Source organism: Notothenia rossii, assembly GCF_949606895.1.
Source record: "Notothenia rossii genome assembly, chromosome: 11".
NCBI lineage: Eukaryota > Metazoa > Chordata > Actinopteri > Perciformes > Nototheniidae > Notothenia > Notothenia rossii.
Genome location: NC_136910.1, coordinates 37960568 through 38032656, shown reverse-complemented (window position 1 = coordinate 38032656; position 72089 = coordinate 37960568). Strand labels below are relative to the sequence as shown.

Sequence of the window (72089 nt, the reverse complement as noted above, 5' to 3'; positions counted from 1 at the left end):
TCCATTCTTCTTCACTTTGCTTAAGATCTGTTACCCCCCACGAGTTAATCTGTGCTCTCATTTCTCCCCCTGGTTTCTGGGACATGCAGGATGTGTCATTGTTAAACAAAAATGTGATTGACAGTAAACATAAGGTTGGATTATCGTTCACCATATTGTTTGGCACCGATAATTGTCAATACGAGTCCACAATAACAGAAAGATATTCAACTATGCAACAGCTGTTGAAATGTAGCATATTCAGTCTCCCTGAGTGAATATAAAGTAAGACAGTTTGATACCTAGAGAAACATTGCCTACGGTGAAAGTGAAATATTTATCTGTTCCCCTGGTGGAAGTTATTTATTTTGGCTGCAGGCAAATAGAGTTGACTGCTGCCACAGTGCTGTATGAGTGAGTGGCAGGTGGTCACATAGAGAAGAGAAACAAGATGGTTCATATTAAACATACATGCCTTAGCCTTGTTTGATTATTTGGCTTTTAAAGCATCTCATGGGGTTTTAGTTGACAAAATCCTTAAGCAAACTATATAATGGAAAGATGTTATGCCAATATTTGCATCCCAGAATTTACCAATATGTAACTGCATTTGCTTCCCAGAGTTGTTTTTGTTCACTAAAGTTTTGAAAAGATTGACACAAAAAAGGTAAAACTACAAAATAAATAAATATTCTATTGCGCTCTGACGGGTCCAGAGTGCCTGTTTTCTCACTTCATTCCTCTTGGCAGTCAAAGTTCTGCTCCTGACTTCTGTGTCATGACAGTTCTCTAAAAAAAAAAACGGATACAGGCTCAACAGCACTATACTGAAATAGAGGAACCCTAAAAACGATATGGTTTGCTTTTTTCTTGCAATACAGAGAAATATTCTAACTTGAGATGTCCGGATAACCAAGGGGACCAAAGGGAGCCAGGCAATTTCCAGCAAGACTCTTGGCAACGAGAGGACGGAGGCTGCATCCTGACGGACACGAGGGAGGCTTAAAATCCCATTAGAGCCGATCAAAATTCAAAGGGAGGCATGCAGCCTGCCCTCAGCCTAAATCTATTCCTGTCAGCACTGAGGAGATAGCAGAGATGTGCTCAATTGAGACAGTCTATTCTGGTAGGAGGAGAGTGAAGAGATGGAAAGCAAACATCGATGGATGGAGAAGGGGTTTGAAAGGGGTGAGGAGGGGAGAGTGTCCTTAAACAATTTTTGTAGAGGAGATATCGGCCTGCTTGTTTCCCAAGGATATTCCAGGACATGCCTTTTCCAAAGCAGTGAGCTGTGAGCGACTACACCAAATCTCTCCGTGTGGGATGCAGCTTTTATCATTCAGCCTCGTTAATGAATTGTGGAGGTTGTTACAATGCAAGGGGTCTCTCTATTATAAAGCACTGGAGCTCACACACACATTCATACGTGCAAATACTAAGTGAACTCACTACTGGGGCGGTTTCTAAGCCACCGGTCAAACTGAATGAAAGTAATTATTATGAACCAGCACAGTAGGACCAATCAGACATAATGGGAGAAGGTTTAACAAAACACAACTCTGAAAAGATCCACAGGATACAAAATTGTGTATTTTTCTCTTTGTTCGCTGTGGGAATGGCAGGTGTGTGAGGACTTGACTGAACTAGCACTGTCAAACCCAGATTCAGTGTTTGTTCAGCGAGGATCAGGCTGCTCTGCCTCCCTGCTCATGTTTGCTCCTGTTTCCTCACATCCACTGAGACTAAACAGATTAGTCGAGGGAGATGAAACGACTTTGGCTCTGCCAGCCAACAACCCTTCTTGATTTCAGGACTCTAGTCTCTCTCCTCAGTGCCATCAGTTCATTCCCCACTCTCTTTAATCACTCTCCTCCGCACTGAGTCCCTCAGCTAAATGGTTGAGCTTCTTTAAAAAATAAATAAAGAAAAGGTTTCAGTGAAAAGAGATGAGGCGAGAGTCAGGAAGGCCAGTCAATATTCAGCTGCACAAAGCTAATCACGTTTAACTTGGCAGCCAACGCAGAGCGCACGCCCACCTTCTAAATATGTTTGCATTCACTCAGTGTAGGCACAGTGTGGGAGGGGTCTCCCTAAAGAAGAGTTTGGCCACAAGAAACAATCTGTGCTTCCCATGTGTTTCAAAACCCGGGGCCACACACAAACACACACCAGGCGTACTATTGATTCTACAAGGCAGTACCTGACTTAAGAAATGAGACAATGGAACTTTCAAAAGAAGTTAAAAACCACAGTTTCCGTCTTTGGATAAAAAACTTGATTCACAAGAAATAAAACAGACCCGTGTTCAACTCAATGTTGATTTAGCCTTTTAATTTACTTCTCAATGTTCATTAGATTGGTGCCTTTACTCCTTAATCCAGCCTACAAAATGTAGGATGACCATTTCTCACTTCCCACAGTAAAATTATATTTCAATATCAGGAAATACATTTCTACATTATCTTTTGATTGCCACTTGTAGCCACAGTAAAAATAAAGTAATTCAAAGATAACATGACTGTAAAAATGCCAATCCACTGGTCCAAAAATAGTAACATCTCTCTAGTAAGCAGAGAATGCATTAAACACACGACTCTATATATACACACATATAAAATAAATGAGGTTGTTTTTTTATAGATCGGTCCACTCAGGCAGACTCTCTGTTCACATTAGTCACAGGGGACTCTATGAAGCAGTGTTCTGTTTGACTTAAAAACAAAGATATTCCATACAATAGCCTTAGAGTTGCAACCTCAGAATAGTAACTCATTCATTATGAATGTAGGCTTTCTTTAGACCTCAAGAGGTACTTAAGATACAGAACATGTATGCATCATCATACTCGGACATAAACAAGCTCTAATGAGTGTATATCTTTGAATAGCAAGATTGTGTCAATAAAAAAAGCCTGTAATCCTTTCTTGTTGTTTTCCAGCTTTTTTATGTTCTGCCTCGCCCTGCCGTTTATCACCTCCATGATCATGTTTGGTTTACAACTTTATTGATTTGTCAGCTTTGGGAATTGTAGGAGATCACACACACACACACACACACACACACACACACACACACACACACACACACACACACACACACACACACACACACACACACACACACACACACACACACACACACACACACACACACACACACACACACACACACACACACACACACACACACACACACACACACACACACACACACACACACACACACACACACACACACACACACACACACACACACACACACACACACACAGCCTTCTACAACCTCAATCCTTTACACTAGAGGAGCCAAAACAAAGTATTGAAAAAGAACCTGGGAGCATTCCCCAAAACTGCTGTAAAAAAAAAAAAAAAGTTTGAATGTTGGGCCTTAAATTGGCCCTATTATGCTAATTTTCTGTTTTCATAATTGTGGGGCTGCAACATTTTGAATAAATAACGAATTGCCAGTATTTCTGAATGATTTTGCAATAGGATTCAAAGTAGAGATATTGGTGTGACCTTTTAAGGAATCTGTAACAAACAGAGACCTTTTTGTTGTGCATTTTGGGTGTAGGAGATAAAAGTGGCATTTTTGCCTTTGCAAACCATTTACATGCACAAAAACATAAAATAAAATACAGGGAAGGAAAACCCTAAAAAGCATAATAGGGCCCCTTTAAACTCAAGCATTTCTAAGATGATGAATGCACATTGTGGCTTTGCTGGGCTTTAAAAATAAAATCATTCTGCAAATTTACTCAGCTAGGGTAAAGAGCCTCGTCATGTCTGAAACAAGCGAGTACAGTGAGCCACACTTAAATTACAGAATACATCCAGGTCTCTGATACCACTCTGTGCTCCTAGAGGAAAACGCTGACCTACTGGGACATGAAAGGGAACAATTATTACAGGATCCCCATAGTAACACTACTGACTGCTAATGCTTTATGGGAAGAAGAAAAAACAACAAGCCTGGCTATGATATGATAGTATGAATAAGAATGAGGAAATGCCAGGCGAGAAATTAAATTAAACTCATGAGTTCTAAAAAGGTTTGATTTGTGCTACTAGCCTCTCCACATGAAAATATTGACTTTCATCAAAGGTAGCCATAACGTGCCCACACACTGTGTCTTTGAACTTTCAAAAACATTTATAGAAGGGGAAACACAGTATTCAGCCAATAAATTTCTTACTGCTCTTTCTTCCTGCAGAATTCATCCCTGCATTGCTTTCTCGGAAGTCTTGATCTGTTGTCCAGCCAGTGAGTGCATGCGTCACTAAGGTCTCAATATAAATGTAATTTGACGGACACAAATACTCTTTGGATGTGTGTGCTTAGTGCATTATTGTAAAGAGAGTTCAAATTAGATCACCACAGGATTGTGGAGTGTGCGCTCTTAAACACACATGACATTGTGTTGTCATCTTACCCTGATTCTCCTCATGGCCGCCACGATCTCCATCCGACTGTTGGGCCTGGCCACGTCCAGACTCCCCACATACTGCAATAAACAAAAACACAAAAAAAGAGTCAGAGATGTAATCCCACACACTCCAGCTGAACATTTAACAGCTTCTAAAGAGGTAGAAAAAACAAACAGACGGGGGGGTTTATTAATCCGTTTGTTGGTTTAGATAATAATGCACTTTTTAATGAATTGACGATCATTTGATATAATGCATGCTGCCATAGTGGCATATGAATGTATTATTTGAAATAAAGCTATATTGAGAAAGAAAACCAACATGAATGAGAAACATAGTAGATAAACAGTCCTACTGTAACAGCATAGAAGGTACGAGCAGTTTTGTGATTGAACTTTCCAACAGTAACACTTTTTGTAACCCTTTCTTTCTACCACTGCACTCTTCTTTGCCCTCCTCAAAAAAGAAAGAAAAGAAAAACATCAAGAAAGCCCATAATAAAAGTAGCAGATTGCTGTGTGAATAGTGCCACTAAAAACAGAATACTGTCAAGCTTTCTTCTCCGAGATGTTAATAATTCAATGACTAGGGAAAACCTGAAAATACACTCAATTCACTTCACTTTGAGCTGCAGTGGAAAGTAACTAAGTGCATTTACTCAAGTACTTTAGACTACTTAAGTTCTATTTTGAGGTACTAGTACTTTTGAGTCTTTCCATTTTATGCTATTTATACTTGGACTCAAATACCTTTTAAGGCAAATATTGCACTTCTACTTCCCTTCATTTATTTTGCAGGTTAATATCATTAATACAAATCACCTCAAATATATCAAGTCACATAGCCTATGTTGATATATTATTATTGGGTAACCTACAGTACACAGCCATATATAAAGTAGTTCAATTCAGCTCTCTTAACAAGCTGCATCAAGAAAGTGATGAACACATTAATGCTCTGTAAAAGCCAATAAATTACATATGTATGATTTTAGTCCTTTTTGCATCATTAGAACTTTTTGAACATTAAGTAATGTTGTGCTACAATAAAGTATTACTTTAAAGTACAATTTTGAATGCATGAATGTTAGCCTCCTTGAGTATTTCTAGAGTAGAATGCTACTGAATCCTCTTCCACCAGTACTTGTAAGCACCACACAAAAAAGATATCTATCTAAATGTTTAGGGATTACATAAACTACAATCTCGATAAAACGGGCAACAATATACCACATGTGTGCTGTGCAGTTAGTTGAGTACTATGCCATGCGTTCAAACTTCATGCTGGGTACCGGATGAAAGGCTCCAGTGCACCTGCCACTCCGCTCCAAAACAACACTATTCTGAATTCACTGTGTGGTCACACGGCTCCAAAAGAAGCAATCTTTTTTTATTTCACCTTGGCTTGGAAAGAAATTCCATGCTGGTACGCCTCCTCGTTATGCAGCGGCACCCTTGAGTCCGCCAAATCATCCACCAGGTTGTACCTGTTCCTCGCAGGCATCACGGGCTCCAACCGTCGACCCCCCTCAACGACACAGTCACACCGTTTAACAACTAAAACACACGAATGTCGTCCGGGTTTGAAGCGCTACAATCCCATATGTGTGTCTCCAAGAGAAAGTCCCCGGTGGAAACGCAGTCCATTGTTGGTAAAAATAAAAAAAAAAGGTCCCCCGTCCTCAGGAAGGACAGATTTGGGCGCCGCTTTTCCTGTGCCAATACACCGATACACACACTTAGGGATTTCCTTCCATGCACAAATCACGCAATAAACACGTGGACTGTTCCAAATTTGCGGGGGAAATCCAATCCAGTGGTGTTACCTCTCCGCCGGTGATGTTGCTCATGTGTGGGTATTTTCTTTACTCACGTCCTGTTGATAGCAACGCTGAACCCGCCTCCCTCCAAAGAGCACAAAGCAAGCCCCTTATTGGAGCAAAGTTCCCAGGCGATGCAACCCGGAGCTGGGAGGAGAGCAGTGAGTCCTGCCCTCAGGAGATACTTTCATTCACTGATACCTGGGAACCGGGGAAGATTCACTTTGGGGGCGATACACTGCAGTGGAATTATATTTCAGCAGAGTAATGTCTTTTCAAAGTTGTATATTATTCTCATTGCGGACTATTTTGAAGTATAAGTATAAGTTAAGGTTTCAAATGTACCTGCAGTGCACCATACCTGAAAACTGTGTTTGAGTAAAATACTTATTATTTATATAAAATAACTTAAAACAACCCAATAATATCACAATGGGAGGGACCATTCTGCATAATGGCTACGTTTATTTTTGACACTGTATGTTCATTTGTATAGTCAATTCAGCTGTATTTTGTATTTATTTATATGTGTTCTTGATCCAGTACTTTTTCCTATAGATTGAACATTTCATTTCATAAAACATTCCCTGAATAAAACAACATATTGTTCCCTTTCAGATAATAGACTACAGTTTTCCCTAATTGCATCATGCAGGGATTTCACTGTAGGCCATGAGCCTTAAGTCAGGAGGATAATAATCAAGCAGCTCGGACTCATCACACAAACCTCATTTGGTCGTTTTCATCATCCTGGTTTTCCCCACTGGAAATTCCCACAGAATTCAGAAATTGAACAGCCATAGTTTCCATGGATGCATGAACATTTGTATATAAACTGCTAAATTCAATCTCTGTTCAGACAATACAATGCTGTTTGGTTGTATAATGGAAATTAAGTTCATTCTCAAGATGCTCCGCCTTTATGAAGCTCCCACCTCTAACCATGTTAGACATATTACTGCTGTGGGTATAACATTACACCTATGCATGTTCATACCAATAATAAGTCAGGAAGTGGAGCATCACACGTTAATGTATGATTAAAGAGAGCACTCTCTTTGTACGAGTAGCAAAATGTCACATGATTAATTAAGTACAAGGTTAAATACTTAATTAAAACTAAAACACATTATGGAAATAATGCAATGGCGCCCTCTGTTGATCAGTCACTATAAGTTACTGAAGTTAAGAATTCAATTGTAGATGTTTTCAGATGCTACACCATCACTAGAACATACAATAGTAGAGTACTTTCATTGGTCCGAAAATATACAGTTAATATCTAGCAGGTGGGACATATTTAGACTCAATTAGATGAATTAAGAACTCATGATAATATGAGAAAGAAGCAACAAACTCCCTACAAGCTGTACTCAGAGGGTTAGATATTAATATTGACGAATAATACGCTTTATAAGCAAGAGAAAATGCCTCACAAGGAGGGATATTACTGACATAATTGACATATTAATTAAAGGCAGAGATGTTATAATTACATTGATTAATACATCAAACAGGCACCACCAGTAAAAAAAAACATTTAAAATAATCTTTCCGAATCACAGATAAACAATGTTTTAATACTGCTTGCAATCAATATGACTGTGGTGCAATATAACAACTATGCTCACTCCAGTCATCCACATACAATAATCCAAGTGAGTAGCGTAAAACTAAATGTGTTGTCTATAGAATAAAACCTTGAGACAACTCAAAGAATTGCAAAAGATAAGAGAGAAAATTAAATCTGTCATCTGTAATCATATGGTCTCTTGAATAAAAGATGTTTGATGAGGGAGGCATTTCTGATTTCTATATTAAAATATTAACCTAGTAAGGGTTCCATTAAAAAACTAGACTTGAAACTGATGTTGTAATCCACTCCACTGGATGTGTTCTCAAAAAAATCAACATTTGTAAACAACTAGGCCTAGTTTGACATTTCAGGAAGAGAAACATTCATATTCGCTTCTTGCATATATGAAATACACTAGGGGGAACCTGGATTTGTGTGATGAGGCTGACATGTTCAGCACTCAACCTCAAATCCACTTTCAGGTGTTCTTTCATCGTTAATAAAAAAGGACGACCATGAAATAAGTGTCTTGACACTCAGAAGTATAAACCTTTAAGAAGATTGTGAAGGTACTCGTTGAAATGTCACACTTACTTTAAAGAGTATTTGGTATTTCTGTATGTTCGGTGCTACTCCGAATATTATATAACGTTACAAAAAGGCACACATGGCTTTCTTCTATAACTGTTCCTCAATAAAGAAAAAAGCGTTGTTTATAAATGCATTTACCAAAGTGAATATTGTATCTGTTCATAAGACAGTTCTGTGTACAGTGATAATATCACCATGAAGCACTGGTATTAGATGTAGTTACTCAAACATAATTAGTATTTGTCTGATGCATAATATCAATAAAGGAATACCTTTAATTGCAATAATATTCTTCTGTTTAAAAACACAAGTTAATGAAATGCTTTACTTCAATAGTCAAGGCTATCTGTTCCAATAACAGTTGGAGAAATCACAGGTCTGTTTTTCAAGAGCAATTCATGTACAGTGGGGCAAAAAAGTATTTAGTCAGCCACCAATTGTGCAAGTTCTCCCACTTAAAAAGATGAGAGAGGCCTGTAATTTTCATCCTAGGTATACCTCAACTATGAGCAGGGGCGCCGTAAGGGGGTGAAAAGTTAGGACGATTCTAAGGGCCCGTGACTGACAGGGGCCCCAAACATTTTTATAACATTAAGAAAAAATGTTTAAGTAACTTTTCATCAATCATCAATAATTAACAATAATAGAACGTTATATTGATAATGTACTCACTACACTTACGATTCATTTCACTTTTTTTCTTCCAAAAGTTAATTATCCAAAGCCTCTGTACACCCCCCTCTATTTACATGTAATGGTTTGGTCCTGCCTCCAGACGCTGTGCGGCACCGCACTTTTTAGCAGCAGAGTGAGAGCATGTGAGGAGGGATGCTAATACTTATGTGTGTGCCATGTCTCAACCACTCACAAAGTCAGGCTTTCAAGAAAGAAAAGAAAGGAGAGAAAGACAAGAGAGAGGGACTAAAGGACGACAGCATGTCACCCAGTTTTTCAAATAAACGGTGGGTGTGGTCTATGAGTGGTGGAAATTAGTCTGTTAGCTAAGCTTAGTCCATTGTAAATAATAATTGTAATATTTTGCTGACATTAAGTACTGTCAATATCTTCACAGAAAATGCTGAGGTTTTTCATTTCACTGCTCTTTTAGCTGACATTTAATAAATGCAGGTACATTTTTAGAAGCTATTCATATAAATCAGTTGCCCCTCCCCATGGTGCCAGGACCAACAGATCCATATCTAGGCTCCGCAGCCCTGTCCCCCCATAATGCTTTGCAGTCTTGCCATGATGTCCATTGAAAGCCAGTTGGCTAGAAAGCTGGACTTCAAGGACTTGATCAGTGGCTTTGTCTGTTGGTAGACTAGGCGCTGGGCTCTTGGTGAGTTGGCTGAGCAAAGCCTCGTAATAACTGTTAAAGGGCAAGGCTATGGTAACGATATTGGATCACTACACAGAAGATGCATGATGAGAAAAAAGACTGAGAACAGGCTCTGATTTAGCACCACCACCAGGCCTTTTCACTTCCGTTTCCGTTTTGTTGTCCGTTTACACAATTAATACACTTATTTTGTAGTTGGTCATTTCATTTCATTTCAAACCTTTATTTAACCAGATTGGTCCCATTGAGATCATAGATCTCTTTTTCAAGGGAGAGCTGCAGCATATAGGTTCCACATGAAACATAAAACAATAAAGGACATCATACATTATATTTACAGGATACATTTACATAGTTATAGACATTTACAAGTGCCCATAGTATCAACGAGCATTTCATTTAACCTAGCTTTAAAAACATGCAGAGGAATGAGATTGCTCAGTTTCAATTCTTGCTGAAGATTGTTCCAAGCAAGTGGAGCTGCTGCGCACATAAAAGCTGTCTTACCTAAGACAGTCCTTGCTCTTGGCATATCTAACAATACTACATCATGCGATCTCAGACAATAGCTGCTTGCAACTCTCTGTGTTATCAGAGAGCAGATATAAAAAGGTAGTTTACCCAACAAAGCTTTATAAATAAACATGTACCAATGACTGAGCCTCTTTACAGTAAGTGATGGCAAACCTGCCTTGGCATACAGGGTACAGTGATGAGTAAGTGCTTTACAATTAGTGACAAATCTCAGTGTGCTGTGATAGGTGGCATCTAACTTGTTCAGGCAATGGGCAGGTGCATTCATATAGATCAAATCACCATAGTCCAGCACAGGTAAAAAGGTCACAGAGCCTTTTCCTGGCCTCAAGCCAGAAACAGGACTTGTTTCTGAAAAAGAAACCTAGCCTAACCCTCAGCTTTTTAAGCAGGTTATTGACATGAAATTTACAAGTGAGACAATCATCAAGCCAGATACCAAGTTATTTGTAACAGGTAACCACTTCAAGTACTTGTCCTTGCATAGTAACAATATCTAAAACAGGCTCTGGTGTCTTTTTAGCTTTTGAAAATAGCATTACCTTGGTTTTTATCAACATTTAAAAGAAGCTTAAGCTCAGAGAGCTGAGTCTGAAAAAAACAGCCTGTAATTTAACACCAGCCTCCTTAATGGAGGGACCTGCACAGTACATCACGGTATCTTCCGCATAGAAATGTAAAGTAGCTTCATTCACATTTTGATATATATGGAGAATAAAGTTGGTATGTATATTTAATTAAAAAATATGTTATGTTATTTTTTTTGTTATAATATTGGTGTTAATGTTCACTTTATTTTAATTTAAGAGGTCATGTATATTTAAGTTATATTTATTTTTGATTTATGAATGTTCCATTCAAAATTGTTATTAAAAAGGCATGTACACCATAAAAGATGACTATTGAGGTCTATTGTCAGGAATGTTAGTGTTATATCAAATAGTGAATTCTACTGCAGCAGAATGTTGCAGTAGAATTTGCAGTCTGCACAGTGTTATATGTTCACCTCTCAGTGTCAGTAAATATTGTGCGGTTAGTATTGCACTACAAGATAGATGCAACATATGTAAATACTTTAATGTTCAACTTCAGCACTTCACATGTCAAAATCTAAGCAATGTACTTACCTACCTAGGTAGAGTTATTTAAAGCATAAATGAGTCGGTTGGGTTCTGGAGGTGTGGTTACAGCATTGTGCTTGGTTGGCGCGGCCTGTGCCTGGTGGTGGGGCCCAATGTGATATCTTTTCATGGGGCCCAAAATCCCTGGCGGCGCCGCTGACTATGAGAGACAAAATGAGGAAAGAAAAAAAATCCAGAAAATCACATTGTCTGATTTTTAAAGAATTTATTTGCAAATTATGGTGGAAAATAAGTATTTGTGACCTACAAACAAACAAGATTTCTGGCTTTCACAGACCTGTAACTTCTTCTTTAAGAGCCTTCTCTGTCCTCCACTTGTTAACTGTATTAATGGCACCTGTTTGAACTCGTTATCAGTATAAAAGACACCTGTCCACAACCTCAAACAGTCACACTCCAAACTCCAAAATATTGTTGAATAATTGTAATTTTTACCATGAAAATCATATAAGTTCTTGTTTTTTAACATGTGAGGAACTATATAATTAGTTTTGAAAGCAATTAAATAATTCAAGTTTTCAAATAACAGCCCTTTTATAAATGTCCATTCTAGTGGACGTCAGGACCATCTTCATGGACTTTATGACTCAATATTGTTGCAGGAGACGGAACTGAAGCAGACATTTTCTGTACCAGATAGTTCAGGGAGATTAAGATGTTGAGCTCTCAGATGATGAGAGAGATGAGGATTTCACACCTGGGATAGAAGAGGGTCAAGAAAAATGGGGCGAAGATGCGTGAGGCTCCATGAGCGCACAGATACAGACAGAGAGACAGATAGGGATGAGCTGGAAAGACATGGCCCTGTGTGGGCCAAGAGTAGCGCGAATGTCTTATTGTTGTTTTTATTTTAAGTGGAGCCATGAACAATGAGAATTGCCTCAGGAATGCAAGCTTCGTTTCTATGAGCATGGTCAAATGGAGACCACATCCATAAAACTAAGATGACCCTACAGCACGTACGACTAGAGTCAATTAGGTACTTTTCCCACTCCATTGACTACAAAGTATTTGAAGATCTGGAAAGATTCACCAAAAACCAAACTAGTTTTTTAATGACGAAATAAACAGCAATGTTCAGATCAATTACTTATTTATGTTTTAAATAAAAGGTGAATGTATTATTGTATTAATATCACTCTATAACCATAATACGTTACATAGTCTATCTGTTAATTTTGGCTGTCTTTTCAAACTAATATGGTCGCGACGTCCTCTACAGTGGACATACTGTAATATTTAAAAATAAATAAAATACAAAAAGTCTAAATTGCAAGATGTTTTTTTTAACCCCAAATAGGTAGGAAATCACATAAAAAAGTAAATTGGAAGACACTTTTTTATGGGCTCAGAACAGTCTCATAATACACACATGCACACAGAAGGATTCACACTTGTATTTCCAGATCCACACTTGTGTTTTTCAATGCACACACAAATGTGTCCCGTTTCATATACATCTAAATAAAATCCAAAGACAGAAAAAAGTTTTACATATGTATTTTTCATCCTCACATATTTGTTTTCCGTTTAAATCCTCTGAACCTACTGTACAAACACAAACCGCTTTCTGTGCATGGATCGCTGTGCATTCGTGTGTGGGTTTTTTGAGAGTCCCCTGACGGTCAGCCGACTCCGCCCTCTGTTTAGCGAGCTGACCGGACAGCGCAAAATGCGTACATGAAGTGTCATGAACACAAGAAATCTACCCTCGTGGGGGCGCGGTCATGTGATTGGCTTAGAATTGAGGAGACATCTGATTGGCTATAGATAGAAAAAATTACAAGTACGAATCGGCTGACCCAGCCCCATATAGATAGAAGAGTTACGACAGCGGAAGTCCTAAAACGGTTATCGTCACGTGGTTCATGTAGACGAGGATCGTTCCCCGGAAGTTCATGGCGGGCAATGTGAATGCATTGATAACAGGAGATAGAACTACGATTTTTGGTAATTATTAGTGAATAAAGGTTTTGATTTGCAATATTTATACAACAAATCGATATGTGTATGTATTTACATTAATATGTTTTAAAAAATAAAATAGAATTTGCTAATATTAAGTGATAATATTAGGATTAGTGTGAACAACTAGTTTACATGTTAGGCTAACAGTGCCTTGGTTAAAGAGCCTGTTGCTGTTTATTTATAGCTTTGAATTCTTTAAAACCAATATTATCTTCTTAAACCTGTATGGTAGTCAGGAGCATCATCTAATGTTTATTGATATATTTAGAGGGAGGGGATCTAAAGGAATGCTTCAAAATTCAGATTAGATTCATTTCTACCATTTTCTTAAATTCATGGTAGTTTCAGTAATCCCATGGTAATTCAGGACACAAGTTATCTAAATGACTAATGTCATCTTTATGGCTTTCAGAAAGGACAGGAGACCGACAGGTGACTATCAAAGGACTAGCAGCAGCAGCAGCATGATGATGATGATGATGATGTAAAATGTGTTGTTTTAGGAACATCCATTGCAAATACATGGAATTCAATAAACATTGAATAGCATATCATGCAGTTTGTCTGTGCCTTTTCCTCCGTGTTGTCCTGGTTTGCTGTGCTGCCTCCTAGTCGCCACCATGGTTTGCTGTGCTGCCTGGGGATGCTCAAATCGCTCCGAGAAAGGAGTACGGATGTACGGCTTCCCCACTGACACAGAGCGGAGGAAAAAATGGCTGGCTCAAGTCAGCAGGAGCAATTTCACGACCAACAGCAACAAAATATGTGAGGTTATTATATACAAACACTGCATTTGCACTTTTTCACAAAAACGAAAACCACACCATTGGGAAAGCTTAATGTTTTGTTTAATACAAAAAAACAGGGGAAAAAAACACAGAGTTGAGACTCAGGGTACAGGGTTTTTGTAAAAAAACGCGCGTTTTAAACGGGCGAATGGTGGCACTTTAGGCTTTCCATAGCCGACCCCTGGTATAGTGTATGGTACTATGGTATGGTATCCTAGCTTAATCTGTTATCTGTAAACGTTCCCTAAATCTACTAATTTCGGGATAATCCACTGACATCCTTTAATACACATGTTAATTTGAATCAGATGTACTGATAATATCCGCAATATAAATCTTTAAACATCTTCTTACCTTTAAAAGTCCGTCACGAACAGTCTATTATGCTGCAACTCTACAGCTCTGCTAGCCTTGGCGCTAACTTCCGGGGAACGATTGAGAGGCTCCACGATCCGCCATTGCTGTAAAAAAGTGGTCCATTGGAGTGAACGGAGATGACGTAACTCTCAGTCTATATGGCGCTGGGCTGACCGTCAGGGAGTCTCAAAAAACCCACACACGAATGCACAGCGATCCATGCACAGAAAGCGGTTTGTGTTTGTAGGTTCAGAGGTTTTAAACGGAAAACATATAGGGGAACGGGGTAAGTTGAGCCACCCCCTGTAACCAGGCAACGCCTTATAGTTTTTTGCTTGTCAAAGTACATTTTCTAGATGTCAGCTGTCATGTAAAAAAAAAAGTATCCAGGTTTAAACACATATATTGTATATGTTGATGTGTTGGCAGCGTATTAAACCATGTGAATCATTAAGCTAAAGATGACTCTGAATTTTAATGCTAGGCTATTTTTTCTAAAATGGTGGCTATGGGGTAAAGTGAACCATGGGCCTTGGGGTAAGTTGAGCCAGTTTTTCAATGGAGAAATTAATGAAAGTAGGCCAAGTTGATAAGAGCTCATTGTAGTCTACATCAGGGGCGGCGCCAGGGGGGAACTAGGGGGTGCTTCAGCACCCCCCAGGATTGCCAAAGCACCCCCTAAGCACCCCCAAGAAATACGTTTTTTGTTCGAATCTTTTTTTTTTTTTAAATATTAAATTAAATTATAAAAATTATTGATTACATCAATGCAAATGTGAAGCAAACAAATGTTTGACCAAAAACATAAAGCCAACACAGGTGATATGATTAGGCCAATGGCCAGCACCCATTAGATTTTTGACCTACACATAGGCTAAATTACTGATATTTAATAAAAAAATATCAGCATTTGCCACGGAAGGCGAGTGGCAGCTACCGTAAACCTTCTCTTAACTCTGGCATGTTGTGGCAACTCCCGTTCAGCATGCGCAAATGCCACGGCAAGTTGTGGCATCTCTGGCATATACTTGCCACAGATACCACGGAGTAGCGGCCTCTGTGGCAGATGCCGGAAGTACTTGCCACTGCCTGCAGATGCCACGAAATGAGCCAGGCCCTACTGGACTGAGAGTCTCAGATAATCTCAGTTCAGGTGAAGTAAAGGACTCTCAGTGTTTAGATAGTTAACTTTAGTCTAGTTATCTCAGTGGGTCTCAAACTGTTTGTTTTAAAAGGAGAGTGATTTGTAAAATATCTATAAAGAAATAGTAAATCTGTTTACAGTTCTGTTTCATATGTATGTTGAGAGATGTATTCCATAGACCTCTTCATTTTGCTCTCAAAGTGCACCAGATTGATGCTTTTAACTTCAATATTTAAAAAAAAAACTTCCCGGGGGAGCAAGAAGATTTATGAAATTGTATCACCATTTGTATGATTACTTTTCCTTTTAACATGTTAAAAAAAAATCAATCAATTAAATCGAAATTTATATAAAAATTATTTGAAAAACTAAGCTTGTATTTTGTTTGTTATTTATTGTTTATAGTTACATTTAAAAATGTTTTTTTTTTTTTTTAAGAAGTAATATTTTCACTGCCCTTGATCAAATATAAATGATTATCATTGCCATTGATAGGAGACATCCTGAATTATAGGTGTGTGTTTTAATTTTTTACTAGGCTATGTGTCATTTCTCCTTGCTTAGAGGACAGCATAACTAAAAAATGGCTCAACTTACCCCACTCTCCCCTATGTCAGGATCAAAAATACATATGTAAAACTTTTTTCTGTATTTGTATTTTATTTACATGTAGGTATATGAAACAGAACACATTGTGTGTGCATTGAAAAAAAAAGTGTGGATCCGGAAATACAAGTGTGAATCCTTTTGCGGATCATGAAATACAAGTGTGAATCCTTCTGTGTGCATGTGTGTATTATGAGACTGTTCTGAGCCCATAGTTTTTTTCCTCGGGTCCCAGGAGGATAGGCTATATCAGAAATGACGCCATGTCTAATTAGTTACTTTACTCTACGATTTAACATTTGCAGCCATGGTTACGGTGTTACAGTATAAGTTGAGTCATGACAACTGGCGACATTCTATTATTTTCGTCATAGGAATCCGGGGCGTGTACATTGAGGACCCATTGTTGACTTACCAGGAAAGAAACATCGTTTCTCCTTCACGTTCATCTTTTGCTATATCTGCCTTCCTAAGATCACTTTGCTGCACATTCAGTACTCGTATGTGAGGTTGTGGGTGAGAGTCCGATATCGTGACGCTTACAGGGAGGTATCGAACATTACAAAGTAGGTGACTGTGTGGATGCCTGTTCAAAACATTGCAAACTTCAATAAATCATTTAAATTATATATTTGTGTCCGACTTTCATTTGTTCATCGTTCTTAATGTGATGTATAGTAGCTTTGATAGCTGTCCATACCTTCAGACAGCCTAAAAGTAAAACACAAGTTGTTTATTCACAGCCCGAACACTCATCGAGATGACTGGATCAGTCATGACAACTTGTGATAAGCTCCGATTAAATTGTGATATCAATTCTGTAGCTAACCTCCAGGGAGCACGTTTATTTTATGAAATACCTGTATCCCTCTCATCACATCAAGACTCTACACTGTGCAGAAAAAACAATTACATACATGAAAATAAGTTATAACCTTGATGCATGGGAATTAAACACACAAACTATCTTCCGTGGCTATACTGATAGGTCACAGTAACGGTAAACCACAGAAAAGTAAGTCCAGCGGGGCACAAGTTGAATACATATAATACGGTAGTTCTATTATGCCTTTAAGCCTATACGTTTAACCCATAAGAACCCGGACCCCTTTCTACTTTTGGGGAAATTAAGGGGAACATCATTTAGACTAAATAGACACATTTCTGACAAGTAACCTCCCTAGTGTCAAATATCTGGGCTTTAATGGTAAAGTAACTCTTATTTATAACTTAATTAACAAGGATGATGTTTTGGTTTGCATTTGTTTGAACATACTATGAATTGAAGAATAAAGCATATCTTAACTAAATATAATTGGATCAGCTAAATTAACTGACCAGACCATAATCATATTTCTAATTGTGCATATATGTCACTCCGGGTTTACTGTGAATGTTTAGGGTTAAAGTCCCGATGTGACACCATGTGTCACAGCAATATTTATGGCATTTGTTTCATATCAATTTCATCAAGAAATGTTTCCACAACAGGTTAAATGTAATCAGAATCAGAATACCTTTATTCGTCCCACAGAGGGGACATTTACATTTGTTACAGCAGAAAAGAGCCGAAGACAGCTTAATGTTTAACAAATGACATTTCATGTAAGCATTTTTATTCTTAAATGGCTTGAATATTAACTTTAGCAACAAAAAACCTTTCCAAATCTAGCTAGTTCTGTCACATGTTTTAGCCTGACACATGGACATCTTGGACATGTTGTTATGGGAAGACAAAAGCAAATGACAAGGACCATGACCCCAGACTGTTCAGTGTGTGTCACTTTGGGACTTCATGAGATAAAAAAAGGCTAAAGCTGTATAAGGAACTTTCTAGAACATTTAAATTTCATGTGACACCCGTGTCTAAGCAATTCTGTCTGCCTTCCGTGTTCCTGTTATTTACTTCCTCTCTGCCTTCTTCTGATGATTTATCTGTTAGTTTGTGTGTTTAATTCCCATGCATCAAGGTTATTTTCATGTATGTAATTGTTTTTCCTGCACAGTGTAGAGTCTTGTTGTGATGAGAGGGATATAGGTATTTCATAAAATAAACGTGCTCCCTGGAGGTTAGCTACAGAATTGATATCACAATTTAATCGGAGCTGATCACAAGTTGTCATGACTGATCTAGTCATCTCGATGAGCGTTCGGGCTGTGAATAAACAACTTGTGTTTTACTTTTAGGCTGTCTGAAGGTATGGACAGCTATCAAAGCTACTATACATCACATTAAGAACGATGAACAAATGAAAGTCGGACACAAATATATAATTTAAAAGATTTATTGAAGTTTGCAATGTTTTGAACAGGCATCCACACAGTCACCTACTTTGTAATGTTCGATACCTCCCTGTAAGCGTCACGATATCGGACTCTCACCCACAACCTCACATACGAGTACTGAATGTGCAGCAAAGTGATCTTAGGAAGGCAGATATAGCAAAAGATGAACGTAAACGACAAACGATGTTTCTTTCCTGGTAAGTCAACAATGGGTCCTCGATGTACACGCCCCGGATTCCTATGACGAAAATAATAGAATGTCGCCAGTTGTCATGACTCAATTTATACTGTAACACCGGCTCTCTATCGTCAGCATGCTATCAATAACAACGCTAACTCTGATAGTACAAGTTAGCTGCTAGTGGTTAAAACATTATCAATGTCAAGGGCCTAAAGCAAAAATTGAGCCTTATGATGTTACAATATACATACAGTCTTAAACAAAAGTGAGGTCCTTTGGTGACATGTAAAGACAACAAAAAAAGACCTAACTCTTACCTGAACCGCAGTGAACTCCACCATCTTTTCCCCGTAGCGCTACTTGTTCCCCGCTGTGTCGCACACTCAAATTCGTTGTTGTGCTGAGGCCTAATTGTCAAGTGCACTAAGCTAGTTCATTTTGGTTAGGATACAAATCTTGACATAATTGGCTTGACCTTAAAACTGAACTAAGCAAACAAATGTCAACGTTTAACCAATCTCTTATCACAGGGGAAAAGGTTGAACCCAAACTTATTTATAGACCAATTTATTGAATATCTTTGGTGTATTTTTCCACACGTGGAAACCGGTTAGAAAAAAGCCTAAACTATAAAATCCCGCCCAATAAAATACAGAGAAGCTCTATTTGACAGCTGACACTAAGACCCGCCTTCTTCAGATTGACAACCAATAATAAACGACAACCTGTGACCAAGCTAGAATTAAATATTCACTTACATTTACCATGTTCTTATGTTTACATTTGCAAGTTAGCACTGAACATAAAGTGCAGCTAGGCTTATAGGATTGTATTTTACATTTTTTGGAATGTCTATTGTTGAATTGCATCCCCTGTGGATCATGAATATCTGTAAACAATTTCAGATCAATCCACTCAAAAGTTATTAACCTATATTCATTTAAAAAGTAATGTATAGCAGCAATTAATATCTATGGATCTATACCCAAGAATGTGCAATTGATCTGGTAGATGAAATTAAGGAAAACCAGAACCTGCTGTTGGCACTAGGAACACATTTCTTCATGGTGGTGCCTCAGGAAATGTCAAGGCATGGAATAAATGGGTGATGGCAGTACAAAACATAAGAAGCCAACACCATGGTAGTAGTAGCAAGTTTGTTTAATTTCCTAATTGAGAACGGGATCGTGATTCACATCATAACACTCATTATACACATAACCCTTACAGCAAAAAATATGCATTCAACACCTGAAGATGTAAAATAAATCAAAGCAAGGGAGTCTTCGATGCATGTCACTGCAAAAACAATAAAACTGGATGGATGTGCTATGGACGAGAGTAGTGTTTTTTGTATTGTTTTTTTTGTCTCAGACTGTAACATACTGCTGGTGTGGTTGTAGTGTTTAATCACTTGTGCAAGTTTTGTGCAACACAACAGTTTTTTCATTGACTCAAATGATATAGTTATTTTGTAGTTATGCTTATGCTGGTTACCATATACATATGCATAAACCCCATTGTATCTGTACGCTGAGCATTGTGAAGTATGTCACCTGAGAGCTGGGTGGTAATGTGTGAATAATCCACTCAGTCACTGAGCAGCCAGTCAAAGACTTAGGATAGAAACAGCTGTAAGAGGTATGGGTAAACCGTTATTCCCAAAGCATCCTTGTTATTATGATACAACAGAGGGAAAGCAACAAAACAACACAAACTGTACATTGCTGAACACAGCAGACCTCATTTGAGTGACAAAAGGCAAACCATGGCTCTGGTGATAGTGTGGGATACTGACCAATTAGTCCCTGCATAAAGACACTTCCCCTTAGGGAATATTTCATGGGCTTTGTTGATGTGTACTAATTAAGACACATTTAAAAAGGAAACAATATTTTCAGTAGCAACAACGTTTTAAAAAGAGAGTAAAATGAGCGCACATTCCACCTTTTCCATTACAAAATTTACCACGAAATCTGCAGCCATAACTTTGCTACCGGCTGCTTGTTCATGAGGAAATCAAATAAAACAAAGTGACACATGCACTGAACATTTTGCATTCATTCCCTCCAAAGGTTTAGTGCAGAAATGTCTATGCTGAGCCAAATACAACTGAGAAGAAAATATATATAAGTAATAACTGTCTTTATCTTTGTGTATACCTGATGTTAAAAATATCCCCAATGTTAAACATATCCCAAATACCTATGTATGTTTGAAAATTCATTTAGGCAGCAATTCAGACTTTTGTTTTTGTATTTGGAAGTCATATTTTAATACTTACTATTTTCCTTAGTCTAATGTAGGTACAATTGGATAAAATACAGGCAAAAACTTAAGGGAACTTACAGATCTGGGGATGTAACTTTAAGTGCAAATTATTTAAAAAAAAATGCAGTTTCTTTCAATACAGATAAAACACAATTGAATAAGCCCTCAGATCATAAATCTAAATAGAGCTTTTGTAGCACTATTTTTCAAATGTTAATTTGAGTACATTCACTTCTTGATAATAAATTATTTAAATATAATGCAGCGTTCACATTAACTTCTTTGGAAACTCCACTGCCTAAAACTTTGCAATGATATTGAGGTGAGAGCTACAAAAGAGCTGGTATGGAGTCAATTATGTACATTTTACAATCCCATTAACTCCTATTGGCATTTCCTGAAAGGCTTTTGGACTAAAAATATGTACCTCACATTTTTCCTGCAGAAAAAAAGGGTTTACACAAACAACATAACACAACAAAGGGTAACAAATAATATAAACAACCCAGGATAAGATAATAAATCATAAAAACAAAACGTACAATCGAAGGTATCGAGTCACAATGAGAGGTCCCATTTACACGCCAGGTAGCAAATACTGGACTGAATCCAACATCAATCTGTTAGGATACTTTCAGGTCAGGACGATAAGAATGCAGCAGTTAAAGGAAATAAATAAAGTCAGTACCATAAGTATGGGGGGAAAGAAATGGGAACAAGCAGAGGAGCATGGAAGAGGACGTTGGATGGATGGAAGGCAGTAAGGAATAAAGAAAGTAAAAGGAGGTCGCAGATGTCTCACTCCGGAGCCCCGTTTGCCTTTTCTGTCATCCTCTCTTCATCCCCCATTTTCTGATGCTGCAGTCTGGCATAAGTCACCGCGTCTCCTCTGAGGAAAGAAAAAGGGAACACGGGAGGCAAGAGGAGGAGGGTAATGAAAAGTAATGACCAGGGAGAGGGGGGGTAGAAACAAAGAGAGAGCGGGTATGACAGGAGAGGATAACATTGTTAATTGCAAGGTTATGACATGGCTCACCTTATCAGAAGAACATTTGCACGAATTAAGAGGCTCATTATTGTTGTTAGAAGCATAAAATAAAGATCTTATGAAGTCATTTTAATGTTGAAAAAGGAATGTAATGAGAGCCTGTTATAATATGACCTTTTAGAGGAGTGATTTGATGAAGGAAACATCAAGAGATATGAGTAATTGCAAAAGGTCTAAATTGCACAGCTGTTCAAATAGATTCAAAGAAATAGATGACACATTATAAGTGCATATTATATATTACGTCATTACATTTTAAACCATCTTACTTTTTGCCCAAAGATGCGAGGCCGTACAGAACTCCTGTAGCAAAGGCGATGGCATTTCCAAACAAGGTTGTGAAGGAGAAACTCAAGAATACGGGAAACAGAGCCAACCTGTAAATGAACAATAAAAGGGACGAAAAGTCAGTAAATTATATTAAGTACATGCTGGAGATAAAACAGCAACATTCCCAAGAGTGTCTCCAAATGCTTATGCAATATTTTTTCATGAAGTAAAGTACAGACTCCGTTGACATAAATGCATATTAGTTCTTACCCGCAGTAGAAGAAGGCTTTCTGCCAAGGTTTGAATTTGTCTGCACGGGCTGCTACTGCATTAGCAAACTCTATGAACTGGCAGCAGAATGGGACTTCACACAGGAACAGCACAAAGGCAGTCAACCTTGAGAGAGAAGAAAACGAAACACATACAGCAGTGAATATCAGCTACATTCAGGATTCAGCCTTTTTCTCAACTTATTAAAGCCTAGGTAACATTGCAGCTAAGCTTTGACTGCAGACAGTTTTTTTTTATCTGGGAAGAAAACCAAAACCAAGGCTGGCTGAGGCTTGTGCTAAATTCTTCAAATTCTGGACAAATCAATGCGGTCTTTGTTACAACATGTATATTTTCAACAAGAATGTCTGAACGCCTCCGTCATTTGAGCAGCAAGTTGTGTCAACATGTCTACATGATAATACTACAAAAGATACATTTAAATGAACTGGTGGTACGAGTGCATAATGCTTGTAAAAAAACCTTCATAGAATTGCTCCCATGGATCATGAAATGTATTATAGTTTGTATGTTTCCTTTCAGGAGATGTCTAAAACAGTAACATCTGTGCCTGTAACTTATTACAACTTTAGTAGAACAAATAAGGTACTGTCTTATTCAAATAATAAATGATCATCGTGCTGTTTAAAACCACACCTTCACTGTGCATTGTGGCAAAATGGACCTGAGCTTGAATGAAGCACAGTACACAGAGCTTTGTACAGTCTAAATAAGTGGTGTTATAGTATGATGTTGTTGATGTTTTTTACTGAATTCCAACAGCCTATAAACCAAAAAGCTCATTTTTAAAGTTACATTTAAGTAAGCAGAACAAATGCTAAAGACTTACACCATCCATACTCCAGCAGCGATGTTTAAAGGGTTGACAGTAACACAGTTCCACACTCCTGACACGGCACAGGCTGCACAGAGTCAAGACAAAGTTAAAGGTTATGAGTAAGATAAGACATATGACCGATAATGAAAACATTAGACCGGACCATTAGTTATAAAAGCCATGATAACTAAATAGTCATTTTAATTTACAGTGCTGGGTTAGTACCAGGTTAGTACAGGCTGTGCGCTAAAAACAGCAGAAGAAAATCAGCAATGCAGAACATATGGAGAATGTACAGTATGTGGATGAAATGCACAACACACAAACATATAACATATCTTTCAAAAGCAGCATATGACTGCCTGTTAATAAAACTATTTTTGAAAACATCTGAAAAACACTGAATACAATCCAGGAATCCAACATTTATATAAAGAGGCAGTGAAATTGCCGCAGGCTTTATTTCCCTGCTATAGATTACTTTATGATAATGTCAGCATTTTCAATACAGGCCTTTTCTAGCTTTCACCATTACTATTATGTGTTTAAAATGTCATTATGTTACTGTGCCCCACAGACAGGTACATATGCACATAATGGTACCTGCCTTAAATCAATCCCTGACTATATGTTATCTTCAATGTGTGAAAAGTGCAATATGGGATAAGCCTGACCTCAAGGCTGGTGATCAAGATGTGAAATATTTTTGTGTGTGTGAGGTTCTGAAATAAGGTGTGATTTGGCAACATCATTGGACACACACATTGGAAGTGTGACAGTTAAAGCAATTTACACAGCATCAGTAAGTCAAACTATGTTACCAGTCCTAGAATATATCAAATGCAATTATCAGTTGTTTTCAATCCAACACGAAGCAATCAACCATGCAACACTTCTGTGGTATTTGTAGTTTTTGCAAAATAAAAAAACAAGATTAAAATAATTGCTGTCACAAAAACATTTCCGATGATTTACTTATCATTTCATTTTTAGAACAAAGATAGATAATGTTTCCCTTTTGCTTTTCCTTCTCTAACAAGTCAAAAAGTCAAATGTGAGACAGATGTTTTCAATAGAGTAAAATTGCCCAAATGCTACACTTATTTATTTCACTACTGAGGAGTAAGGAGATGTTAAAAAAATATTCCTAACATTTGTGCCTTGGCATTTCTTTCTTATTTACCAATGTCAATTATTCCTCATTTATAATTATATGATACTTAAAGGCACACATTTCTTTAACTAATATGCTAAAACCTTTGGAATTTTTAAATGGTTTGCGGCAAGATATACCAACACAAAGTAAAGTATTTGTATTTGAGAGTTGACAATGTACAGCAGTTTCAGGCTGAAACTCAGTGAGAAGAGAGGGTACATTTGCCAGTAGTGTGTATAAGCGACCTGTCAGTCGAGACTAGCCCACACTATCACAAACAATGGAAGAATAATGTAGTATATCCAGCTTCTTTAGACAATCCAGCCTCCTTAATAATACAGAGTCCATTGAATATGCAGTGCCCCAGCTGGTTAATGTGATACAGGCACTGTGGCTCTGGTGTCACTGTGAAGGAGAGCTGCAGTGCTGCTGGAAAACTGCAAAGCCAGCAGTAAACATAGCCTGCCTCGCACTGAGGGGAAGAGTAAACATACCAGCTATGGACTGTTTGTTCATATCATACAGATGAAAATCAGGAATATCATAGTGTTATGGAATGAGCAAGCCATGCAAACAGGCGGTGCCCAAAACTGTCTGCTACAGGGAGGGGACAATGGGCTGGGACAAAGCTGTAGTCTGGCATGGCTCAGCATTACAGTTAGGTATATATAGTATACACAACATGTTGTTGTTTTCCAAAATATTAAACTGATGCCCTTTCTGTCCTGTTTTATATTAATGCAGAAAGTGCAAACAGTATAAAAGTATGCTGACAAGACAATAAATGTACCTGTTTCCTACAGAAAAGAGCACATAAGTCTTTGTAAACATTCACTGTACATTAAATAGACAGACAGACAGACAGACAGACAGACAGACAGACAGATAGATAGACAGATAGATAGATAGATAGATAGATAGATAGATAGATAGATAGATAGATAGATAGATAGATAGATAAAGCAACAACAATGTTCTCCATATAGACAGTGTATATTACAATTGTGCAAAGTAACAAATTGTACTTTGATATTTACTTACATACTCCTCCTAAAACACCAGCAATTTTGCAGAGCCATCGGTACCACCATGTCATGCCATCATCCTCTGGAGGGGGTGCAACGGGGGCGGCTGCCTTCTCCTCGGTGTTCATTGTGTATGTCGATGATGGCTAAAAAAGCTAAACCGTATTTACAGATGTGAAGCCTCTAAGAACCTAGCACAATTAAGTTAGCAAGTCTAAACAAACTAACTGCTCACTCGTTTAGTAATACAAAGCGGTCCCTTTCAGCGCTGCTGTATGAAATAAAAAATTTAAAGTATAATTAATTAGTTTTTTCCTTTGTTTCTTTGTGTTTTCCAGCTGAGCTGATGTTGCCAGCAGCTTCTCCCCGTCAGTTTGTACCAGCTAACCGGCTAGCTGATGCTAACAGCAGCGCCACCAGCTGCCGCTAGGAGTGGATATCAACACAGAATCCGTTTTGAATTTCCTTTAGTAATCAGATAAATGAGCAAAGCTTCTCTAAACTCTCCTTAAAAAGCTTTAAAGAATCCCCTCGTTTTGTTCGGGTTCAGGTAAGGTAGTCTGCTCCGTTGTTCTCTTCCCTGGTTACTCAGCCTATAAGAGCGGTGCATTGTGGGACGATTTGACGCACGTCAAGGTTTGTTTACATCAGCGCCATATAATGGCGCTGGTTTACATGTTTTTATCACCAGATTTGATTGTAATCGAGTTGCAATTGTCACAGTGCCCAATGGTGAAAAAAAGTATTCAGATCCTCCATTTGAGTAAAATTACCCATTCAATGTCTGAATGCTACGTAACAAATAGAAGCCCTATTATTCAAAAATGATTAACAGCAAAATAAATGTTTAAAGTGTGTATAGAAACCAAACTGAGTTCCCATGCAATGAAACAGGTTTTATTGCATGGTTGAATGCACTTATTGTAAGTCGCTTTGGATAAAAGCGTCAGCTAAATGCAATGTAATACCTGTTGTCATAATTCCTTCTGAAGTAACCTTTAATAAATCCCTTCATAATGTACTTTTATTGGACTTGCTGGAGAACAAAATCCCCAGTCCCCGTATTTTCTCAAAATCTAAAACAAATATACTCTAAATAACAGGGTGATTTTCAAGTCGCTATCTTCAGAGTTTTTAATAGTAAATAATTCCTTATTTATGTTTCCCTGGAAAGTGTTTATTTCCTTTATTTCCTGAGGTAAAATTCTTGATTATTAAAAACCATTTCCCCCAACTTCTTTACAAATCAAGGCAAGAGGAAGAATCTTTTTCCATTATTAAATGTATCTTTAATCACTCATTCACACTTTTATATACAACACATTCTTCCCAAATCATTCATTATCCATTTCCTTTCAAGGAATTGCTTCATAACCATGAAGATTTTGCATCCAAAATGGTCTTTTAGCAGCTTTGTATTTGAATGCCTGCTCCACAAATATGAACTGTTTTTCAACTGAACTTCTTAACTTCTTCAAATTGGATAGACAAAAAAAACGGGACAAAATTCAGCTCTGCAGATAGATGACTGTGTCTTTTAGGAGTGGTAGATCAGTTATTTCAACAAAGTCTGCTCTAGCCAGAGTTGGTGTTTTTGGACTGATTGCATTCAGCCTTTAGTGAAAGCAGGCTTCTCTCACTCCGACAGCAGAGCGGCCACTCGTGGGCTCAGAGTCCTTTGGCTGTGCCTCCTCTCCTCCATCAGCAGCGACGGCCTCCTCTTCCCTGTTGGCGTGTGGCAGAGCATGCCATCGACGGTCTGCTGGGTCACCTGATCAGCCTGCTCCAGATCTTTCACTATCTGCTCCACCTTCAGCATGTGTGTACTGCCTTCAATCCGCAGGCGCAGCAAATCCACCTGAAACAGGTCATAGGAGGCCACTGAGCTCACTAGCAGTTTTTCAGAGATTTACATATTCATATCCGTAGATTTTTCCTTTTTTATCTTGGGTTAAAATCCTTTAAACCACAGAAAAAAGCATTGACATTAATATTAATTGAAATGTGTAAAATATTTAATTAATGCACCCATAGATATATGGATTTATTTTTTAAAGTTGATATGGAGCAAACTTACCACCTCCTGCGAAAATTCAGGCTTCTTGACAAAAGAAAAGCTCTTTGGCGTCAAGGCTGCAGACAGCAAGGATATGATGTCTGTCACTTCTCCTGACATTGCTAGTATGATAACCTAAATCAACATTTAAAAGGAGAATATATTATTAACGGTCAACATAAGCAACAAGTAGTTAAGTACAGCATAGTTAGGATGCAGACTTGCCTTTAAATTTTGACATAATAGGCTGTTAGGAGCCATTATTTGTGAGAACAAGGACTGTGCCTTTTCTATGTCGTTCTGGAACCAAAAGAAAGGAAAACATATATTATTAATGACAATTTTATATTTTCACATCTCTGTGCATGAAAGAAAGGTGTCAAGAAGATCTTACTAACCTGTCGAAGTGCTAACGCTACAGCAAAGCAGAGAGCATGTCTGGAGATTTTCATCCCTTCAGTCTGTCCGTTCTCGATCATAGCAGTGCACATCCTGTAGGACTCTTCCGTGTTCTGAACAACATAACACACAACTAAATAACGGCAAAGAGATTGTACATCTTAAAACAATAACTGATGTATATTGGAACAGTAATGTACATTTTTTAAAGAAATTATCTGTACATGTTGATTGGTTTGTTTTACCAGTTTATAGAAGGTGGCAGATGCCAGCGTCAATGTGTTTAAGTTGAATGGTACAGGTTGTTTCCTCATGGTTGTTAGTACGTCTAGGAAATCTGCAAAAGGCAAAGTTTGATATATTATATGTGATTATGTGAAAAATAAACACTTGAAGGTTAATCTGTCACCTACTTTCATAATAGCCTTTAGTGAATAACATGTCTAAGGTGATGTTGAAAGACGTTGTTTCGCGGAAAAATCCACTCATACTCTGTTCAGAAAAGTAAAATGAAATGTTATTATTCCAACACTGTCTGGTTTAAACTTTGTCAATAGCACCATAACAAATGTGTTTTTTTTACCTTATCCATAATTGTAGCAGCAGCCAAGTCCTCCATACCCAGCTCATAGCACAGTCTCACAAAGAGAGGACCAAACCTGAAGTCTCCAAACATTAAGTTCCGGTTCTCTGCGTGATACCTAGTGATTGCAAATTAAAGGATAATAACAGATTAGATAAAATAATAAAAAAGGGTATTTATTATTTATACGGATATTAATGTGCAGCATTTGCATTACAAAATGGAAAGATTGAAAATATAAGACAAAAATAAGGACATGTAATAGCTACAATTCAAAAATGTGTGTAATAGCATATGAAGGTCAAATAGATGTGCTTGTACAGTATCGAATTGTAGGTCTCAGTAGTGTAATAGTAGGAGGACATGGTTAAAGAATAATTAATTATATAAATGACATTGCACTAATGTCATATTATGTCCTACCAGTCAGTGGTAAAAAGTTGAGTTGTAATAATACAATATACATAAAATTGATGATGATAGTCAAAGCCATTGTAGACATATTTTAGTTATCTTAAGTGAAGTTGGTAGTAGGGCTGGGCGATATGGTCTCTAAATTATATCGCGATATTTACTGACTATATCGCGATACACGATATATATCGCGATATTCTGAAATGTCCTCTAAAAAAAAAAAATGTATTTAACCCCTTGATGTTTACAGTTTACATTATGATTCTAGTAGTCCCTGCAACATATGTCTGCATTAAACCATTGTTATTTATTCTGTCTTCATTAGTGGTTTCTATTCAGGGCTCGACATTAAGGACTGCCCGATGGCCCGGGGCCATCTAGTATTTAGCTCGGGCAATGAAGCCTCACCTGCTGGTTGCCCGATCGGGCAAATTTTTCAGGGCAATCTCTATTGGGCTCAGGGCCATCTGTAAATTAGCTTAGATGGCCCACAGGGCCATCTCCCAAAATCCTTAATGTCATGCATTGCTATTAAAACGATTTTAACCAACACACAAAAAAAAAATACTTAGAAAAAAGGGAATGTAAAATAATGAGACAAATGTGCGGTAGATCATAAAGTTGAGTTGCACAGTATTTATTCAATACATATTAAAATAAATGTAGGCCTACCCTATACAGTATACATACTGTTGCCTATTTCTATGGGCAAAAACAGAGCTCAATGAAAAGCGCAGAAACCCTTATCCATATCAAAACATATTGAAAGTGCAATAATAAAATAATAAAGTAAAGTCACTGTCACTGGACATTTTTATGTAACATAAATAAAAGGACTTTTTAGACATTTTAAATCAAAGTGCATCTTTTCTTTTAAATCAACAAACCAGTGCATGATGTCAAACTGGTTTGGTCAAAAACTATATACAAAAAAATAGCTGCATTTTGTGCAAGATTGTGCCATGTCTGAAGTCAGTACTAACTGCTTATCTACAGGTTTTGTGCCAAAAACACAAGTCTATCAACTGTGTCGGGTTTGAGAGATGCTCGATGGCATGTAACTATATTCCCACATGTACTGAATAATCGTTCCGATGGAGAACTGGTGGCGGGCATACACAGATACTTTTTTGCCACTTTTTTCAAGTTTGGGAACATTTCCTCATGGGTCTTCCATCACTGCAGGGGATCTGATTCACTGTCAGCATCGGCAGATTGCAAGTAGGCAGACAACTCTGTTTCAATCCGCTCTCTATGTGATGATGTGGCAGAGGATGTTGTTGCCCTTTTGAAGAAGCTTCCAAGGGTTTTCTTTTTTGGTGGCTCTGATACTGCTGGTGCTTGATGTTGTGAAGCAGATGACTCAGCTGTACCCTGGTCAGACTCAGACAGCATTGCCTCCATCTCTGATATGGCTCTGCACTTGGTTTCCTCTAGCTTGTCTTCCGCTATGTATCTTGTTTTGAACCTGGGATCCACTAAGCCAGCCATGTCCAGCAGGTCGTTGGTGGCAGGGTCATCAAATTTCTCCCTCAGATAATCCAGGATGGAGACTTTGATGGACTGAGTAAGTGCAGTGTCATCATCCTGAATTGCCAAGATGCTGGAGTGGAAGAGATGAAGCACAGGCTTTACACGAGACACTGTAACATAGTCTTCCCCTGATAATGCGTCGGTGAATTCCAGGAGGGGTTTTAGGGCCTTGAGCACTGACTCAAGGACTTCCAGGTCTTGCCAGGTCAGAACCAGAGGCCTTGTTTTTTTGTCTGCGGCCAAGACTTGTGAGATAGCTCGCTCCTGCTCCAGCACTCGCTCAATCATTTTGGCTCGGGAGCCCCACCTGGTAGGAGACTCACTGATCAGCTGGTGTGCAGGTAAGTTTAGCTCTTGCTGTGCTGTTCCAAGATCTCTCCTCTTTTTCCAGCTGAATGAGAAACTGCTCACTACCTTCTTACAAACACCAACAGCACGATCGATGCGGGAATCTTTCATGCTTCTCTCTGACAATATAGACAAAGAAACAGAAATCCAACAATTCAGTCAATCAGCATGGAGTTGGCACCCATAATATTTTTGGCAAATATTTTTTAAATACAGCACAGTGCAAAAGTCATAGGCACATGTAATAACAAAAAAGTTAACTGAGAAAGCATAACAAAATTATTAAATAAATGGTTACAAAATATCACAAATAATTACCTTGACTGAGTAGGTTTATCTACTGACACTAATACAGAAAGAAAAAACCTTTGCAGAGTAATATTTTTACTAATCAGTCCTAAATCTCAGTCCGATTTTAAATCAACTTAGGCCAAATAGTGTGTGGTTGCATCATGTATATGAATTGCACAAAACGTTATGAAGTATTCTTAGTGTTTACTAGCAGGCTGTTGTAACATTGCTGATATTAAAAAAATAAAAGAGGCAGACAGATACCCTACTCACCAATTGCGAGGTGCAGCCGGTGGCCAAAACATTGCAGTCTTTTCCACTTATTGAGGCTCACAGCTTTGACGATGTTGTACATTTGTAAGCTGGTTTGTCACTTTTTCTCTCACTTCAACGTACAAGGCTGGCAGAGCTTTCTCCGCAAAATATTCTCGACCAGGCAAGTTATACTTTGGGTCAAGTGTCTTCACGAATTTTGGAAAACCCGGGTTTTCTACCACACTGACTGGGGTCATGTCATGTCTTTGGCAATGTATTGAGTCCCTGCAGCCGTGATTTCTATCCATTTTGAACTTTTTTTGTCATACGGGACTGATTTCGAAAAAGAAGAAGCCAGAGTCATTTGTATCCTGGCTGGTTGCTTAGGCGTTTGTGTGAAACCAGATATTGACATTCTGAGTTTAACACACTCTTCATTTTGTAGTGGATGATGGATTTTTAGATGTTGGAACAAATTTGAGGTACTACTATCTTTGGCGGCAACGGATTTGCTGCATAGTTTACAGATTACCGTTGTTTGAGAAACGTCATCCTTATGGTAACCAAACCACCGCCAAATTACAGACCCAGTGCTGTTCTTTTTTTGAACATGTTCGTCAGCCTCAGCACCTCTATCTTCCATAGTCGTTCCGTTTTTAAATTAACATGTTGTGCTAAGGTTTAAACCATTTAAACTAGCTAACCTTTGCCCTCCTCAAAACAAATGCCTCTCACTGTGCGTGTGTGTGCAAGTTGGGCGGGGCCTGCGTGTGTGCCTGCGTGTGTGACTGTGTCTATGAGGGAGAAAGGAAAGCTCACTTTCGCCGCGGCGGGAAACTGATTTGACAACGTAATACTCGATGTTCACGATGTGGTCATTTACGACATCGCATGTAGTGCAATCCACGATGTATCGTGTAAATTCGATATATCGCCCAGCCCTAGTTGGTAGCATCTGGTTTTGTTCAGTTTAATATTGGTTACGGCATTTTGGAGAATAAAAAGAGGATAGCACAATTATTTGATGCTGTAATGGATGCTTGAAATAACTATCAATACAGGATGTACCATACCTAAAGATGGCATCTCTGGCGATCACCATGTCATCTGCGGATTGGCACATGTGAAGGAGAAGCTTCAAATCATCTTTCAGAATCAGGTCATTCCTCTGTAGCTTCTGACTGAACAGCTCAATAAAATTTCCTGTAAAATAAAGTAAAGATATAAGCTTTTACTTTGTGGATCATAATGCAGGACATAAAACTACAGCTTTAGAAGCATTAAGAATAAATAGTTCACCTTTAGCTCCAGTGAGAAGGTGAGCCACAGCCAGCTTATTTTTCTGGAATTCTTGTAATTTGATAACTTCTTGTGATAACAAATGCCTCTTAGCTGCAAAGAAAAAATACAGTGTTGAAAGAAGAATTCAGATATTTTAATTAATCAAAGTAACAAAACTACAGTTTAGAAATACCCCTAGATTCCATATTCAAAAGCAAGTATTAGCACCAAAATACTCAAAGTACCAAAAAATTCTCCATATCATTAACATATTATTTATCATACTATAGGATTATAATTAGTGATGCATTAATGTGCGTATCATTTTGATATTGCTGCTAGTAAATGTGAAACTCATTTTATAAGTTAGCTTGACCTGTTTTAATATAAATTATGTATTAGTTTATTCATATGTTGTATTTATTGTATAATTATGTTGTTATTGTATAATCAGTATGTAAAGTACAATATTTACTTACAAATAAATACTCAAGTGAAGTAACGTTTTGCCTACCAGTACCTCACACTTATACTGAAGTACACTACAAGTTAATGTACTTTCCATCATTGCCAATAACTAAAAAAAATGAACTCAATATTGAGTAAGCTTATACCTGTATTACGAATGTCCAAATTTAATGAATGAGACGGACATACAACTGCTATACAATGCAAGTAAAACTGCAGGTACACCGTGTTTTGGTGGGGTTTTATGACGCATTAAAGACATTTACAGGCAGCTGTAGTATCCTTGTTATTTACATGCTGCCAGTGTAGCATCTCTGTCTGTTAAACCAGCTAGCTTTGAAGGTCACCTGACAGGAAACATATTGAAAAGTTGAGTTAAATGTACCTCCTGTGCAGCATTCAATCCACCCTGGCTGTAAAACTCCAACAAACAGTCCTTTCGAAGGTTCATGTACCAACGACCGACATAATTTACCAATCCTGGCCAGCGCCATCATGGATATGTAAGTAAGAACTGGAGCGGATACAGCATGCTAGAGAGGCGAAGTCCCGCCCATCTACTTCCGACCCATGGGGCCTTCGGAATTCGGAAAAATTATGTATTGAAGTCAATGGGGAGAAAAAACGTATCTTTCGATCCCGTTTGAATTGTGCCACGAATTATACATATGATGTTTGTCAATCTTAACAAATTATTTCCATGTCAAAAAAGTCACAGTTTGTCATAAAACTGTTGAAATATAAGACTAGGAAAAATACACAACTAGAAAGACTACAAATCCCAGAATCCCGGTCCTGCATGCTGGCTCTTACGGACAGTGGCGGAGCCAGGACATTTTCAGTGGAGTGGCCAGGGTGGAACCAGAGATCATTTTGGGGTGGCATTGAAATCACTATTATATGAACATAAAAATACATCTCACTATAAAATAAGGGGTTATTCAAGGCACCTACAACACACCGCTACATTAGATCAAATAATATTCAGTATAACTAACCATTTTTTTCTTATTCCCACAGGCAAAGTATCAGCGAAGCTTACATTATACAAATATAGTGCAATATACAGACTGTTTAGCTTATGGTGATCAGCAGCCCTATGAGCTCATTCTCTCAGTGTACCATCCTAGTACCAGGAGTATAGTACTAGGAGCAGTGGGCAGCTATTGTACAGCGCCCGGGGAGCAATGGGAGTGAGGGGGGAAGGGGGATGTCCGGTGCCTTGCTCAAGGGCACCGCGGCAGGGCAGGAGGTGAACTGGGACCTCTCCAAGTAGAAGTCCACACTCCAAATGTAGGTCTGGTCGGGGACTTGAACCGGCGACCCTACGGCTCACAGTCCAAGCCCCTACTGACTGCCATAGATTTAGTCCCTAATTTTGCTCTCAAAGTGCACCAGATTGATGCATTTAACTTCAACATTTAAAAAGAAATCTTCCCGGACCCCCCTAGAGGAGGTGAGGTCCACCACCTGCCCACAACCCCTATTAAATTGTCTCAGCCACATTGAGGATGCTTCCTACGCCCATGTTTTATTCCATGTGTCAACTCAGGCAAATTGGGTCAAAATGTTATTGCATCAATGATCTGTTAACATTAAAATCACTAAATAAATGCTGTAACTATTTTTGCTCTAGGCAACTCAAGGGCTCAGGTAATGTGATTACTATATGAATAATGGTCCAAAATAACATAAAATGCATAGGGTTTTTAGTTAAAAGCCCTAAGCCTGCTTTTCAGGTTTCAGGCTTGGAAATGACATTCCCAGAACTAATGACATTATCTTCCCTTCTAAAAGGGTTAAATTAATAATCTTTTTTTCTCAAAGTATAATGATATACCTGTGAGTTGGATGTAGAAAAGTCAGAATCAATATAGATGTTTTTTTATTTTAAAGAAAATTCAGATTGAACATGGTAAAAAACTGTAAATTATAGTGTCCGTCCAAAAGATATGTTGTACTTATATTGAAAACTAACCTTGGATGATGGGTTAGTAGACTAATAGCTTTAGGAATCTAAAGTACAACATATAATAAGTACCCTGTATCAAGATTGATGCAAAACAAATGATATTTGACCTTTTTTGTTGATAACGTTGCGAGTTTGTATCTTTCAGTGTTGAGGTGGGCACCGTTAGATTCTGTGTCTTTACGATCATAAACGATGTGTTGGATGTGCAGCTAGGATAAGTAATAAGGGAGCTGAGTGATTTTCGGTGCAATAGGTTAGCATTTTTCGCTCGGGGCTAATTCAGAGGCTCACTGTTAGCATTGTGTGTTTTTTTTTAACAAAATAAATGAAAAAGACCAGTTAAATTAGTTTTTTCCCGTTATATGGATATAAAATATTCATAGTTTATTAAATATTAAGGTTCCTTAGACGTTGTTTCCTGCAAATGGCGCGATTTCGGCCCCGGTCCGTGGGGCCTAAGAGTAACATACTTTCGTCGCCGGCCGGCCGATACATGCCGCGCATTAAGTGGGCCTGTCTGTCAATTAATCCCCGGGCCACTTTTTCCCCCCAGTCCGCGCCTGGTCCTGCCCTCTGGCCATACATACAGTATAAGACTAACATTCCTGACAATAGATCTCAATAGTCATCTTTCATGGTGTAAATGCCTTTAATAATACCATTTTTGAATGAAACATTCTCAACACGAATGCATCAATCCAAATAAATATAACTTAAATATGTGGGAAAATACTGTGTTTGAAATGTATAAATGAAATGAGATGTTAGCTTTTTGTTTTGATATATATATATATATTGTATTCCAGTCTCCCTTCAGATATGTTAAGTGGCATGTAATTCAACACAATGCTGCTCACCTCCTTTAGTTGGGAGAAAAGCTGGTTCAGGTTCAGCATTATGGGGTGTACAGGAGCTTTGGATAATTAACTTTTGGAAGAAAATAAGTTAAATGAATTGTAAGTTTAGTGAGTACATTATCAATATAACGTTATATTAATGTGAATTATTGATGAATGATGAAAGGTTACTTCAACATTTTTTTCTTAATGTTCTAAAATAGTTTTGGCCCCCGTGGTGAGGGTGTTTGGGGTGGCCAATAGGGTACCAGGATTCACCCCCCAGCTCCGCCACTGCTTAAGGAACCGACGAACTCCCCTTTTGTGTATGTACAGCTCACAACATGCCCAGACTTGTAGTGATTTTCACCTCGTTTAATACTTTTCGCCTCATTCTGAAAGAAAGAAGTGAAATGTGCTAACGTGACGGCCGTCTTGGTGTGTGGTGCGGGACAGGAGATGTAGTTCATTGAGCGGTTTCACACAAAAAAAGTGTTACTTCACAGTTTTACGACACTTGAAAAAAAATTTGACTTGCAAAATTATCTTTTAAATTGACAAACATCATATGTGTAATTTGAGGCACAATTCAAACGTGATCGAAAGATAATCTTTCTCTCGCCATCGACTTCAATACATATTTTCTCTGAAATAAGGTCCCATGGAGGTCCACCGGAAGGGGAGGGACTTCACCACTCTATTGCCTAGCTAGCCAATGAGCCTAGCAGAGCTGACAAATTGTTGTTAGCCGACAGTTAGGCTCGTACCGGTCACTCAAAGTGACCATGCCCTAATTTATGCATAACTTTAAGACTGAATATGAATTAAACAAATGAGTTGAGAAAAAAATCACCCCCTAGACAGTTATCATGAGGGGGGAATCTAACTATACAGAGAATATGGTTTTTTGAACCACGATGTAAACATGTTTATTTCTGCTGTAAAGTTGGTCATTTTAACATGGGCTCTATGGAAATTGCTCCCTTCTGCAGATTGCTCCTACTGGCCACTAGATGAACTGCAGTTTGAGGCGAAGTCCACAGTGAGAGAGGGCAAAAGTGCATACGGATGGCATACCCCCGGAGGTCTTCAACTACTGTGATCTCGATGACCTCATCCTAGACTTTTGCAACTCGCTCTACTGCACAACATGCAACCTGATATATGGTCTCTCTCCAACATCATCCCGGTGCCTAAAGCTGGAGACCTCTCAAAGCCAGACAACTACCGAGGCATCAGCCTGACATGTATCACCGCAAAGGTTTACAACCGGATGATACTGAACAGGATACGGCACGCCATCGACCCTCACCTGAGGGAGAACCAGAATGGCTTTCGAGAGGGGAGAACCACCGCAGCCCAGATCTTGGCACTAAGGAGAATGATCGAGGAGGTGAAAAAGGATAACCTGACTGCTGTACTGTGCTTTATCGACTTCAAAAAGGCATTTGGCTCGATCCACAGAAGCACAATGGTGAAGATCCTTGAAGCCTACGGTGTCCCTCCGAAGCTACTCCGGTCTATAGAGACCATGTACGCAGCAACAAGGGCCAGGGTTGTGACCCCAGATGGCAACAGCGAGGAGTTTGACATCCTGGGTGGGGTAATGCAAGGGGACACCCTGGCCCCCTTCCTCTTCATCATGGTCCTGGATTATGCACTCAGGAAGGCCATCAGTTCACTCTAACACCAAGGAGGTCGACACCCCACAGTAGTCCTGACAGACCTGGACTATGCGGACGACATCAGCCTGCTCTCCGGCAGCATGGAGCAAGCACAGGAACTCCTGAACAGAGTGGAGTCAGAGTATGCCAAGGTTGGCCTTAGGCTAAACGCCAAGAAAACTGAGGTTATCACCTATAACAACCACCGGAACATCCACCTCTGACAACAACAGAAGGCACTGTGCTTAAAGAAGTCAAGGAATTAAAGTACCTGGGCTCATGGGTCAACTCAACCGAGCAAGATCTTAAGGTGAGGAAGGCACTTGCATGGAGGGCCCTGAACATCATGACCAGTGTATGGAACTCCAACCTTCCCCGTCAAATCAAACTCAGCTTCTTCTATGCAACGGTAGAGTCTGTTCTCCTCTATGGCAGTGAATGCTGGAGCCTGAAGCCAACCCTGCAAAGGTCTCTAGACGGATGCTACACCAGAATGTTGCGAGCAGTACTTAACATCAGCAAGAGTGTACATGTAACCAACAAGATCCTGTACGAGGGAATACCAAGGGTGAGCGAGAAAATTGCAGCCAGGAGAATGAGACTAGCAGGACATTATCAAAGGCATCAAGAGCTGCCAGCCGGCAAATTGGTGCTGTGGGAACCAACACACGGGCATCGGTCACGAGGACGTCCTGCACAAACATACGTGGACGTACTCAAGAATGACGCAGGAGCACAAAGTACCAATGAACTGGCCAGATGTATGGAGAACCGGGATGACTGGAAGCAACGATGGAGGGCTCGTCTGAGGACGACCTAAAGAGAGAGAGTTGAGGCACTTCCTTATTGGCCTCCCGGCTCTGCCCCAGAGTTTGAGTAAAACACACAGTTGCAAACGTACTCAAAATATTAGAGTTTGAAATTAGACAGAGGTGTAAGAAGTACTCAGATCTTGTATAGGAATAGTCTGTTACAATAAAAGTCCTGCATTCAAAATGTTAATCAAGTAAAATTAGAAAAGTATTATCAAAATATAGTTAAAGTACCAAAAGTAAAGTAGTAATTGTGCAGATTGGTCCATTTCAGAATAATATATATGATGTGTTTCATAATGATTGATCATTAAAGTGTTTTCAAATCTGGTAAAGGTGCAGCTAGTTTTAATGACTTTGGATCTGTCATTAGCCAGCATGGTTTTTCATACCACTGCTACACTGACGACACCCATTTAATTCTGTCCTTTCCCCGCTCAGAGACCCAGGTCGTCGCACGCATCTCTGCTTGTCTAGCTGACATCTCTCAGTGGATGTCTGCCCACCACCTCAAGCTCGACCTTGACAAGACTGAACTGCTTTTCCTTCCGGGAAAAGATTGTCCCACTCTTGACCTAACAATCAACATCGGCATCTCTATTGTTTCCCTGACTCAGACTGCAAGGAATCTGGGTGTGATCCTAGATAACAAACTGTCCTTCACTGCAAACATTGCTGCTACAACCCGCTGCTGCAGATACACGCTTTACAACTTCAGGAGGATACGCCCCCAGCTAACCCAGAAAGCGACGCAGATTCTGGTCCAGGCTCTCGTCATCTCACGCCTAGACTACTGCAACTCCCTCCTGGCTGGTCTACCTGCATGTGCCATCCGACCTCTGCAGCTCATCCAGAATGCAGCGGCTCGTCTGGTCTTCAACCTTCCTAAATTTTCCCACACCATGCTCCGCTCACTTCACTGGCTTCCAGTAACTGCTAGAATCCACTTCAAGACAATGGTACTTGCGTACCATGCTGCGAATGGATCTGGCCCTTCCTACATCCCATGGTTAAACCGTACACCCCAGCAAGTGCACTCCGCTCTGCATCGGCCAAACGGCTCGCTGCACCAGCCCTGCGAGGGGGACCCAAGTTCCCATCAGCAAAAACACGTCGGTTTGCTATCCTGGCTCCAAAATGGCGGAATGAGCTCCCCATTGAAATCAGGACAGCAGATAGCTTGCACATCTTCCAGCGCAGACTGAAAACTCATCTCTTTCGACTCCACTTCGAGCGATTGAATTACTAACAAATAATTGCTGACAAAGCACATATCAGGGTTGCCAACTCTCACGCATCTGTCGTGTGACACACACTTTCAATCTCAATCTCACGCTCTCACGCTGGCCAAACTATTCTCACACCAAAAACAAGATGAACCGGCGATCGTTTTTGGTTGGTTATTTACAATGTTGAGTTGACAGCTGCTCAAGCAGTCGATCCGGTCCCTCCCCGCCCCCAACACCCTCAACAACGTTAACAGGCAGCAGAGCATTGGGAGCTGGTTGGTCAATTCCCGACCCTTATTGCGCATGCACAGATCTAAGATCCAGTAGAAATGATAAAAAAGTAAAGGTCTGCTGGTTATTGTTCTACTTGGCCAAAATACAGTCAAAGAGTATATGAGAGTGTGTTAATTAATATATTTGGCAGTTTGGAGTAAGTCTGTAGATTTGTTTGTGTGTGTGTGTTTCATGTATAGGCCTCTCACGATAATTAATTTTGTTGGATACATTTTCCCGGAAATTATTGCGATAAACGATAATATTGTCGGCACCGTTGGATGACCATTTTAGACCACTGACATAATGATAATATATAATAATAATTCAAGTACATCCTTTCAAACTGCTAGCCACGTCCTCATGTAAATGGCAATTTATCGAGTTCATTTTTATTTATCGCGACAGGCACACAATAAAACAGTGGAAACATGTGTTTGACTTTCATTAGTGAATGAGACGTTGTGCCCTTTATAGTCTGTGTCCAAGATGGTGTATTTGTATATATTGTATATATATCCTATATTACTATATGCTAAGGTCCCGCTGCTGACACAATAGCAGTCATTTAGTGTGGTTATGTGTAATTAAACCCATGATATCAAAATCTCACTCCAGCCAGGTACCCAAAGTTGGCAACCCTGACTTATATACTAATAAAGGACTCGCTTATCTAAAGCCAGTCGAGTAGCACTTGACATTTTTTAGCTCTATGAAACCTGATGTACTTATATGATTCTGTTTTCTTCAAGTTTGTATCTTGTTGGTCGAATGCACTTATCGTAAGTCGCTTTGGATAAAAGCGTCAGCTAAATGCAATGTAATGTTATGTATACTGCAGGGTAGCTTGTGGATTTACTCCAGGTGTAACTAAATTCTTATTTAAGAGTTGATTATATTTCACATCATTAATCCAGATCTGTAAAGTAACTAAAGGTATTAAATACATGTAATGGAGTAAAAGTACACCATTTACCTCTGACTGTAGTAGAGTAGTACAAAGTCAAGTAAAGTACAAATATTTCAAAATTGTACTTAAGTACACTTGAATAAGTGTACTTATAACTTTCCACATCTGAAATCAGATACGACTTCAAGTCATGTGATAATAATTCTTAGTATTTGATCCTTCAACTTGGCCTCAGGAAATGCAAGGACTTCACAGTTTTGGCAACACGGTTTGGAGAAAGCAAATCGGAGGCTTAAAAAGAGACATGGAGGTGCATCTTCATCATCTTCATCATCTAGCATGCAAGAAGTGTAAATAGAGGGCAGTGAAGGAGACACTGAGGATGACCACGCTTTGTGTGGGGTGAGTACCAAATGCTGTCTCCTGGTACTCATATGAGTAACTCATTAAAAAAGTTATGTGCACCCCTGCTTATACTCTTTTAGACAAACCTCTCTTCGTGTTTGTGCTATTACATGTTTAAAGTTTTGTTTTATTTTTTATTTCATGACCAAAGGGGTTCTTCTTTTAACCTACAGGTGGTGCTGTTGTACTTTACTGTAAACATGTCAGAGGAGTTTGCTGCTGTCAGGAAATGTGAGACTATTGGTCTTCTTTTAACAGGTTGTCAGTTGCAATACACAACAATATGTATTATTAGTTTAGTGATATCGTTTTGCATTTATCTACTACTTTCCACTTCTGAATAGATGCTACACTGCATTTTTTTCAGCACCTATCGCAAAGTAAAATGTTGTCTAATCAAAAATAATAATAAATCTACACATTTTCATTGAGAATATGTAGACCCCAACATCTTCCAGACTCACATCTTATTTAAACAGAATTGCATTTGTACCTCATCTCACATTTAGGATGGGAGTCTGAGACGCCAAACCCTGCCACCACTGTACCCATTGACCTGCAGCTTTACATAAGCAAGGACCTACTGTACATCCTTATGGAAGAGTTCAGTTGCATTTTCAATGTGATGCAGGGGTCACACATTTGCCTTTTTCTTGAAATACTTTTGCAAATTCAAGGACTATAATATTATGAGCACAAAAGTTACAGCATAGTTGTTAGCAATGAAAATCTTAAGTCCCAGTCTCCTCAAACAGTACAACATATGATAAAGATATACAAAGAAAAATAAATACATAAAATAGTGCAAATGACATAATATTGCAAGTAAAATAAGATGAAACAGAATGTAAAATAAACACTGTACAGTAGATACACTTCCTGTATTTTGTATGATATATAAATATGTAGACTAGCCGATGTGTGCTATAAACATAAGCAAGTGAAGAGACAGAGTTTAGGAGCTCAACAGAATCTATGTATTCATTCATATTCTGTTACTTGTAAATTCTTATCCAGTTGTTCAAATGTGCACCATGAATTTGTTAATATCATCCTATAATCTTATAGTATTTATTTAGAACTCTGTGGAAACATGTTTGCTAAACCTGCAGCCATTTGGAGAATATTCATTACAATTATCATGGTGTTTCTTAAAGGTACTCCTAAGATCTCAGCAGAGACAAAATAGGGCTGGGAGTCTGGGACAAGGAGTTCCCTACTGTTGCCCTGGCAACAAGACCTCAGCCCATCCTGTTGAGATTGCCTGCTTAGCCAATCAGAAACAAGGCCTTTGATAATTTATGGCATCCTGCAAGGTGTATGTCTCTGCGGGTTTCTCTCTTTCTCTGTATGTATATTTTGCATTATTAAAAAAGGTTATCAGGTTTATCAAACATAAACCTTATCTAAAGCTACAGGTTTAGGGTTTAGTGGGACGACAGCTCCTGAATTACTGTAATAATGTATTTAATCAACGGGGAAATACAGCACTGTTTGTAGGGGAGGTTTATTTTAGCACTTGCAGACAGACAGTAGCTCTTTCATCTCCTTCGCTTTATCCCTGCGTGCACTTCCCTTTGGTTTTGGAAAGTGCCCGGGGATGTCCCATCATCATTAATAAATGTCCCTGCTGAAACAGTTACGGCACAGGAAAAAAAGGAAAAAACAGCTGCTCGTGATTCCTGTGTCAGACACTGTCCTTGAAATACAATTTAATAGGTTAGCTTCAATATAGCAAGATTTTCAACGTAGCATACATTTACATGCATGTTTATTCAATCAATTATAGCCTGGGACTGCATGTTGGTTTTGGGAAGGGAGGCACTCTCATTTCCATAACTTGTATATGGTAATGTAATACTATATGGAAGGAAATCTAAAAGCTTTCCACTTACTGGTGTGCAGCCATCACCACTCTGTGGGGGTGTATAAGTCACCAGACATGTGGCTTTGTGATGCAACACTGTACAGGAAATGGATATTGGATTGAGTAGAAATGTCCTCTCATCCTGCTCTGCTTTTCTTAATTAGTCTGTCACTTTCGTCTCTAGGGAATCTGATCTAAAAGGGCCTTCAGTTTGCTCCATACTGGAGCCGCTAAAAGTGTTATTATTTTTCTCAAGACATGTTTCATGTTCTGCATATCTTAATATATTATAAAGATCGGTTCATCTGATAGTTCACATTAATTTATTATATTTTCTTCACTCTCCTTTGCATTGTACATTGGCTGGGGTTAGCATGGTCTTAAATTGAAGCTAGTGCTGATTACAGCCAGTGTAAATGTTCTCCCATTGCAGGTGTTTTCCTGATATCTACATAAAAGGATATGCACATTAAGTATGTTGTAAGATTTGTACTCAAGTGTTTTCCACAGGTGCTGAGTTGTGGCTGCCCACTGTTCCTACATTATGATAATTGCATCCTAGCTTTTGTCTGCACCAAATTGTGTGAAAATCAAATCAAATAGTTGTCAAGCTGTATCATTAAAAGCCAACAATGTTATTTTGCTGGTGTTGCTATACATTTTTTCAGTGGCTCACAAGAGTTTGTAGGACGCATCATTAAAGGACCATGAATGTCTGTGCAAAATGTTATCACAATCCATAGTTGAGTTATTTAAGTCCAACTTAATGTCAGAAAATGTAACATGCCAAGCCAGGCGAATAGCTTTACTTACAGAGGAAAACAGTGTCAAAACACTCACAGACAGCTCTTTCCTCTTAGCTTAGCCACAGCTAAGTCTCGTAGGATAAATCCCTCTGAGGGAACATAAAAGCCAATCTATTCTGTCTGGCTCTCAAGGACGCTAAGACAGACGACTTCCTCCCTGGATGTTGCTTCTAGCCAATCACCTGTGTGCACATGACATTTACTTGACAGGCGGGCAATGTTGTGTTATTTATCTTCACGATGGAGGAGTTTGTTGTTGTAAACGTTGTGGTGAAATGATCCATACATTTAGTCTGTACTGAAATATCTCAATACGTTAAGCTATGACATTCTGTAAGAACGTTAATGAAGAAGATGACAACAACTACCTTTATAGGTTTTGAGTTAAATATCTCAACAATTGTTGGATGCAGCGCATTTATTATAATTTGACCATCACCTGACTTTAAATCTAGTGACAGTGTCATGTTTTTTTACTGAATTTGTATCTAATTCTTTGGTTTAGGTCCAAATACCTTTACAACAGATGATATCGACTTGATATCGGCAAAATGTTGTGTTAAGTATTTAGCAAATGTTAGCATGCTAACACGCTAAACTAAGATAGGAAACATGGTGTGATTGGTACTTTTTACGTGCTTAACATCAGCGCTAACATGAATTAGCATTTAGCTCAAAGCACCACTGTACGCTTACGTAGCTGCTAGCATGGGAAGTATGGAATTGTGAGATATATTTTAATGGAAGCATGACTGGCGTCTGTGAGATTTGGACATTATATTTTTTAAATATAACACAAGAATAAACACACTTTGTAATATCACACAATAACAAAACTTAAAGCCTTTAAAAGGATTAAGTAAGACAAATAAATCCATATTTTTTCACAACAGATTTTATTTTGGTTGTTATTTAATGTTTTTTCTTTAGTAGTGGTTCCTCTTACATCAGATTCGCCGTAAGGGTAGAGGAAATATTGCACACAAACATCAGAAAGCACCGAGGAATACTTTCACTTGAAACTAACTGCTAGAAGTTACATATGAGTTTGTGAAAAGGGCAGAGAGGATGCAAGATCACAAGACAATTTTACCACACAGCTGCAGACAGACATAGTAAAGTTCTCCCGAGAGAAAGATAAGGAGTAAAAGGCAGAGAGAAAGACAGGGAGTGAAGAGATAGAAGAAAGAGGATAGAGAAATGTCAGTCCGGTTTGTATGTTTGTTGTTGGTCATGGTGTTGGTTTAAGGTTCCCCTGCAGGAAAACCGATCTATAGTGGTATTATGAACACCTGACATTTCAGAAATATTTAGTGATCAAGTAAAGCCTGTAATGATTGAGTTGTTAAATGTTTCTCCAGAAGGTGGCCAGTCAAAGTTCACCTGTGGCCTCTGTACTGTTCGTTTTGTTTTGTCATGTATGTGTTTAAAGTGTCTTTGTTTTACATACTTTCATTTAAAACACCTAAGTCACTCACTCTCGCCTCTGTGTGCGGCCCCTCTCAAAACTACACCTCTACTCTAAGCTGTTATCCTTTCATCCCGGCTAAAGAGCATACACTCTTTTGTCTCAATAATTATTCAACCTGAAAATCCACTGTACTAAACCCGAAATCATGTTTTATGTTCCTACAGTGCACATTTGTACGCCATTCGAGTTAAATGTAGTAATGTTATCGCACAACTTGCAAAAATTATAAAATGCTCCTTACATGTATTTATGTAGCTTAGCCCTGTTGTTGTTAATGCAAGTCTGAGCAAAATCCCCATGGACAAAAAATAACAAATTCTAACGCATCATGCATGTCTTCCAACCACTCCATCAGCCACAAAGCTATTTATAATTATAGTACAATGCTTTAGAAAAACAAGACATTTAAGGTCTATGAAAATATCCTTCCTCACCAGCTTTACAATGGGAAAAGGCTAGCTCCCCCATAGCTCAAGGATTACATGAAAAAAAAGAAGGATAATAAATAAGTTCAGATTTTCTCTTCGTGAAATAACATAAAATATGTAAATAAAACAGACAATCTGAAATAAAAGGCCTTACACGACAAAAGGCAAGGGAGAGCATTCTGAAGCAGCTTCCTGTTGTGCAGTGTAAAAGCCTATCTGGACAATCAAGCACAATATTACAAATAATAAATTAATATTCATACATCAGCAGCAACATGAAGCAGATTTTAAGACATGCATTTTAAATCAAATACTATCTGGCCCACTTTAAAAACATAAGGTTTCAAAATGGTAGGGGGCACTTTGTATCCCCCGTGATGAATATGAAGTCAGACATCATATTAATGGTAATCAGTGTTGAGTATCCTTTCAAGTTATTTCATCCACCATCATTCGACTATGTAACCATTTAACAGCAGTTTTTGGGATTGACCTCTGGTGTGAAGAGCTAGCGGTCCACTCTGCTAGTTGTACCATTTCTTATACATTCAATTTGACTCCCTAAGGCAATAACAGAAAACATTTTGTTTTATCCTTTGGTGTGGATAACAGCCATTATCCAAGAATATATCATTATGCAGGGATGTTTTTTTTATTGACATCTGTCTATTTGATCTAGGGATGCAGAAGAAACCCAATAAATCGACAACAACATCAGAGTTACTTGTTAGAGTTGGCATAAATGGACAATCATGGCTTTGTTGGTTTCTAATTTCCTCCCGGCACTATCGAATTATACCTACAAATCAGATTACATGTCTTACTTTATATAGAAAGCATTGTCCCTTGCATGAAGACTCTGTGTTAGTTCTCATTGTACATATTTATTTTCTCAGGGTTTAGTAGTAGCTTTTGAGCATATAAGTGTTTAATTGTAAGTTTCAGTGCTACATGTTTTGTTCCTCAAATAATGATGCCTCTCATTGTCAGTAGACCTCCTGATCTCCAAGATAGAGCCTACATCTCTATCTTGCATGCGGGGAAGGACTCGTCCTGCATGACGACAGTGCTACTGCTGGCCAGCACCATGATGTTCAGCTCCTGCTGCTTGTCGTGGGTCTCCTGGTACCACTCCCTCATCACATCTGTGTCATGGGTTGGAATCAAAGTGACCTGACACGAGAGAAGAAGGTCTCTTAGCTCAGAGCATTCGGAAAATTCCTGTATCATCCTTCAACTAAAAGATATATTTCCCTCTTATGATGTTTGCAAGTAGAATTCCTTATTATATTATTAGTAGCAAGGCTCTAAAAGTAACATTGAACTATGGGAAGAAATGTATGGGTCAATGACCTATTGTTATTTTCAATCTTGCACCCTAAAATGCGGGCAGTGGCATTACTGAAATTGACTTAAAAATATCTTAAATTGCTCCCCAAAATTGTAACTTTAGTCCAGTTAGTTTTACAATATCTCATTAATTATATAAATACTCACCTGCAAATTGTTTCCCCACTGAGCCTTTCCTTCCAGCAGAGCATCAAGGACTGACCTACTGGGCTCATGAGCAGTGGGATCATTGCCACTGACCACATAGTAAGAGGAGCGCACCCGCTTAAAGAACTCAGCATCCACATTCTTGGCATTGCAGTGATTAGGGATGTAAACCAAATCCATGTACATGGGAGGACAGTTGGGCAGAGCTGCCCCACCTGATACCTTTCCACTGCCAGTACCTGAAAGAAGCAAACATATACCTTCAATACAAGCAAATTATGTAAAACAGATATGTGATATAATTGATGCTAATGAGTAAAAAATAGTACTCACCTGATGTGGCACTTTTAACACCTTTGGATGCAGAGGTATTGGTTGCATTTTTAGCGTCCTTCCCTTCCCCGACACTCTTCTTCGGAGAGGCAGTCTTGGTGTCCTTTACTTTTGATAGAGTAGTCTTCCTGGCAGGTGAGGAAGACTTCTTGATCAGCTTTTTCTTCTTGGGATTCTCTCCTCCATCTGTATTAGCATTGTGGAGGTTTTCTTCAGCCTTGAGGGCGTCTGGGTCCACCATGCAGACATCATGGTGGCCTGAAGATGGAGCGGAGTCCTTCAGTGCCACCGGAGGAGGATCTGCATGCCGATAAGTCAGCGTTCTGTCAGTAGGCAGAGTCTCAGAGTCATCTTCAGAGTCAATGTTAGCATCTGCTGTGATGGAGGGGCACTCCTCGGTCCCTGGTGGAACATCTGAGTCTGTCTGGGAGGGGGCGGATTCACTGATGGATGTGGGAGGGGTCTCCTCACACTGCTTCACGGAAAGCTTACCTCCTGGAGGTGGAGGCCCTCCTGCTGACTTGGTCAGAAGCTTCTCCTCCTCCCTGGCGTTTTCTTCATTAATGAAGTATTCCATAGGGCTAGGGTTGATGAAAGATGGGGACAGTTCTGTCTTAGGGTGACGGTACTCACATGAAGTGACTAGGCATAGGTCGACATCTGTCTTAGATGGAGCAAAGGGGCTCTTCTTAATAGAGTCAGGATCTCTGGAGCCACAGGCCGAATTGTAATGACATGGATCAGAGGAGAGAGGTAGATATGATGGACAGGGGACTTTTGGGCTCACAGGGGATTTTGCCTCAGGTGTTGAATCCTCACATTTAAAGGGATTAGTCTCCTTTGCAGGGGAAAGGGTATCTTCTTTTGAATATCTAAAAGTCGATGAGGGGAAAGCAGCTTTGGGAGGTGAGGGTGACTTGTCATATTTCTGCTGTGTGTCAGATGTATTAGTTATGCTCTCTACAGATGGTGAAATAGGGCTGTAGCTGTCTTTAGCCGAGGGACTTCCCAGCACTGGGGATGGCTCATTGGAATGGGGAGAGTGGGTGAGAGAAGATGCCTTTGTGGTGAAGGGAGACTTATCCGTCTGCTCAGGTGTTGCATGTAGCATCTCTGTCATCTGGCAAGGAGTTGTAACAGAGGGAGTGGACTGAGATGCATCTGATGGGGTTGCAGAAGTGGCAAGGATTGAATAACTCTCTTCAAAAAGAAAAGGCTTCTCTGCTGCAGAATTACGGTTTTCAGATGGTCTTTCATCTGTTCCCTCTGAAGGGCTATAGTCAACCTCAGTAGGGCCATTCTCTGTAGCACGTGAAGTGCCCCCAGCAGATAGATGCTCTGGAGATTGCTTACTAAAGTCCAGGGCTAAGGAGTGGTCAGAGGAATCCTGGCCAAACTCTATTGACATGGTGGAGTGCTCTGGGGATTTTGCATCCTGTGTTCTGCTTTTCATCTTTGGTGAGATGTCTGGGGAGATAGACATGGGCCTTGGGCTATCTTCCTTGGTTGGAGATCCCTCAGCTTCTTGAAAGGCGGTTGGAGTCTGAACCATGGAGACAGAGAAAGAGTCATCCACTTCTGTTGAGTGAGGAGATCCTACCTCCGCATGAAGGGAAGGAGAGTCTGTGGTGGGTTCTGGCAAAGAGCTGGTGGCCAGCGAGGCGGTGGATGCTGAAGCTAAATGTGAAAATGTATCTTCTGCTACCACCTCCTCCAGAGGAGTTTCGGACTTGTCTGATGTGGTACCCTCTGAAATGGACATTTTACTCTCGTCTTTAAAAGCTGTAAAAGGACTAGTGTCTGATTCCTGTTTGGACATTGGTGCTGAAGACAGGATTGAATCTCCAGTTTTCTGGAAGTCTGACTTCTCCATCTTTGTTGGGGAATCTGGTTCAGTTGGAGGTGGGCTTTTTGAGGAGGACATTACCTTCTCTACAGCGGAGAAACTTTCTGGTTCAGGGGTACTTCTATTGGAAGACTCCTCTTTATCACTTGTGACCTCCACAATGACTGGACCCTGTGCTTTATCTTCTGACATAGGTGGTATAGCTCCGGCTTTTTCATCTACTGGGGACTGAAAGTAAGGTGTGTGACCAGAGGACTGAGGTGAGTTAGCTCCTTCCAAGATCTTGTACTCTGGGCTGATGAAGGGATCAACTGGTGCTGCTGGAGACCCTGCCATGGTGGTGGACAGTTCAATTGGAGAAGCAAACACTGGTGGAGAATCCAAATTGTCCTTGCGGTCCACTGAGGGAGAACGTACAAGAGGTGATGTGATGGAAGTTGAACTCAGTCTCGTGGAGTCTGTTTCACATGACTCTTTAGCTGTTGCAAACCCTTCAAGTTTCCCTGCGGTGAGAAACCCTTTATTGAATTGATCCTCTTCTAGAGGTGAAGGGGGAGATATTGTGGAAGCTGAGTGATTGTAGTCATGGCCTTCTGTGGGATCACTGTGAGAGTGATCTGACAATGGCAAATCCTGAAGTGGAGAGGGCTTCTTCCCATCGAACTCCCCAGATGCTGATTTAGCAAACCTGCCAAAGTCCTGCGAAGGAGACTCATCATTGATGTTTTCGTCGCTTGCAATGTCCTTAGGAGTTGACATATCATCCATTGGAGTAGGCACACTAGAGATCTCAATAGTGGACTGAGTAAGGCCAGAGCTGACAGTGTAATCTTCAGGGGGCTCATCTCTGTTCTCGTCATCCGAGGTTGTGGAGCTCTCAAAGTCAACCGGAAACATTTCTTCATGGATAGATGCAGCTGGAGAAACAGGTGAGGATACTTTGGGTGATGCTGAAAGGAACTGATGCTGTTTCTCGGTCTGTCTCTCACTTATGTGAAGACTTTCCTCATTTTTATAAGTTACATCATCGTCATCATCTTTAACACTATCCACTTGTTTAACATCATCCTTTCGGTCTTGGTGTTCATCTTCACTGGGAGTAAGCTTATCTTTATTTGGTTCATAAACTTCTTCCATCTCTTCCTTCTCTTCATAATCCCCTCCCTCTGATGTCTCCTCCATTACAGTGCCTTCATCTTCAAACTTCTCACTTATACTGCCAATGAGTTTTCCCTTAACAACTTGTTCTTCTGGAGTCTCTTCATTGTCTCCTTCAACCTCTGTTGTTGTTATACCCTCATCCAAAGACTCTAATGCCTCAGGTGACTCTTTGTTCTGCATTATTTCTTCACGGTGGATCATCACAGCCTCTTCTTCCTTGATGTGTTGCACAGTTGCATCATCCTCCACAAGCTCTTCAGCTTTAAGCTCCTCAAAGTCCTTAGTGAGGTCCTCTGGTGTTGACATCAGAGATCTTACTACTTCTGGATCTTCCGCAACAGCAGCTGCACTCACTGCAAGTTTGGCACTTTCCCCTTTTGTATCCTTCTTTGTCACCTTTGGCTTTCCTTTGTCTTTCAATTTTGATGGTGTTCCTGCATCTTTCTTTGAAGCCTCTTTTTTCAGGGGCTTTGGTTTTGGTGTTGGGCTCTTTTCCCCCCCCGCAGCGGATGATTTCTTTATGTCTTTAACTGGCCTTTTGACATCTTTCTTTAAGTCTTTCTTTTCTTCCTTCTTCTCCTTCATAGGCGAGTCTCTTCTGATATCCTTTTTGATAACCTTCTTTGCCTCCTCTTTCTTTACTTTTTCATCCTTTTTAACTTCATGTTTGGGTGTATCATCTTTCTTTGCTACTTCTTTCTTAACTTCTTTTTTCTTTTCCACAGACACTTTGGTCTCCTTTTTTACAACCTTTTCCACCTTGGGTTTTATTTCAGACTTCTTTTTCTCTGGAGTTTCATTTTGGGCCGTTTGCTCTGCCTTTGCCTTTGATTCTTTCTCGGGTGCCTTTGCCTTTTTCAGCGGAGCTTTTTCTTTTTTCTCAGTTTTTTGTGGTTTTTCATGAGAAGATTCTGCATCTGTCTTTGCCTTTTCCGGGGCTTCCTCCTTTGATTCCTTCCTGATGCTTCTGCTTGGTGATGGCCTTGGGGTAGATTTGAGGCTCTCTTTGCTGTCTGTTCTGTGTTTCATCTTAGCTTGCTTTAGTGTTGGTGTTGACGGCATATTAGAAGACATCGCTTTCTGAGTGACAACCGGCTGCTTCAGAAAGTCCAAGTGCTTCAGTTTTTCTAAACCTTCAAAGACATGATGCTGGGTGGCATTTCCAGGAAAGAGAACACGCACGACCTTATCTGAGGGATTTGCGGGATGCCACACAATGAGCGAAGAGATCGAAGTCAAGTAAGAGACGGGGAACTCGGATTCTTTTCCATTTGGCAGCAGAATGGAGGCGGTGTCTTTTTCACTCCCTGTCCACTGCTTCATAAAGTGCTGCATCTCCTTGCTGTTCTTTGATGGATTAAGCACATACATCTCAAGTTTCCCAACGCCCATTTTCTGAAAAAGTATCAGTGGTTCTATAGTGTTTCCAACAGGCCTCTGCAAAGGCTCTAACCTCAAATTTAGCTTGGTGAGGAACTGCTGAGTGAAGGCTGCCTCCTCAAAGCTCCTTCGCACTCTGTAATTCGGGTCCGGGTTGTCCAGGTTTTCAGGAAGATTCACAAACACAATACCAATATCTGGAGAGATCATGTTCTTCACCCAGTCGCTGTTAGCTGTCGAACCCTGGGACTGCTCCTCTTCCTGCTCTGCAACCTTCCTCTGCAGCATGCTATTGATGCCTGGCAGGTTGTCGTCACCAATGTGGGTCATGAGGATGGAGTCCACACGGTCCAGGTGCCTCACCAACTTCCAGAAGCACGACTTCCTGTCCGAGCCACCATTAATGAGCATGTTGAAGCCGTTGACGGCAAAGAGGGCGGAGTCACCGTTTCCGGCAGGGAAAATGTAACAGCATGGTTTGGAGAGTTTGAGGAATCCACCTGAGGTTGGTGGTTCTAACATTTCAAAAGGAGTCGGGATCTCTACGGATTCAGATAAATACTCTGTGAACTCTGAGAGGCCCTCCATTTCAGGGAGTATGAGAGTCGAGTTTAGTTTCATGTGAATGAAGTCCTGCAAGTTGTGTTTGTCCAGGTTGGAGCTTTTCCACTCTCCTTGTTGAGGGCAGGAGAGTGTGAGGTTGGCTTTGTTTGCCGGGTGAATGGTGCTGAGCAATTCACCAATCTGTTCAGGAAGGAAATTAAGGGACTATGAGTGAGTAACTTTGAATAAGTCCATAATGAAATGAACAGTGCTTTGCTATCAGTTTTAGTACGTGTATATGTATGTCAAGTTTTAAGACTATAATGCAATGCTTGAATTAGAGCTTTTAGGGATGGCAAATACCATGCATTTGTTGCAAGGGTTTGACTGACATTTTTTTTGTTCTCATTATACAGTAGACCCTGCAATCTTTCACTAATGTAAAACCAGACAACAAAGGTCTGCACATGGGGCAATGTCATAGTTCTCATAAAAAACTCATCATCATGTTTGCTCACCTCTTGGTCGGTGAATATGTCTATGAAGTTGAAGAAAGAGAAAGCTCCAGACTGAAGGATTAACTCTCCACTGTTTTCAGAGCATTGCCCAGAGAGAACCAGAAGCTTGTGTCTAGCAGTGTCTGAGACCATCAAACGAGCCTAGAGAGTAAATGGACAATAAGTCAAAGAAACATTGAGAAAAACATGTATGACACTTGATGTAAACTGCTTGATAGTACACAACAGTGGCGAACCGTGTCTATCACAACTGGACCTTCTGTAGACGTTCTGTAGACGTTGCCGGAATGAATACGCCCATTGGCTACAAATCAATATATGATTGGTTGATCAAACTGTCAATCCAAACGTACGCTCTCATTCAGTGCAACGGCCAGGGCATTCTATCAAGGATGTAGAATACCTTGGTTGAAGGATATTCAACCCAGAACAAGATCTGATTGGTTGCATTTTTTTTCTAACACAAAACCACTGAAATGCGTAGTGCATGGACCGAGAAGGACAAACAAATCAACGTAACACTGTAATATTACAGATCAACAACACAGATACGATTCTCATTTATTCATTTTATATACATTTTATTACATTTGATTTATATAATTACATTGATTTTTTGTTTGTTTTATCTGAGTGTTCCAGGGTATTCTCTGAATACCTTGAAGGCCCTGACGGTTCGCCACTGGTGCACAATCATATATAGTACTTATTGGCTACAGAGATGGGGACTACAGAGCTTTGCGGCTGCAGCAAACAGCCTAATGATTTAGTCTATTTGAAACATCACCAGTTTTTGCGTCAATCAAATCCATTAGCTAATTAACTGACTCGTTCACTCTGCTAATTTTCCTTTCATCCCTCTAAGTCTTGCCTCTCCCTGTTGGTCTTTTTTTTCTTGTTCAGCAACATCAGCTGTTCTGGGCGGCTGGTCAGACCCTGCTGTGCTTTGAGATATTATTAATGCGCAGTTTGACTGCAGACATGGCTGGGGGGTGGAGGCGACGCTGAAGCAGTGTTACAAGAGAAAAATCGTGTGTCATCTGTACTGCTGACCCTTCTATGTCTTTCTTTCGGTCAAAATGTAACAACAAAAAAGAGGTAAAAGGCTGCACTTTATTCTAACAGTACACAAGACAAGTCTCTTGAGCTCCTAATTGCTCCTATCTTTTTTTATTCCCACAAATTGCACCGCGCAGCACTTCACATGGAGGGATAATTAGCCAAAAGTGGTGGACAGCTGAGGCTGGGTAATAATCGTTTTCAAGCTGTAATTGCTATGTAGCTGTGCATTCATTTAAAGCATGTGTGACTCATACCTCCTTGATTGCAAATACAAAGTTAAAGAATAAGAAATAATAGATTGCCAACACCATTTTATCTCACTTTACCTCGGTGCTGACTGCTTCATCTGAAGGGTTGATGAGCACCACTGTCTCCAGTATATTACTCTTATGGTGAAGAATTCTCTGTCCTGTGAAACAAAGTAGAACAATTGTTGAAAGAATCAATTTAATATCACATAAGAAGAAGAAAACTAGTAAACCTTGCCATTTCAAGCTGGAATGAGAATTTATTCGCTTAGAAAAACGACTCAACTGATTGATTTTAAAAGAACTTGGTGACTAATTTTCCTGACAATCAATTTATAAATTAATCAGACAATTGTTTCAACTCGATACTCAACTTCGGACAAACAATACAGACATGACATAATGATTGGATAAAGACCACATAATTGTTTGTTCTGTGTGTATATTATGAGGACTGGATATGCTTTATTCTTCCAATAAGTAACATTTCCCCTCATATGACAGAGCTGTTACACAGAAGATGAACAATGGGATGTGACAGGCTCATAATCAATCATCCAAAACCCAGCATGATTGATTATGATAATGACTTTGTTCCCAGTGTGTGAGTGTCTGTGTGTGTATAAGGGGGTTTCCTCTGGTCCAGGGGGTCTAGCGTCATTATTCACCCGCTCACTCAATCAATCTGTCTTTATCTCTTTATTTTCCTTTACATGAATCAATACATTCCCCTTGAGCCACCTGACTGAAAACCTGTTTTCTTATTCATTTGGATCAATTTCCACTGGTAAAAACAAAAAAATAGTCTGCCACTCATATTCTGCAAATAACACAAACTAAAGATATGCTCTCTGTGGGGTCCAGAGGGCAGCGAGGTGTTGAATATTATCTTAAAATTCAGAGGATAGAGTGTGCCTCGTCTCCAGAGACATGAATCTGGCTGCTGGGCCGATTCCTCCATATATATTTCATACTGCAGATTCTCATTATGGAGCACATAGCCATTAACCTTGCCTCCTGCTCCCAGAGGACTGTCTCTCCATATGGAAGAATTCTTTCAATCACTGCTGTTAATACTGGGCTGGCTGCTATCTAGTACATGCTATTATCTTATAATACTCTCCGGAGTTCAGTTAATGTTGAAATAATAGCTCTTCCCCAACTTGCCAACCCTTGAGTAGTTATTGCACTACGTTTGCTCTATGTAGTAAGTTGTCTGGAGGGAATAATATTCCTAGTGCGACTTTAAATTTGAGCTTTAATATATTCAGTATCATGGCAGATGTTTAAACTACAAAAAAGACATCACGTTTTTCTCTGGCGGCAGTATTTTATTTGCAGATGTTTTGTTAAAGACTATTTTTAAATGAATAACATGGTTGTGGTTAAATCCAAAATTAAACTTAACTTTTTTTAAGGTGGACATTGCTTTGACGGAGTGATGGGGGCTATAGTTGTAATGCTTTGATTTCAAACTTTTCTCAAGCCTTTGAAATATTGTGATTACTCGCGAATCCCAATACCGAAAGACTCTTGTCTTCATTTTTGCTCCTTTATTGTGAATTTGTATTAACAATTTGAAGCAGAGATTAGTATCAGTCTTATCCCACCATCATCACATTCCTGAGAAAGCAGCTTCGCTCAGCTTGGTTCTGAAGAGGCAGCAGTCTTAAACTGATGACAAAAGCTCCTCCTTTAAAACAAGAGACTGAGGAAAAAAATGTTTAAGTCGTCTGTGAGACGGGAGAACAATTGATCCTGGAAACCGTACCTCCTGTCGTGCTACTATAAACAAACCATCGCTAATGTAATAGAAAAGCTTGTTCTTTGTTGTCTCTCGGTGGGTCACGCCCTACTTGCTGGGATGTTGTGTGATGAAGCAGAAATGGTCCGTACATGTAAAGGACTGGTGGAGCCGCCACCAGCACCATCACGCTGCCAAATTACCATCCAAGCCAACCCATCAAAAAATGACACATGTGCACTGAGGCTTGGTTGACCCTGACAATTACCTTGATCGATATAAATATTCTTAATGCCCAATGCTTCTCTGTCTCAGCTAGAGGAGAGGTAATGTGACATGCATCACTAAGCATTCTCCTCCTGGCTGAATAGAAAGTGCAAGTCTGGTGTAGCCTTTATGCCTGCCACAGACTGAACCAGACACATCAATGTGGATGGCACCACACCAAAAATAGATCAGTGGAACAACTAAAGGTAGTGTCTCCTTTTCGCAAAAAATACCTCAACATGTGAGAAATAAAAAGTAATCTCTTTAGGTGGATGGCCAGTATGTGTCAGCACCTTTCACCTTCCTGTCATTTTCTTTTCGACTGCAACAGAATAATTGACCAAGGTGACTTTCAGTGACAAAAATGGGGCCCCCTTGAGCACAGTTGTCAATGTCACTGGTTCATTTGTCCCCATATAACTGGATTAAAAAGGGAGCTATATGTAATATGTCTGGGCACAGAGCTAATTAACTCCAACTGCTGTTTTTCCGGCTGGCTCACTGAGCAGTAATCATCTGCTTGGCAGTATTGATGCCTCTAAATAATGGTAAGCTTCTTTACAGCCGTTATCTTCAGGAATTAGCTTGTCAAGCATATGACACACGCTAGGAGAAAGAGCAACAATTATTCAGTCTTTCCTCTACTTATTTCTTTCTTTCTTTGGGTTTAATAGACATCGAGGGGAAAACAGGATCCTATGTGTGCAATATATCTGGAGGATCTTTATGGCTTAACAAATAGAGTGGTTCAATGATGAAGTTTTTTTGTATGCAGACCTGAAAGTAAGCATCGCCAGGGGGTTCCTTGAAAAAAAGCAATGGGATTTTTCTATTGGATTTTTTATTATTGCAGAAAATAAGCTCTTTGGCAAACACACTTTTATCCAGGGCGGCCCCTGGCCCCACGCAAAGTTATGTGATGAGGTTCCTCTGACGGACAGACGGGGCGTGGGGTGCTAGTGGAGCACGCGCGTGAACTGCCACTGGTTCATTTGTCCCCACATATCAGCGGCGAAACTGTGGCGCGCTTAATTGTGCCGCATTTGCGCATCAGGCATGGGTCTATGCTAAAATGTGGACTCATTTCCTGGTATAGGTCGCATCTTGGCACCACTCTATTCCTTTGTTAAAGTCAACTCAATTCTTAATTACTATTGATCACAAGCGGCAATGTTTTCTTACAGTAGAAGAGTCTCGAGTGGATCTGTGGTTTAGAGAGCGCCGTTTAAGACTTCAGAGCAGTCTGCATTGAAGTACTGAGAAAGCCATACATAACCAGAAGTATAATATCCAGAAGGGACACATTGGGGGTCTCCTGCCTTGCCCCTTCTTTCCTCCCTTCTCTTCCTCCCCACTGTGGGGTCCATACTTCCTGTACTCTACCGCGGTGTGATGGATGGCATATCATTTGTCAAGCAGACAGATAATTGCATTCGTCCCTCTCTGCCCGATACTACCTGCTGGTTTGTGTTTTCCTGCAAGCGCTGAGCCATAAGCTATAGATGCACTACAAACTGAAGGTAATATTTTATGCAACAAAGGTACAATTATATCTTACATAAAGTCAGAAGCTCAGAATGAAAAAAATGCAATGTTGCATTATTGTTTGAATGAGCTGGACATTTGGAGAAATATATTTGTTCGCTTTCCTGGCAAGAGTTAAATGAGAAAATTGATACCATACTCGAATATCTTTCCAGTAAACATAAGGCTACAGCTAGCAGCTACATAGCTTAGCTTAGCATAAAGACGGTAAATAGCAAAAATCAGCTAGCCTGCTAAGGGAACAAAATATGCCATACCTATCTACCAGAAGCAATGACTTTCCTTCTGATAAAGACTTTTGAGAAAGAAATATTGAAACATGTGTCATTGTTGTTGTTTTTGTGTGGATTTAACAAACAAAATGTAAGGCGTTGAATAGTAATCTTTGGCGATGCTTATAGTTGAATTTGATACCTTTATGCTAAGATAAGCACCTGCTCGATGCAGCTTCATACTGTATTTAGCTCATAGATACGAGAAAGCTGAAGTTTTTGTCTTACTTTTGGTGAAAAGAAGAAAATAGCACACACCAAAATGTCAACATTTAGATTTAAGAGATGCTTATTTTGGATTTAACACAACAATATAAAGGTAGTTTGCATGTTAAAAGTTAGAGTACATTTCCATGAAGGAAAATTATTATCTGTATGCAGGGGAACTGCACCTCATAAACATAAAAGCCCTGGAAGTGTTTCTAAAAAGCTCTTAATAAAGCAGTTTCTGTATTAAAAGTTCAAAAGACAGTGAAAATCCTCCCCTAGAGATATAGACTCAGTAAAGACCCTAAGGCGTAGAATATAACAGAACCATATTATTCCAGTTTTACAGATGCCTTCTCATAGCCTCGGCTTCATTAATGATCTGATCAGAGCTGCATTTCTGTCTCTCTCTCACATCAAACTTCAGCCTATTCTTTCATCCACAACCTTCTGTATGTTTTCATCTTTCCTACCTCACCCTCCTCCCTCCCTTACTCCCCTGTTTGCTTTTGTTTCTTCTTTCTCCTCACAGCCATTCCCCTCACCCTCTCTGTTCCCCTCACCCTCTCTGTTCCCCAGCTCCTCTCTGTTCCCCTCCCTTTTTGATTTTCATGAACAGACACTTTCCACTGGGGATTCTGCACAGCTAATTACTCCCGAATCTACTGCACATCTAGTACTGGTTGCAAGGCAACAGCAGACATGGAGGAAGAAGAAGAGAATGGAGGCTGGGTGAAGGGATTTTAAAAGAGATAAAAGGAGTGAAGTCTCTTTGAATTATATCATATACAAATCTCCATGTTTCACCTCTCTCGCAACATGTTGTATTACAACCCTGCGGCCCAATTCGGAAATTTGATAACACTGCATTAAAATACATCCTGATTAAAAGCAACAGCAGCAGTTGTTGGCGTGATCAATCTATTGGGAAGTATAAACGCCTGCTGTTCCTATCCAACGTGGAGCAAAGCCAAGCAGAGATTTAACTGCTGCTGAGCGTCAAGGCCATACTGCCCACTGACCGGCAGCCACATGTCCTGCAACACTGGATCCTCCATCTTCATAGAGCCGAGCCTCACCTTGCAACAAAGGCTGAGAGGGCGTGTCCTGGGGCAGGTCATAACACCCTCTGCTTAGGGTACTGCATGGACTTTATAGCTGAGGGTGTGATAGTGCAGAAATGTGCAGCGTTGTGATACAAAGTATACTTTTACTCAATTAAAGTGTTTTGAGGTAGTTGTCCTGTATTTGAGTATGTCAGTTATCTACTTCTTCTTAACATTGTATCTAACATTTACTATCTGTCTTACAGCTCTAGCTACTTGTTACTTTACATTACAAAACAAATGCATCTTTAAAGTGCAGTTTTCATTATTCAGTCAAATACATCTCCTTCTTATGAAGTCATTTTAATCTGGTATTTGTGTTTTATTTTATCATAAGAAGTGTAAAGGATCTCATAATATTTGAACTTATTTAAAAAAGAAATCAGAGTATGAAAAATGATAATGCTTCAACATCCCACATGTGTCTCATTTCAGGACTAATAGCATGTTTCTAGGGCACATGTGTCAAACTCAAGGCCCGGGGGCCAAATCCGGCCCGTGGTGGATTTAATTTCGGCCCGCAGGATAATTTCTAATTACTATTAGATCTGGCCCGCCGGTATATTGCACGCACACCTTCACTCAATCCTGAGGGTTTCCTCAGCTCAGAGCCTGAGTCCAAACATTGATGAACTTGCACCCAAGATAAGATGCCAAGTATCTGGCTTGAAGTAGCATCACAGAGCAGCACACTGAGTTTACATGGATGTTTCCTTCTGCACTTTTTTTCTTGCGACAACAGGGCATGTTTGTTTTTTTCTTTGAGGGAAACATTTTTTTGAAGCTGTTGTTGGCCTGTGGAAAAATGTAATCATAAGAAATGACTCTGCTGATAGAGCCATAAGAAAAGCAACTGATTATTTAAAGGTGGGGTAGAAACCAGCTTGAGTGCGCTAGAATTTGAAAATACATAGCCTGAAAAAAACGGCCACTTCCTTACAGAGCCCCTCCTCCAACACACACGAACGCGCACATGACCAATGAGGGCACGAGATAAGTTTGTGCACAGATGGAAGGCTGACAGGCAGGTAGGCCATCCAGTTATTTTAGCCGGGCCGGCTCAGATGATTGGTCGTGCTTTTTACAGTACTTCAGCTTCCACAGATGATATTTTTGTATGGATTCTTTGTCAAAGCACTTAAGATATTCATTGCTATCGGGATGTTAAGAGCATTCCATGGAATATAACAAAAAGCGTATCTCGAACCTTTAATGTTTAATGTTGTTTTTATAGGCAATAATTTAAGCTTTGTTAGTTCCAGGTTTAATATGTGCAATACGTTCATTTCAATAAGTTCTGCAATAAACATTGAACCAGTCCGATCTTGGCTAGTACCGATTTTTTTATTTTGGCCCACTGTGTATTTGAGTTTGACACCTGTTCTAGGGTATGTAAATATGTTAAAAAAAGGTTAACATTTTAAAACTGCATTACAATATAAGGGTTATAGGAATCTATTTAAAAAAAACAGAGCAACACGTAAACATCTCTGAAATCAGGTGTTAAACCAATAGAAGTGTATTGTGTGCAGAGCTTTTTTGTGTTTTCATAGTATTTTTATTTTTATATATGATTTTAGACAGAAAAGTCATTATTAGTTGTTACGTGTCACATACCGTATAATACGGTATAAAGTATGTTTCCTAGGATTTGTTAATGCAATGGAAGCTGTTTTCAGATGGCTAGTGTTAGAAAATGAGTGAAAATGTCTGTCATTCACAGTTTACCTTTGACATCTGCAGAGAAACGAGCCGAGTGTCTGGAGACAAACAGCTTCAGCTCCTGGTCCAGGTTACAGTCGATGAGGTTGGTGTCCCATGAGCGGATCCCTGAAAAATAAACAGAGAGAGATCAACAAGAGATTAATAAAGAACAAAGAGGTGAAAGGGCAAGTTTGTGGAACACCGAGCGTTTCCCTGTCTAAAATCAATGCAAACAGCAGACGACACATTGAGAACTTGGCAACAGGTCTAACCAACGCGAAAGTCTGTCCCTCGCCCCCACATCTATTCCACTGATTCTTTGCCCTCAGTTCATTGGAAAACCTTAGACTGAACATACGATTTGGCATGAAAAGAGAAATCTATATTAGGAAATATCTATTGTACTTTCTCGGTTTAGCCATGGGCCTGGCGCATGATAGCATCCAGAGAGCAGCTGAGTCATGGTGACATCATCCTCTCTCATCATCAGGCCGAGTAATTCCTAATGAAGGCCTGTCTGAAGCTACAGGGTGATATGAACTGGTAATGGAGACAAAAGGTCTTAAAAGTGTTTATCTGTGAGGTAAATGATGTACAAAGGTGGACATACAGGTTATTCTATTCACAATATGACATGTTGAAAGGTTTGGGCCTAAACTAAAAACCAAGGGTGTGGCAATATTATGAGATTAAAATGAGCAACAGTGACAAAGGTGATATAAAAGTGCCACGTGTAAATACAAAATATATTGAATAGATTCAAAGTTTCAATTAAAGTGCTAGGGAGGTAAATGTAATGCCACATACACCATTTTAGATTATAAGATTGTGTGAATAAAATAAAATGTGTCATATAAATAACAAAAAACCTCAAGAACAGCCCCATGTAATATTTTTGTTTCCAAGGTCAATTATTTTAGTCTCGAAATTGTGTTTTGGTCCAAAAATCTGACAGTAATGGCCAATAAAAACTCAATTTAATTAACATAAAAGAAAAATTAACTGTGACTCCCACTGCTTAAACTCTATTTAATGGGGGGTAATACCCAAAAGTAAACACTTATGATCATTTTATTGATTGACTGATTCCCTCACAGGCCTAACTGCGCCATATCCCCCTCTTATTCTCCTCTCTGCCAGACACAAACAGAACTCTCTGGCCAGCAGACCACTACAGCAGCTGTGGCTTTTCTAAAAACGCCCTGCTCGGTTTGAAAATCTTTCCCTCTGGCTTTCCGTAGGGACCGCAGTGCGGCCTGGGCCACGCCCACCAGCCGGCGAGAGATGAGAGAGCTGGATGCGGGGAGATGATGAGGAGATGCACTCAGGATCAAAATGGGAAATAATCTACTCTGCATACCAATCATCAAGTCAAAACACAATGCATTCAGCTTTTTGGCGAAGCTTATTCCCCACCCAACCAGAGAGAATAAAGCTACTGCTATAACTTCGTTTTCTCTTCCTGGCTGTAAAATGATGCCTGGGACTCTCAGGAAACAAAAGCCTGACGCACCTGATTAAGATGCTGCAGGAGAAAAACATATATAACGCAACTGCTGCACACTGGAGCCAAAGAAACGCGATCCGCTGCATTATTTGACGCATAGTCCAGATCAAATGCTGAATCACTGGCTGCATTAGGATCTGGCCCACGTGTTTGGATGACAACAGTTGGGCCTACTGACAAAAATATGATAATCACCCTAAACTAAAACCCTTAAACGCAGTGGGGGGTTAGAAGTAAAGGGTTAAAATGTGAAGATTATTGTAATGTTACTGGGAGGGGCTGATCAATATCCCCTATTATGCAACATCACTTCTAGATTAAATACCGTATACACATTTAATTGTTGTTATGCGTAATTGGCTCAGGCGTAATGCATCCAAACAGGTGCATGACTTTACAGCTATGAGACCAACTTCTTATCTATTAGGCTACATCTGCTCAAGTTGTTATACAAATGCTTAGTTCAGCGCAGTCTTACCTCTCTCTATGTCCGCAATGGCACACTTCAGATGATCCTCCGTTATGATCTCCCCGATCACCACCAGCAGGTAAAATTTGCTGTCGTTGAAGTGCTGCGAGGGATTGGCGGATGTGGGAGACGTCCCGGTTCTGCTCTGACCGCCTAAAGTCTCCATTTCTGCGGATTGTACCAGGGTGGCCATACTGTCCTCTCCACTGTCTCTCTCACGTTATATCTCCCGTTTCTGCACTCAGCCTCCTCCCTTTACGCGCTGCAGAGCCCCGGAGCCTCCAGACACACAGTAGAGCCTCGATAGGAGTGGCCCTAGCTTTTTATACCAGCAGACATTGTGTCATGTTCAGTAACGGGGAGAGGAGAGGGCGCCGGGTTTTTCTTTTTTTTCCGCACACTCACTGCACAGCTGATGTCATCCACAACGAATCAAACGCGTCCGGAAGTCACCGAGGTCTGATGATTGGTACTGTATTCATCTCTGCTGTACTTCTACTTGTTACTGTGTACAAACATAACTTAAGTGCAGTGGTGGAAAGCAACTTACTCAAGTGCTGTACTTGAGTAAATACATTGACTTTACCCCAGTATTTTCATGTTATACTACGTTATACTTCTACTCTACTACATTTTTCGAAGCCAATTTTGTATTTTTTGGTGCAACACATTTATTTTTTATATTTAGTAACTTGTTACTTTGCAGATTTAGGTAAATACAACATATAAATCGATTCGAAACACATTATTATATAGGTTAAGCTTAACAGCAGTGTATAAAGTAATTCAAATAAACCCTATACAAAGTACAACATTGAAGTGATGAACATATAAAACATCAACCATTTTAATACAATATATCTGTTGTTTAAATGTGCCTTAAAGCATAAAGAGTACTTTTACTTCGGTAGTAAAGTATTAATTTGTATTTAAGTACAATTTCTAATGCAGAACCTTTACTTGTAACTAAGTCATTTTACGCTGTACTAATGCTTCTTTTAATCATTACGTCTTCCACCTCTGGTACAAATACAAATGCATTTACAACTGTAAATAAAACTGTGTTTCTCAGCCATAAAAACGATAAAGAAATTTAGTTTTAACACTTTAACCCCTCCTCTTTTTAAGAAAGGACTTCATTTAAAAGGTTATTTTCTGGACTCAAGGGCTTTGTTGGCTCACTCTGCTCAGGAAACTGCTGTAGATGATGCAGGCTATATATGGTTCTCTTTATTCTGTAAAGACTGAAACAAACTCTAGCTCTGTTAAGACCTTTTGGCAGATGAATATCACTTTAAATAAGACTTTTCTGCATTAATTCTGCATGCTAAAACTGAATGTTGCCTCCTTATTTGTATATATCTATGAAATCTTATGGTTAAAAACTGAATAAAACTTTAAATAAGATTTTTCTGCTTTAATTCTGCAGGCAAAAACTGAATGAATGATTTCTGATATTTGTTTATGACATTTTATGAATACAATAATACTTAATGTAATCTTTCTCTTAGGTATCTGTCGCTTACACTACTGCAAATGACCCCCGTTTATAGTTATATTTTTCTATTTCATCCTAGTTTCCTTAGTATTACAAAAAAGAAGGAATTAGGCTAAGTTTTATGTGCAGAGAGGTGAGGATACAGCAAATATGATCTCAGGGGATTATTCTCTGCGTGTGAGGATTGCTTTGTTCTTAGAAGGTTGACACAAAGGTCAGAGGAGGGGTTTGGTTTATGATACTCTACTACTTTAATGCCACAGTTTTGCAGGCCTACATTCTATGCAATTTGCCAGGAAATATAGCAGGCAGTTGGAGGAGGTTTGTATAAATAACAAAAGCTGAGTTTTAATAAACCAAAGCTGATCCAGAAATTCAACATGAAACTGATGAAGAAAAGCAGCATAACTGAACGACAAACAACAAGGATGGAAAGGCCACAACTCCACAAGTGAACAGGAGGAATAATCCATATTAACACAGGCAGACCCACATCAGGTTATAGACGACAACCTTACAGAGAACAAGCGGTAACACAGGTATATATACACACACAGACCTCATCAGATTAATAAGACACAGGTGGGTAGAATCAGGGCGGGGCAAACAAAGGAAAACACAAAGACAGGAAGTGAAACCAGACTTAAGAGTGGTTTACGAAAATAAAACAGGAAACAGAAAGAAATCACAAGGCAAGACACCATTCAGAAATGTGGGAAATAGTATTTATTGTATGCAAAAGTTGTATCTGTAGTTAAGGAGGGACATGTAATGCTTTTATTAGAAAGTTCATACCAGAGATGACATAAAAGGTTGCTAATCCCTTAAACCCCTGCATACAAATAAAGCTTATTTTATCCAGCTTTATTTTTGTTCAAGAATCTTTAAGAGTAAGCAACAACAGTATTTACAATCAGGATTTGGTGTAAATGGTTGCTAAAAACAACTATTAACTGAGTGTAAGTATCAAGTATAGTTGCTGATATTGTCTTATTGTTTATAAATAATATGATGCAATTATTATATCATTATATATAGCATCTTTGGTTTAACAATAAATATATAATATTATTTTGTTCACACAACAAATCAAATAATTAGAAGGAAAAGAATGGACCAAATGTTTTCCAAGCAAGCTATTACTGTTTTTTATTCACTTATATGCACAAAGTATTTGGCCTCCAACTCTACTACCCTTCATGCATAACGATAATTGACAGAGAAGTCTGATCACAGTGTGTATCTCTGATCTCACTCAGGTGGGTTCCTCTCAGTCAAACAGGGAGTTTCAAGAGATTCACTTGAAACACAGAACACAAAAAAAACTCTTTGATTGTCGAAAGTCTTCCATCTAACAAAAACACAAATCTACAAATCAGAGGGGGGTTAAAGAGGAACAACTACACATGAAAAGCTACTGAAAAGCACAGAGATAAAAGGACTCCAGTCTGTCATATTTGAACAGAAAGGTAATGTGGATGTCTGGTTTGTGTCGATGTTAAATGCAATTGGCAGTGAATAAAAAAGGCCTTTTATCTGATGATGTAAACATAACATATGTTTCCTGGGAGGATTATCTAAAGTAGCAGCTAAAATGTGGCTCTTTGGGAAAGACTTCAGTACTGCAACCGACTGATGGCACAGTATGCAAAAAAGGTACACTATGGACCCACACACACCAGCCTAAATAAATGTCATTCCAAGTGGAGAATTTGGTTTCTACTTATTAAACAATACAAAAATAAAACAAAATGTGCTTTAAAGGTCTTTTACGATGGTACTTCTCTAAATGGGCTTTGTACATTTTTTAAGGTAATTGTCAAGAGAGTGCTTGCATCCTTGAGTGATGTGTTCTTATCAAACAAACATCACAAATTGCATATGATGCATTAAAGGACACACACACAAGCCTAAATTACTGACAGTGCACGATCACTAGTGCAGACTTCTGTTTGTAATCATTCAAGAAATACAACAAAATGACTTGCAATGTCTTCTATGATAACATTTCTTCAAATGTGCTTTCTACATTTCTGTAAAAAGACGTTGCTGAGAGGGGACAGCACAGGATGCACTAAAGGATACTCAAGAGGACACACACACACACACACACACACACACACACACACACACACACACACACACACACACACACACACACACACACACACACACACACACACACACACACACACACACACACACACACACACACACACACACACACACACACACACACACACACACACACACACACACACACCCAGACTTTCATGCTAGATTTCCCCCCGGCCGGCCTCATTGATGTGATTGGGTCTCCTGGATGGGGCCGCTGCAGGTGCATTATCGACTTTAACAAGGCTATCAGGAGCAGGAGTCCACTCAGCGGCTCCTGGATGTGAATATTTCAGAGCCTTTGTGGCCTGGTGGGCTGGGCTTGGTCATATTCTCCTCAGGCCATGGGAGGGTAAATCAAACATTCATCATACACAGCTGGGAGAGGAGGAAGGCATTATAAATACAACAGGCTGACACCAAAAGTCTCCTGGACAGAAACAAGGATGGGATGAGCATGTGTCTCTGTGTGTGTTTTTTTTTCATGATGATTGATGGATAAGATTTGATTTGCACATGACTTTGTGTCAATGTGTAGAAAGGCAGTTCAAAAATGAAAATGTAAGGATTTTAATAATTCATAAACCCTAAGCCCTTGTGGGTTTTACAGAACATCAAATCCTGTGATGCCCCAGGTCACTTGCAAAAGCACCAAAGGAAAAAACATGCTCTGGGTGAGTCAGCAAACCAGAGAGATGTATTCAGAAAGGACAGAAAAGACAACATAAGGACAAAATGATTTTTAAAAAAAAGTATATTGCAGTGAGTTGAATTCAACTTCCAACCTTTTATACACCATAAATATATTTTACATTGTTGATTATTTGTCTCGTTCTGATGTCCTAATTATAGCAAATGATGTTGCAGATGTTTTAAACAATGCCGCTCTTGTGTCCGAGCTCTCTTTGTTTCTTTCATATTGCTTTTTAAATTCAGATATCAAAGTGCTGCTGACCACTTCTCTTTCAACTGCCAAATTCAACCTTATGTGACATGCACAAAGGTAGCAGTGTTTTCGGATTCAGCTACTTTTGTGATAGCAAAGTAAAGATATAATGTGGATACTACTTCAAGGTTAGTGTTTTTCTTTTCTTTGTTTACAAAACAGTGTTTTTTTTTCCTTTCACAGCACCAAAACCACTCACCACAGGGAGTAAAAGGGGTGCTTTCTGTCAAATATGCTTAGTTTTTAAACTGTCAACCAACATATTGATTTAAGTTTAAGATCAGTCCATACTTTATTTATGATATTATTCCAGCAGGATTTTTCATTGCATGGCCTCAGATCTAGGATTATAGAATTTGGAGGGATGAAACCTTCTTTAATGGTCACACATGCAGATAACACAGCACAAACAGTGAAATGTGTTCTCTGCTTTTAACCCATCCTAGTACCAGGACTAGTACAAGGAGCAGTGGGCAGCTATTGTACAGCGTCCGGGGAGCAATGGGAGTAAGGGGGGAAGAGGGATGTTCGGTGCCTTGCTCAAGGGTACGACGGCGAAAGGTGAACTGGGACCTCTCCAAGTAGAAGTCCACACTCCATATTTAGGTTTGGTTGGGGACTTGAACAGGCGACCCTACGGCTCCCAGTCCAAGCCCCTACTGACTGACCCACTAGTTCATATAGTAAACAAATCTCTTCACTCAGGTGTTTTTCCACAGGCCCTGAAAACTGCAGTCATTCAACCGCTCTTAAAAAAGAATAATCTTGATTCTTCAGTAATGCACAATTACCATTTGTAGGTAAAATCGTTGAAAAAGTAGTTTTTCAACAGTTGAGTAATTTCTTGCATTTAAATAACTGTTTTGATGTGTTCCAGTCAGGCTTTCGTCCAAATCACATCACTGAGACTGCTCTTGTAAAGGTCTTCAATGACATCCACTTAAGCACAGACAGTGGCAGAACTTCAGTGTTAGTATTATTAGATCTCAGTGCTGCGTTTGACACTGTTGACCACAACATATTACTAGACCGACTGGAAAACTGGGTGGGTGTCACAGTCTGCTCCATCTTTCACCAGTAGTTTTCCATTCACCTGTCTCACCTGTTAACCTGTTGCCTTGCTCACTCTCTTTCTCTACTGCACCCATTAGTTTTACTGCCAGTATTTAAACCCTCACCAGACACACACCCGTTGCCAGATCATACTTTGCCTTCATGCTAGTCTTTCACGCGTTTGTTACCAGATTGCCTACCCGGTTCCGACCCTGCCTGTCCCTGACCTGCCTGCTCTGCCTGTTCCCTGATCCTGCCTGTCCTTGGACTATCCTGCCTTGCCTGCTGTCTGACCCTGCCTGTGCCTACGTTGATCGCCTCGCCTGCTCCCTGACCCTCTGCCCGGCCCTGACTCACCTTCTGCCTGCTGTCCTCTGGCTTGTTTGCCTGCAGATCATCCGGCTGTTACTGTTCTGCTGGTATCCCTCTGCTCTGGTATTATTACCAATAAAGTACATCACCGATACTCCTTGGTTTCTCGAGTGCTGCATTTGGGCCCTTCATAAGATTGTGACAGAGGGACTTTCGGCAGCAGTTCTAAATTGGTTTGAATCCTACTTAAAAGACAGACACAACTTTGTTTCTAAAGGTAAATACACATCTGAGTTGACAAATATGACATTTGGGGTACCTCAAGGCTCCATCTTGGGGCCTCTTCTCTTTAACATCTACAGTACGCTACCACTGGCTCAGATAATGAAAAACTACAAAATAAGTTACCATAGCTTTGCGGATGACACCCACATTTACATAACCATTTCAGCAGGAGACTATTCTCCAGTTAAAACACTGAGTAAGTGCATTGAACAAATCAATGACTAGATGTGTCAGAACTTTCTCCAATTAAACAAAGATAAAACTGAGGTAATGGTTTTTGGAGCCAAGGCCGAACGTATAAAAGTTAGTGCTGAGCTTCAGTCTGCAATGTTCAAAACAACAGATACAGCTAGAAATCTAGGTGTAGTCACATTAATATCTAGGATTAAAAGACTAATGTCACAGCAGGATTTGGAAAGACTTGTCCATGCTTTTATCTTCAGTAGACTCGACTACTGTAATGGTGTTTTTACAGGTCTCACTAAAGAATCCATTAGAAAGCTGCAGCTAATTCAGAACGCTGCTGCTCGAGTCCTTACCAACACTAATAAAGTGGATCAAATCAGTCCAGTTCTGAAGTCTTTACACTGGCTTCCTGTGTGTCAAATAATTGATTTCAAAATACTGCTGCTGGTTTATAAAGCATTGAATGGTTTAGGCCCAAAATACATATCTGACCTCCTGCTAAATTATGAACGATCCAGAACTCTCAGGTCTTCTGGGACTGGTCAGCTTTCTGTCCCCAGAGTCAGAACTAAACATGGAGAAGCAGTTCAGTTATTATGCTCCAAATATCTGGAACAAACTCCCAGAAACCTGCAGGTCCGCTGCAACTCTTACTACTTTTAAATCCAGGCTAAAGACTTTTCTTTTTGCCGCTGCTTTTAATTGATATATTCATATCTTAAACTGCACTGTAACTTTTATTATCTTTGCTTTTTATCTTTGCTTTTAAATTAGTGTTTTTAAATGTCATTTTATATCATTGCTTTTAAATGAGTGTTTCTAGATATCATTTTATAATATGTTTCTTAATGCTCTGAATGTCTTTCATTTTTGTAAAGCACTTTGAATTGCCTTGTGTTGAAAGGTGCTATATAAATAAACTTGCCTTGTCTTGCTTTGCCTTGCCTTACTTTGTTTTTTTAAATATCACTGTTAGAGTTTGGAGGACCTTCTCGGTTCCTGCTTCAATAAAATGTGGTGTCCCACAAGGGTCAAGTTAAGGTCCTCGTTAATTCTCAATAAATCCTCCAAATAGTTTTGTACATGTGCTAGCTAATCTTAATGAATAAAGTCAGCTAACAAAGGTATCATTTACTTCAAATCTCAAGTTTGACAACAAAGTATTCAAGGTATCATGTTAGCTAGTTCTGTTTTTAGCCAATGTTGTTTTAACTGCTTATTCCAATGATCTACCTTTAAAATGTTTGATTATTTTAGAATAAGCATTCTGGTTTACCATTTGTTTTAGTGTTAAAGGAAACATACTGGATTTTTTAAATGTTCCTGTGTTCAGGACATTTATGGGTGTTCCTCTCTTTAAAAACAGAGCAACTAGGTGCTACAGTAGATCGTAAGCATGCATGCAGACAAAACCACAAAAATGGCTGACAATAACGTAAATGTAGCCAAATGAAAGGCCAAGTGGACAAAGCTCGTTCCAAAATGAGAATGAATGTGGGGTTGGCTTTCAATTGTCATGAACATGAAAATAAAGTTCGCATTATAATTATATTGAATCAAATATAATTGGCTCTTTATTTACTGCAGTGAGGCAAAAGATGTCTAAATCATGGAAATTAATCACAAACATCTGATATGACAGGGTTAATGTTCATTATTTGTTGGCATGGAGACAACCATCTGCCCTCACTTGGCATGTTGCCGCAATTAAGACCTCATTGCCATGTTGAGGAAGAGAGTAGGTTTGTGGGTAAAGCATATTTTCCACTGGCTGCATGTCGTCGCTTTCTCCTACTGACAGTTGGCACAAACTCTTCATAATGCCACTACTGCATGTGCACTACAGCTATTACATTTACATTCATTACAACATCATACTGTATACAGTTATTGTCTCATGCACTTCAATTGTTCAATTACTACAAATCTTTAGCAGGAATTAGTAAGAACAATTTTAACTAACAAAATGTCATCTAAACGTCCTTCTAAGTCATGTGAGTGCCAACCTCCCCAGTAAGAGACCCAGCAGGGATACAGCCAGCCAGCGCTGTGTGTGTGACATGTGAACTGCTCACCTTGAGCAAGGTTGATTTGCAATCCATTTTTATATTAGAGATTTCACATGAACGTTCGAACTGTTCAACTTCCTATACATTATGTAATGTTGTTATTCAATTAAGAAAATTAAAGCGAAGGGATAAAAAGTATATCAGATACTGCAAGAAAGAAAAATAGGCTTAATGAGTTTGCTTTTTTAAACAACAAAATGTAGAAGAAACAGTACTTAAAAAACTATAGCAATACAAGAGGATCAAACAACAAACACTAGAAAGATAAACAACAACAACAACAACAACAACATCATCCAA

The 72089-nt window shown here is 39.4% G+C and overlaps 3 protein-coding genes across 4 annotated transcripts; all 3 read right to left on the bottom strand.

The window, feature by feature from the left end:
* Positions 1-19880: 19880 nt before the first annotated feature.
* cacfd1 (calcium channel flower domain containing 1) lies at positions 19881-26236 on the bottom strand. 2 transcript variants are annotated; one of them, XM_079659391.1, is made up of 5 exons: positions 25632-26236; positions 23447-23519; positions 22597-22722; positions 22326-22433; positions 19881-22170 (listed from the first exon to the last, which is right to left on the bottom strand). In XM_079659391.1, exons 1-5 carry the CDS (start codon positions 25741-25743, stop codon positions 22113-22115), a joined length of 477 nt encoding a protein of 158 aa, XP_079515517.1. In that variant the 5' UTR covers positions 25744-26236; the 3' UTR covers positions 19881-22112. The 2 variants fall into 2 exon arrangements, with proteins under 2 accessions (XP_079515517.1, XP_079515516.1); XM_079659390.1 differs by having other exon boundaries at positions 19881-21897; positions 25632-26234.
* Positions 26237-26879: 643 nt separating this feature from the next.
* Positions 26880-33767, bottom strand: ptcd2 (pentatricopeptide repeat domain 2). Its single transcript, XM_079656940.1, has 10 exons — positions 33629-33767; positions 32794-32886; positions 32568-32697; positions 28654-28771; positions 28484-28562; positions 28316-28407; positions 28070-28183; positions 27897-27971; positions 27693-27806; positions 26880-27473 (listed from the first exon to the last, which is right to left on the bottom strand). Exons 1-10 carry the CDS (start codon positions 33738-33740, stop codon positions 27252-27254), a joined length of 1149 nt encoding a protein of 382 aa, XP_079513066.1. The 5' UTR covers positions 33741-33767; the 3' UTR covers positions 26880-27251.
* An 11129-nt stretch (positions 33768-44896) lies between these two features.
* On the bottom strand, positions 44897-63713 carry map1b (microtubule-associated protein 1B). The gene is made up of 7 exons (XM_079658648.1): positions 63335-63713; positions 61374-61475; positions 54583-54665; positions 53195-53335; positions 47747-52877; positions 47414-47652; positions 44897-47089 (listed from the first exon to the last, which is right to left on the bottom strand). The coding sequence occupies exons 1-7, from the start codon at positions 63516-63518 to the stop codon at positions 46934-46936; spliced, it is 6036 nt and encodes a 2011-aa protein (XP_079514774.1). The 5' UTR covers positions 63519-63713; the 3' UTR covers positions 44897-46933.
* Between the last annotated feature and the right edge of the window lie 8376 nt (positions 63714-72089).

Bases quoted from the DNA above. Each gene is read 5' to 3' on its own strand.
- map1b (XM_079658648.1), bottom strand. From the start codon at position 63,518: ATGGCCACCCTGGTACAATCCGCAGAAATGGAGACTTTAGGCGGTCAG. The intron at 54,666-61,373 runs GTAAACTGTGAA...TTTGTTTCACAG, and splicing joins TTTCTCTGCAGATGTCAAAG to GACAGAGAATTCTTCACCAT. The intron at 47,653-47,746 runs GTGAGTACTATT...TGCTTCTTTCAG, and splicing joins TGTTAAAAGTGCCACATCAG to GTACTGGCAGTGGAAAGGTA.
- cacfd1 (XM_079659390.1), bottom strand. From the start codon at position 25,743: ATGAACACCGAGGAGAAGGCAGCCGCCCCCGTTGCACCCCCTCCAGAG. The intron at 23,520-25,631 runs GTAAGTAAATAT...GACTCTGTGCAG, and splicing joins TGGTGTTTTAGGAGGAGTAT to CCTGTGCCGTGTCAGGAGTG. The intron at 22,434-22,596 runs GTAAGAACTAAT...GTTCATTTACAG, and splicing joins AAAGCCTTCTTCTACTGCGG to GTTGGCTCTGTTTCCCGTAT.
- ptcd2 (XM_079656940.1), bottom strand. From the start codon at position 33,740: ATGATGGCGCTGGCCAGGATTGGTAAATTATGTCGGTCGTTGGTACAT. The intron at 27,807-27,896 runs GCAAGTCTGCAT...ATGTTGATTTAG, and splicing joins TATTATGTCAAAATTTAAAG to GTTATCATACTAGCAATGTC. The intron at 27,474-27,692 runs GTAAGTTTGCTC...GACCTGTTTCAG, and splicing joins CTGAATTTTCGCAGGAGGTG to GTGGATTTGCTGCGCCTGCG.